This window comes from Eptesicus fuscus, chromosome 12 (assembly GCF_027574615.1).
Source record: "Eptesicus fuscus isolate TK198812 chromosome 12, DD_ASM_mEF_20220401, whole genome shotgun sequence".
Lineage (NCBI taxonomy): Eukaryota > Metazoa > Chordata > Mammalia > Chiroptera > Vespertilionidae > Eptesicus > Eptesicus fuscus.
The window spans coordinates 13,180,105-13,252,193 of record NC_072484.1 but is presented as its reverse complement, the minus strand read 5'-3'; the positions used below and the strand labels follow the sequence as shown (position 1 = coordinate 13,252,193).

Genomic DNA, 72,089 nt, shown 5'->3' with positions numbered 1-72,089 from the left:
CCATTGGGAAGTGACACACTCAAATATTGCATTACCATATTTTTTTAATTCAAGAAGGATAAAAGCATTGGCCATGAAGGTTGCCAAAAAATTATTTGAAAGGAATGTTATATATCTCCTCAAGTGCAAAGAATCCTATATAATAAAAGGCTAATATGCAAATCAACCAAATGGCAGAATGACCAGTTGCTATGACACGCACTGACCACCAGGGGGCAGACACTCAATGCAGGAGCTGCCCCCTAGTGGTCAGTGTGCTCCCACAGGGGGAGCACTGCTCAGCCAGAAGCTGGGCTCACAGCTGGCGAGCGCAGCAGCCTCTGTAGCAGAGCTAAGGACCCCTCAGGAATGTCCAACTGCCAGGGAGCAGGCCTAAGCCAGCAGTCAGACATCCCCCAAGGGGTCCCAGACTATGAGAGGGCACAGGCCAGGCTGAGGGACCCCCCCCCCCCCCCCAGTGCACAAATGTCGTGCACGGGGCCTCTAGTTGAAATAATAATAATACTCGGGCACATCATGTTCACACATGGCCCCTCTCTTGATTTACTTTATATTATTATTTCACATTGCTCCTCTGACTGTGTTCTGGTTCGCAAACTCGTATAGACACCCACCAGTGTGTGTTTCATATGCAGTGCGGGACATATATGCAGATCCCAGAAGGCTGTGCGTGGTGCTACCAGTGTTAACAGGCATGCTTGGGGAGTGGGAGTGCTTTCTTTGATTCTTATCGTCAAGGACTACTATTTTTCTTGTGCCATTGTCCAATTAATCTAGTTTTAAAGTGTATGAGTGTACAGAATTTTATGCCCACCTTTATCATGCCACTTTTCAAAGAATTGATTTTATCCAATCTTTTCGGTTGGTTGAAGCATCATCCAATACACCAAAAGGTGGCGGGTTTGATTGCTATAAGAGCACATAGCCAGGTTGCAGGTTCAATCCCCGGTCAGGGCACATATAATAGGCAACAGATCTATGTTTCTCTCTTTCTCTCTCTTTTTCTCCCTTCCTCTCTCTAAGATAATTTTTTTTAAAGAATCTCATTTTAGTAGAGATTTGGGCTGTTTCATTGATTTCCCATCTGACCTCTCTTATGTCCTTCCTTCTTATTGCTTTGGTTTTATTATATTATTATTTTCTCGTTTTTTCCTTATGTGTTTAGTTATGCTCATTGATCTTTGGTTTTCAATATGTCTTGCTTACTATTATATGTATTCAAAATTATGCAAAACTTTAAATGCTACTTTAGCTATGGGACACAAATGTTGATATTTGACACTTGCATTTTTAAATAGTTTGTAATTTTAAAATATCCTCTTAACCCCGGTGACTATATAGTACATTTTAAAATTAATCTTTCAATGGGTTGAGGAGTTGTTTAAAGCTTTCTTGTTGTTGTTACTAATTTGATTTTATTTCATTATGATCAGAGAGTACAACCTGTACATGTGGATTAACTGGTATTTATTGAAGTTTCCTTTGTTCTGTGAAAACTTAAAATGAATACTCTGTGGGTATATATTCAATATATAATATGTTTGGCTATTATATGTAAGTATATAATTGTTTTCTAGAAACCACATAAACAAAGTAAAAATACACAGGTGAAATTAATTTTAATTATATATTTTATTGAAACCAATACATCCAAAATAGCATAATTTCAACATATAAGCAATATAAAAGTAATAAAATATTTTGCATTCTTCTTCTGTATTAAGAACTAGAAATCTGGGGTGAACTTTACACTTAGAATGCATCTCAATATAAATGCTAAATTCACTTCAGATACAGTTGCTCTGTATTTAGATTTCATTTTGCAATTGAAAGAGCAAATTCACATACCCAAGTGGTTCCAAACGTACGTAAAAGTTTTCTAGTACCTGAATCAAGTACAGTAGACCCCCTGATGCGTGGTTTCCTTTCTGCCATTGCAGTTACAGACAGTCAATCACAGTCTCAAAATCTTAAATAACTATGAAGTACTTCAAAGGTTGCGGGTCCAAACAGAGATGTGCTGTGAGTATAAAACACACATTAGATTTTGATGATTTAATATGCAAAAACAAGTAAAAATCTCATTAATAATTTTATATTGATTGCATGTTTGGATATATTAGATTAAATAAAATATTTAAATTAATTTTGCCTACTTATTTTTTCAGATTAATTATATATTAGAGTTCACTCTGTACTTACCAAATATTATTTGTTAATAGTATTATTAACAAATATTATTTGTTCAATTAAAAGGGCATTTTAACAAGGGACCATGCTTCTGAGGCATGCCATTTGCAAAGGCTTCTTAGACAGCTACCATGATACTCAAGTCATTTCAAAGAAATTATACCCACTTGTTGACTTATTAACATGCAAAAAGCTACTGACCACATTCTGCATGCTAGGCACTGCTCCCAGCACTCACCAGTTCCCTGCTACAGTGAGGTTATGTTCTTGTGAGCAAAGACATATGGTAAGCAATAAAACTAAGAAATTAGTGAATTTCAGTGCATGCTCAAAGCCAATGGGTGCTATGGAAATAAAGAGAAAGGCAAGGAGTGTGGGATATGTGGGCAAATACCATTGTAAACTTGGTATTTTCATTAAGAAGGTAATATTGGTGCAACAACGTGGAGGAAGTGAGGGTATTAACCATACTAAGTGGACTGGAGGCTGGTGGGACTGGAGCAGATGAGCAGGGTGGGGAGGGAAATGATCTCAGTGGGGTAACGGGGCTGAGCATGTAGGAATTTTTACATTAATCTCAGTGAAATGGAATGTCATTGGTAGTGTGCAGGTGGGATGTGGCTTAAATCACTGTACAGTTTTTGAGGACGACCGCCTGCTTTGTTGAAAATAGGCTGTAGACAGGAAAGGGTAACAACAAGGGAACCAGTGAGGAGGCTCCTACAATAACGCAGGAGCAAGGTGCTGGCGGAGCACATTGGTAACAGTGGGGGTGGTAGGAAGTAGCCAGACTCTAGACGTACTTTTCAGGTTTCACTATCAGGATGTCTTGATGCATTGAATATGTGAGGTGTAAAAGAAAGGAAAGTCAAAAATGATGGCCAGCTTTTGACATAAGCACTTGGAGGTCTTGCCAGTGGAATTTATGCTCTTTCCCAGAGTCACAAGAAAAGCATTCCAGGGACCCAGGTATAGGAGGTTGTGGCACAGTAATATTTATTTGGGTGAAAACAGAAGGCTGCCCCCAGGTTCCCAATATCTCAACTCTGTCCCTCCTGCCATGGAAAAAGTTCAGCCTTTTTTTTTTATTAGGCCCAGAAATAGGGCCAGTGTTCAGACATTTTGTGCTATTGGTTCAGTCCATGTCTGTCCACAACTGGAGCAGTCTGTTCCCAGTTGTGCTCTGGCTGGGGTTGTGTTGCACAGCATGGAGCTGCTAAATACACGTGGCTGCTACAGAGAGGACATGTGAGCAAACGGGATGAGCATGTGTTACGGGGGGGGAGGGGCAGAGAGAGAGAGAGAGAGAGAGAGAGAGAAAGTTTCTTTGTTAGGCTGATTATATTTTATATTATTTTGGGCTTGGAACACACCAGGTGCTTCTTCAAACGAACCAATCAACGTCTCAAACTTTCGTGGGCTTGCACTGGGCCCACCCTCTAACCAATCCATTTTCCAGCTCTTTCTGGATTCTGTGTCCCTTATCCAGTCCAATCCTTTTCCCAGGCTAGAGAGACAGGCCTTTGTGGTTGCCAATTTAGTTCTCACTGCACATGTGCCCAGCAGAGGAATTTCTCCTGCTGCTTCTATTTCTCCCCTCGTAATGATCTTTCCTGCCTGCTTCGCTTGGGGGAAATTAGGTCTGGGGCAGAGGATGCTTTCGAAAGTGTATGAAGCTGTAACTTCCTAATGAAGCAAGACTATGCTCCCTAGTTGATTATGCTTAATAATATTTGATTCCCTTTGCTCTCTTCCTTTATTAATACTTAGCTACCTATGCTAACAGAGGTATGCAACTATCCAACACCCACTTTTTGTATTAGGCAGCATATGCAAGAAATATAGAAATCCAAAAGCTCTCTGAACTAAAGGAACCCTCAGCAACGTGGCAAGAAAGACACATGCATGTGAAAAATACACAGCACTCCGTAAGATAGTACCTGTGTGAAAGGAAAAAGAATGGTCATTCTAACTTGTCTGCCAGGTTTCAATTAGGTTATTTGGACATGTATACAAATTCATCAGACCCAAAGTATTAAAAAGGTATCCTATGGTCAAGAAATAGCATGTGCAAAGCCCAGTGTTGACAAAGAAGGTGGGTTATTTGGGGACTTGCAAGTAGAGTGGATGGTGGGTGGCCTGCCAGAAGAGGCCCAGCGTGAGAAGAGACAATCAGAGTAGGGGCCTGATCATGAGAATATGAGCCGAACCTGGGTCTTCTCTAGGTAGTGGTGAGAGATTAGAAGTTTCTGCAGGATACTACATGGTCAAGTGTGTGTTTTCAAAGGATAAGTCCTGTACTCTATGAAGCATTGATGGGGGAGAGGATAGATTTTAAATATATAGAGGAGTTAGAAAGCTGTTAAAATTGCCCATGGTTTTATTGAGGGTTTTAACTAGAAAGAATTGGAAGTTAAGGAAGGACTGATTGGAAATATTTTGGGGTTTAATTCATAGGAATCAGTGACCAATTGAAAGTTGGAGTTTCCAATGTGGAGGAAAGAGAATAAAGAATACTTCTCTGGTTTCTGATTTGGGGGCTGTTGGTGTGTTTTCATAAACTGAGATGGACAAAGCCGAAGGGACAGAAGGATTCAAGTATGCCGAGCTTGCTTAATTTGGATTCCCCAAACGCTGACTAAAAGGATTCATTTTTAGATAGCGTATTGGAAGGTGACCTTGTAAAAAATGTAGAGACGAAGGGAAGCAAGACAGAAAAGAAAAGGCACAAACGTTGACTTGCACAGGTTACTGCTATTGGGGGAGGGGTGTTGTCACAGCCGCTGGGCCCTCTGGAAGATGCAAAGGGTATACATCAGAATGTTCCACCTGGGGAGCTGGGTATTTATTCACAGATTCTCGGCGTGCCATTGATTCCTGATGTCCTCTGAAGGAAGCCCTCAAGGCAAAAAGGAAGGTGACCCAAGGAGGAAGTCTGGGTACATTGTGCGTGTGAATGAAAAGGCAAGTGCCCAGAGGATAGTTGGAGACACTGTCAGCTAAAAGGTGCCCCTTGAGGGAGATGTACATGTAAAAATGCCACTGTAGCCTCAGAGACTACAAATGGGAAATTCCAAGGAGAAGTCAGGCAGGAGACTGTGCTTTGGGGACTCCAACACAGTTGATTAATATTAGCATAAGCCTTTTCAAACTGGTTTATTTTCCAAATAGCTCTCTTTTGCAGTGAAGACACCTCCATTTGTAAGTTATTAATGTGAACCTCTCCCCAGCACCAACTATGTTGGTGAGTCTGGATTGAATTTGTGCACCAACTCTCCTCTCTTGATAAAATTTCACTCTATTGGAAGAGAACCCATGGAATTTTATTCCTAAGGGATATTCTTCTAAGTTTTTTGTTTCTTTTTTTATTTTTTCTTTCTTTTTTTTTTGTCTAAAGTTTTACATATGTCTTCTTCTTCCCAAAATGACCCCCCACACCCCAGCCATTCCCACCCCAGAAAACTTTTGTTTCTTAAAGGCAACTTTATTCTATTTAAGAAGTAGGTGTTCCATTGATTGAGTCCAGCTTTCTAAAGAATAAATAATAATCTCTATCATGAACCAGAGTTATGAGCATTCCTAAAATTAAGTTGGAATTTTGGCTTTAAAATAAAAGCTACAGACTTGATTATAGGAAAAATACACACACACACACACACACACACACACACACACAGAGAGAGAGAGAGAGAGAGAGAGAGAGAGAGAGAGAGAGAGAGAGAGAGAAATTTGGGGAAAGCCTTTGTCCTTCTCAGCAGGAACCAGCAGCACAGCAGGAGGCTTGGAAATGGAGTAACTAGTGGAGGTAAATATGTTTGTATAATTTCCTGTTGGCCTTCTCTGTACAACCTTATTTATGAGCTGCTGTCCTGGAGCAGGAGCTTTCAAAGTATTTAAGAATACATATTGAATTCCCAGTCTATATTCATAAAATTCCATATGTCTAAGAGCTATCTTCTAAAGACAATGAGTAGAGTCTTGGAACTATCTTCAAGTTCAAATTCGATCTCTGTCCAGTTAACAGTGGAACCTTAACTGGGCTGTTTGGCCTTCCAAGGTCTCAATTTACTCAGTGGCATTCAGAGCCACCTCACAATTTTTTCAGGATCAGATGTGATAGGGAAGTAAGAAACTGCCATGAATGCTGAATAACTCTTGACAGTATTAAAGATTTGGTCTAGAGTGACTTTCATTGTTATCCCAACCGTGGATAATTGTTAAGCTTCCTATGGCTCTCATTACAGTATGTAGGCGATGGCTTGACATACAGTATGTGAGACAGACATCCACTCTGGGGGTCCACAGCACATGATTCAAACACTAGAGCCCCCACTGGATTCTGTCTTTCAAGAAAAGCACTAGACTAGAGAGGCCTTGAACTCTAGACCCTATATGGATTATTCATTCCCCTTTTTGTAAAAACAAAACAAAACAAAACAAAAAACACGAATTTGACATGTCTGATTCCTACAGCTCAATGCTTCCATAACCTGCACTTAAAACTCTGGTCTTGACTAACTCATAGTCCCATTACTCTTGTTAATTAAGAAACTGAGGTGATAGAAGAAGCTTCATGAGCCATTATCTTCCTAATGAGTGCTAAGTGACCATCCTCAGGAGCATTCCAATTTTCTCAGCCTTTGAGCAGCTGACTCACAACTCTTATCTCCAACATTCTTCTTCAGGTTCTGCTGGAGGTAGGAGGAACAAGGAGGGTGGGAGGCTCTGAAGGGGTTAAAAGAACCTGGCACCCTATTGGGATGCCATATCCCAATCTCAACAGGATATTCTTTAAACTACAGTCAACTTCATTTTCAATTTAAGGTGAAATTCCAGACTGGTAATCAAAGAATAGGAATTCAACACTTCCATTCAATCCATGTCCCCAAGGGCCTGCAATGGCAAGCGCTGGAAGGAGGGAGCAAAGTTGAACAATGTAAAACAAAGCACATTTAAAAAATAAACATCACTTAGGATATGACTAACAGATGCACACTCCCTATATATGTCTTTACGTTTTTAATCATTCGGCCTTCGATTTCAAGATACATTTCCTCTGAACCATCCCCTACCTTAGCCCTGGAAAGCATATGCCATGTAGAATTATGGTGATGCTGGCAAGCACGATGAGTCAGGGACATATGGTGTCCCCCAGCTCTCTGTTTACTCTTGTACCTGGGCGGATTAGTCAGCCAGAGGCACAGAATCAGCCTGGATGCCATCTGGCCATTCCCTGGTCCAGGCTGAAGGTAACAAGTCAGCCCTACATACCTTGATAACTAGGTGAGGGCTTGGATCGTTCAAAGTGAGAACTTCATGCTGCAGCCCTGACAGAAGGCAAGGCTCCTGTTGTACTCACTGTCAGACTATCCTTCCTGTCTGAGCAAGAGGAAGCTGAAGTCTGGTGAAGGAAAACTGCCCTTGAGCTATTCGGAATCTGGTTTATTCAAGGCTTCCAAGATCTCTCATGGGCTCATCCCAACTCCAAGACACTAGGTGGATGCTACCACTCTTTCCCTTGCTGGTCTGCAGACCTCAGAAGTTAATCTAAGGGTTACAGATATTCTGCATTAAAAGCTGGAATTAAAAGCTTTGTCAGTGGAAAGATTCTAGACTTTGGCCCTGTGTCTGCCTGCTTTTACACTCTGATCTTGAGATCTTTCTAAACCTCCATAAGTCTCTTTCTTTGTCAATTCTCACAGAACTATTGCCTAGGATGAATTTATCTGAGATAATCTATGTAAAGCATCTGGATTCAGGAAGGGTGCAATAAAAGTTAGTGCCCTCCCCCCTTCCCTAGATTATCTGGTTTTATTTCCCTCTGCCAGAGATTTCTTGGTAAACTGAAAGCTAGTATGTAATTTGCCTATAATCCTTGTGGTGAAATAAAATTCTCATCAAAATAATGTTGATATCCCATTGGCAAGTCTGGGCTACAGAAATAATGATGGGGTGAAATAAAGTCGAAGCTACTAGTTGAAGGAAGAGGTTAACAAGTCAAAATGTGAAGAGAGGTAGACTGGTACTAAGGGGACCTGAACCCTCCCCCATGAAGAGTGAAATTGCACACCACTCTCTTGGGAGATGCTGAAATTTGTGGGCCTCCAAGATATGTGCCTTCAACAGAATCCTTCCCAATCTCCAGCATCCCAGGTTCACTTCTCTCTAATTCATCAGAATCGATTGTACTTCCCCACCCACCAGCCACAAAAGGAGGCCAATTTGGCAATGAATTTCATAACCAATTATTTATGGGTAACTTTTATCATCAATCTTGGGACAAAATATTAACTTACAAGTTATAAAGTTCCAAATTATGAAGGCGTCTCCACTGTATTTCTACTGGTCCAATGGGTTTTGTTACAGAATTTGTATTTGTTTCTGAGAAGAGCCATGTTGTCTTAAAAAACTGTGCTCTGCGCCCCAGGGTCCGGGAGAGGCCACGCGCCCCTGCGTCCGGGTGAGGCTGGGTCCCTGGTCCGGGTGAGGCCTCACCCCTGGGTCCGGGCGAGACCAAACCAGAGGGAGTCGGACCTGCATTACCACCATTTGTCCACCATCCAGAACTGAAATGTCAGTGCTGTCATATACACATAAGGAACTGGTGGACATTGAAATTGGGTCTCAAAAGAACTGTTGGTCCAGAAAGAAACTCACTACAGACTGATTCATTTGCCTGTCAGCATAACCATTATTGCTTGTCTCACATTCAGTAATTATAAGTATATTTCTAGTAACACATGATCTCACTCATCTAGGGGAAATGATGAACAACATAGACTGATGAACAAGAACAGACCCAGAAACAAGGAGGCATCGATCAGACTGTCGGGCCTCAGAGGGAGGGTAGGGGAGGGTGGGGGTAGCGGGGAGAGATCAACCAAAGGACTTGTGTGCATGCATACGAGCCTAACCAATGGTTAAGGACAACAGGGGGATGGGGGCATGTGTGGGGAAGGGTGTGGGATGGGAATGGGGGGATGAGGACAAATATGTGACACCTTAATCAATAAAGAAATTTAAAAAAAAAGAAAGAAAAATCTGGAACAAGAATGAACTAGGAGTTACTGAGGATAGAAAAAAATGAGTTACTATGCCAAATACTATGCTAAGATATTTAATTTTTATGGTTGAATTGCAATATATATTATATAATAAATAGCAGGTGGAACTATAGTCCAATAAAAACTATAGGAGAAAAGAAGCATTTAGAAGTGAGAGGTGTGAGGATTTCCCCTCTGACTTGAAGCCAGAGTGAGACTCCTAAAATGCAAATCAGCCCGGCCAGCTGATTGAGCAAATCAGCCCGGCCAGCTCAGTGGTTGAGCATCGACCTCTGAACCAGGAGTTCATGGTTGATTCAGGGGTGCGCAGGATGTTTCTATCTCTCTCTCCCTCTTTTTTGCTCTCTGAAATCAATAAAAATACATTTATAAATAAATAAATAAATAAATATAAATAAATAAATAAATAAATGTAAATTTTAAAAAAATGTGCTCTGCTTAGCACACTATCCTATTTGCAATGGAGGCACTGCTGGTTCATGCAAGCTCCTTCCCGGGTGCGATTTTCACCACCAAACTTCCCCAGACCTGACAGCATCTGACTAAACTAAGAGAAATCGATGAGGGCTGGAAGGGTGGACTTTGTTCACCCATGGTATTCCAATGAATATTTTCAAGCTTAAGGAACTGGCTGTCTAAAAATCAAATTCATTGATTTTTTCCAAAGGGCAAGCAGATGGCCCCATTAGAAAAGGTCTTCCCAATAGTTTTCCAACACTCACTCTTTAGTCTTCATATTGAATACCTGCTTTTCTGGAGGCTGAAAAGAAGAAGAAGAAAAAACCCTAAAGTTGGCTATTGTGGAATATGCACAGGCAGAGGGCATTTTTCTGTAGGGAAAGCTGTCCAGTTATAGAAAACCATCTCCCAAACCTCATGTCCTGAGGGCAGCCATCTCTGTGAGCTCTCGTGACTTCTGGTTCTGACTTCTGGTATGTGTTTCCACACTAACAACGGTTTGCTGTGACCAGGACACCTCTGTTTACACAAAATGAGAGTGGCCCCAGAGTCCAAATGACACAAGGCTGGAGGAGTGCCAAATTACATAAGCACAGCTTCTTATATGTGCAAAGTGGAAACCAGGGCCAGGTTGAAAAACAAACAAACAAAAAACAGGACTTCGGAGTCAAGAGGAGTGAGTTCTAGCCCTGGCTAGATAGCTTCCAAGATGAGTTGATTTCTTCTAAGATCACACCATTTAATCTTTCCCAGTCTCAGTTTCGGCATCCATAGAATGAAACAACAACGCTTGTGTTAGCAGTGGGCTCAGGGCTTGCTAAATGTGTTATTAGCAGGAATAGAGACAGTTGACTTGCTTTTATGGAGGAATAAAGAAAAGGAAGTTAGGGAAGTGCAGTCTGTGAGATTCAGCCACAATTCCTCCTGCTTCAGATCCCAGAAACCATGTCAGAGTGAGGGCAGAGATCCCACCTCTGGTTGCATTCTTGAGCATTGCCTACATCCCCAAAATGAGGAATTGAACTCTGACACACTGAGCTGTTCTGCAGGAGCTACCACTAATGGGGGAAATCCACATTTGAATTGTGTGCAAGGACTTTTGTCTTTACTAGTCCTCAGCACTCTTGAAGAGAATGGTGTTGGAAGTTGCTTTTCCAGAGTGAATCCTTTGCCTCCAGAACCATCCAGATTCTTCCTGGATTCTTCTTTAAATAGAGACAATCCAACATATATGCACAATTACTGTTCAGCATCTTCAAAGACATGTATTTGTGCTCAAAAGTCACCCTGAATCAGCATATTAAATTCTTTCAACTTTTCTGTATGTTTGAATTATTTCATAATAAATTATTGGAAGATTTTTTAATTGCCTTAGTCCAAAACCACATTCTTATACTGCAGTGAATTTAGAGTCTTCCTTTTAGGGGAGAGAAAAAAATGGCAGTTTTATCAAAATGCAAAACAAATTTTAAAAATGTCATCACAATCTTATTTATAATAGCACAACATTCCTCCAAAACAGTTTGCATTTTTTATGGCACATTACTCTTAGGGAAGGCTCTACAGCCATTAAAACATTAGGTAAAAAGGTGATACAGCAACTTCATGCCTATTATAATGCTAAGTAAAACAAGCAACAGAGAGGCAAAATTTTTAATACTTATTATAACTATGTTAAAAAGGAAAACAGAAAGACCAGAAGTAGAGGTACTTAAAAAGATGCTAATGACTTGATAATGTGGGTAGGATTATAGGAAAACTCATTCATTTATGCAAATGTTACCTTTGGTGTGGTTATATGACATTTTTTTAAAGAAAAAAATATTTTTTATTATTTTCACTTAGTGTAATTCTTTGATTTTGAAAAAAATAAATGGAGTGTTTTATACCCAGGGCCCTCTACTTGGCACTGCTGGCAAGAGTAACTTTGCTTTGAAAGAAGACCTCGTTGGGTTTCCAAATGCATTGTTCAACTGTGGATGCAGAAATGACTTGGGAAACAATAGTTGCCAAGTTAAGGAGTGCCTGCTGGGCAGCCCTCCTTAGGTCTGGTTCAAGTCCATTGTTACATCCACATGGCCAAGCTTTGAAGTTGGGTTCACAGAGCCCATTTTCTCGAGCGTGAAGTTTATTATGTTGGAGACCATAGACTTGGGAGTGGGGACAAGATGTTCCAAAATGACCCTAAAGATCAACATAATCCCCGAAGAAATGTGTCAGGAAGAGCTGGAGACCTCCAGGCAAAGGTTGAGTTGTTATCAACAGAGAAGGTGGGTATGGGCAGGGTATTTATTTCAGAAATTGATCCAGTAATCAGGTCAGCCTTTGGTGAACCAGCCCTTTGCTTCCACTTAAACTGCCTCTCACAAAAGAGCCATAATTGCCCTTTGTTCTAAGGCAGCAGGAGTCAGGGTCACATCTCAAAAGATCACATCTAAAGCTCCTGGTTTCCCAACCAGGACTGGGCAAGGCTGAGAGGTCAGAATCCAAGAGCAGCAGGGTGCTGTGCACTCTGTGAAGGTTGCAGACCTGGAATTCTGACCCTGCCCTGCTCCTGGGTTTCCATAGGCCTCAAAGTCCCAGGGATTCAGCTCTGGTGCCAGCCCTCCTCGGGAAGGGTCTCAGGTGCTCATTTTGTTTTGGAGAACATTACATTCTTTTTTTAGCTCAATGACTTAGCAACAATAATGCTTAAAGAACTTCCATGTATAAGGAGCTAAGGTGGTAAATATAAATAAAGATACCCTCAAGAGATCCACAAAGAATCCACATAGGCATAGCCCATGTTATCATTGTTGTTGTTGTTGCTGTTAAAATCAATGTTTGTTGAGCCTTACTCCTTGTCAAACACTATTCTATGGACTTTCCCTAAATTAACTGATTTAATCTTCATAACAGCACTATGACATGGGTCCTATTAGAATGTGCATTTTATAAAAAAGGAAACTGAGACACAGAGAAGCAAGCATAGTCAGTCTTGCTCCAGAGCCTGCAGTCCTAACCCCCACCCCCACCCCAAGGCTGTCTCTCATACAGTGACAGGTGTCATGAAGCATTAGCTTTGGACAGAAAGGCTAGGGAACTTTTTCAGGTGTTTTGGAAGTTTGCTGCTCCAATGTGGGCTTTTCAGCATTGCTTTTCAGTTTAAGGGTTCAGTGAATAAAAGTCCTCCTTTATTTATTTCAAAATCTCTGAGTAACATTAAATAAAAAGATTTCTTTTTCAATATAAAAGCAACATAAACCTGCACATTTTTTTCTTAATAAAAATAATAACATCTTTGTGTAACTCAAAGTCCCATAACCAGTGGTGTTTTGCATGCTTTTTCATTGCACTTCCCCCACATGCTTAACAATTTCAATAATATAACATATAACAATATGCCTCCCTTGTTTTCCTGTTGCTTAAATTTAAAGCAGATACAAAGTTGCTACATCATTTTTATATTTGTCACATGAATATATTCTGTGTGGTGGATATTCTGTAATCAACTTGACTATTACCCTATTTTTATACCATTCTTTAGGAATAACATTGTGATGGATATCTCTAGGTCTAAAGCATGTTTCATATATTACACTAGAGGCCTGGTGCACGAAATTCATGCACAGGTTGGGTCCCTAGGTCTGGCCGGTGATCAAGGCCAATCAGGTTCCCCACCTCCCTGCCTCCTCCTTCCCTCACAGTTTGTGTCCACCACCACGCACACCTGGTTCCCCATCCCAGCCTGGAGCCCGACTTGATCAGGCGATTGGGGCCTGCCAGCTGCGGGGAGGGGCCAACCACCACCGCTGCTGGCAAGCAGCAGGCCGATCGGGGCCTACTGGCCAGGGGAGAAAAAGGGGAGGGACCTGGGAGGTTGGCTGCTGGCCACCAGGAGGGAGCTGGCCCTCGGCCCCCCTGGGAAAGGTGCCACATCCGCCACCATCCACTCCTGGTTCCCCATTCCAGCCCAGGGGCCTGGCCCCAATCAGGTGATTGGGGCCTGCCCGCCGAGGGGGACAGACCAGGAGGTTGGCCAACAGGCCCCATTGGCAATCGAGGCTTGCGGGCTGGAGGCAGCTCCTGCATTGAGTGTCTGCCCCCTGGTGGTCAGTGCGCATCTTAGCGACTGGTCATTCTGGTCCTTCCATCATAACGGTCACTTAGACTTTTATATATCTTGTTTCCCAAGCCAGAATTCTCAGAGGTGGGATTTTACAGAATCAAGAAGTAGGAACATTTCTAAAAATGCTTGATACACACTGGGTATTATCTCCCAAAGTGTACTCTAAGGTAGAATGTTTTACTTGTCAGCAGTTGATCACTTGTCAAGCAGTATTTTAAGAAAGAATTAGGTATATGTGGCCAGGAATGTAAGCTGAGTCCAAGTTGAAGAATAGAAGATGTTAAGTAAAGCAGGAGGTTCATGGAACCCCTGGGAAATATGCTGAGGAAGGTGAGTGAAAGTACTTCCTTATACAGACGTTGAAGAACAAGAACTTGATTGTGGAGATAATGGGGCCCCTTTCTAAGGTGCCAAACAGAGCCTACAGGATCAGACTTGCATGTATGAAAGATGTCCATAGAGGGAAGCAGTTGGGAGGATGGGTGGTGATGAGAAGATAGTGGTCACAGGAGGCCAACAGAGGAGTGAGGAATGTGGGATTGTTAAAAGTTGAATGTAACTCATCAGGAGGTAGGAATATAGATGTCTTCCTAGTTTCCTGAATCGATGTCACTCAGCTTAGAAAGGACACACAAAAGAAAGAAAAGGCTTAAAGATGGGAATGGAAGGGGTGATTAATTTAGCTTGAACCTGAGGCACTGATAGAGTATCTATCCGGAGGACTATTGAAGAAGAATTATACATAAGGACCTGAGCTCCAGGGAGGGGCCTGGGGAAGGGACTGGGCTTGAATATCACCACTGTTCAAGGCTAAGCTGCAGCTCTGTGAGTGAGGTAACCCCCCAGGGAGAGGTGCTAAAGGGGGCAGAAGACACACAGACATTCAGGGACCTGATAGATGACAAGGATTCAGAAAAGGTGATGAGGATCTGAAAATGCAAGAGAACATGATATGGTGCAGCCAGGTCACAGAACAATTTATTTTAAATATATATTTATAAATATGTCTTGTGACCTTAGGAGAAATTTCAAAAAGAAAGGAGACGAGACGGAGGAAAGATTAACCACAAATGTTGCAGAGATCAGCCACCATTCCTGGGCAAACACTATTTGATGATGATTTCACAACTTCCTGATTCTGTTTTGTCATCTGTAAAATGGAAAATGCCATTTTGTAATTACAAAGTTCTTGTGAGGTATGGTTGAAAAAAATACGTGTCAAAAATGCCTGTAAACCAGCATTCCAAAAGTGTATTTTTGTGGACTATTCCTTGAGATGAGAGTTGTGAGATGGTAAGTTTTTGTAGTCTGATAGAACTAAGATCTACAATGTTAGAAAATATTAAGCAGGTTTCCTTGCTGCAACTCCTCTGAACCTTTAATGGACTCACATGCAGAGTGAGTTTCCAAGAGAGACATACAGTATTTTCCCAAATGTATTGGGCCATGGAACACTGTTCACAGAGTACCAGGAGGGATCTGTGCCTGCAAAACCCACCTTGGGAAACCCAGGCATTGGATACAGTGACACCCACCTTACCAAGCTGGGAGGGTTGGGTGTGGTGACATGTGCAAAGTTCCCAGCAGGACTGGTGATCAGTGATCATTAGCTCTTTTCCCACACCAGACAGTGAAAGCAGGGGTGTCATTCTGGAAAATCAGAGCTAAAGTGCATAAAGGAAATCTTAAGAAACACTCTAGGACCCTATGTTCTTTTCAGAAAAGCAACTGTGAATGGGGTCAAGTGCCCGGTCTACAACTTTCTAGCTGTGTGATCTGGCAGTAGTTTCTTGGCCTCTCTGAGAGATGATGCAAGAATGAAACCAGATAATCTAGTGTTTGCTTCTTACTGTATAATGAATTACCCTAAAACCGAGTGACTTAACACTCATTTATTATTTCACAGTTTCTGTTGGTAGAATACCGGGCATAACTTAGCTGGATTCTCAGCTTTGAGATCTCTTATAAGACTGCATTTGAGATGTTGGCCAGAACTGGGGATTCAACTGAAAGCCCCACGGGAAAAGAATCTATTTCCAAGCTCACATTCGTGGTTATTGGTGGGATTCAGTTACATGAGGACCTCAGTTCCTCTCTGGCTATTGGCCAGAGGTCACCACTCATTTCCTTACCATGTGGGTCTCTCCAACATGGTAGCATGTGCCATCAAAGCATTAAGAGGGAGAGACTGCTAGCAAGAATAAGTCCCAATCTTTTGTAACTTAATCATGAAAGAGCCATACCCTCATCACACCCCTACTCTATTTGTCAGAAGCACATTACTCAAGGGAAGAAGATTACACAAAGCCAGGAGGTAGAGCTACTGGTGTTATCTTAAAGACTGCATGCCACATAAAGAGAAACATTTTTATATTTTAAGTTCCTATATAATGGTTGGTTATTATTAAAAAATGCCTGATAAAATTGATTGGTCAATATTATCAGCTATCACCTTAAAGAATCAAAGCATTTAGAAAGCATGGCAATGGGGGAAGAAAAACAAAACAAAACACAGAATACAAGATTCACCATTGGTCAACTATAGAACGAAGCACTTTGAAATGATCTTAAACCATAAACCACCCAAAAAGCCACTGCTTCATAGTTTTTACTCTCATTGAGCGTAAAAACTCAATGGATTTATATCATTACCTATCTCTTTTTGAAAGGCAAAGATAATAATAAATCATTGTTTTAAGTATTTTACACATAGTAACTCATTTAATCTCAGGATAACCCTGTAAATAGGTTCTGTTATCCTCATTTACAAATGAGGAAACAGAGGTACAAAAAGGTCACAGGATGGGGCCAGTGGTCAAGTAGCTCATGAGTGGAAAATTGGGGATCCCAACCCACTTTATGACCTCACAGTCTCTATAGTTTATGAACTTGTAGGAGCAGGGGTACATTGTCTCTGCTCACTCAATGTGAATTAATTACAGAGAAACTATCCTCCAGGTAAACACTAGAGATGTGAAGTAGGGGAAGAATGGGAGGTGGGACAACAACAGACAGACTCACCCCCACGTGGCTTTGCCTTAATCCTTGCATCCATTCAGTATATCTATGATGTCAGCGGGCCAAGGTTAGCTGGGGTCCTGCTGAAAATTATGAAAAGTATGGACTTAGTTACCCCTTAGTGAGCTCAGATTAATTTATTAGCCTTTCTGAATCCCAAGGTTAAAAAAATAAATAAATAAAAGAACAGATACTGAAAACTCTCTGAGAGCCTTTCCTGTGGCCAAGAATCCAGAAATAAACAGGCCTGGGTAATCTTCAGAGGCTGGATTAGTAAGAAACCTTGCCCCAATCTGTAGAGATCACAATAGACCTTTTTACAAATTGAGGATTTATGTAAGTGTAGCACAAAGCTTGTAGCACAAACCTGACAACATCTGTGCATGTTTCTGAGCTTGGGCAAGCCAGAGCACCACCACAGAGCTTTGGGGAACAAAATGAGGTCAAATATACTATCAAGGGTTATCTGGTAAACCCTGGTTGGTGTCCTCTTGCCTTCTTTATCCTTGCAGATAGAGGCAGGTTACTTTCCAGGAAAAAAAAAAAGAAAAGAAAAAAAAAAAAAACTTCAGCTTTCTCACAAATGGATTCTGGTGGTCACCAGGTCAACCCATGAACTTACTAAAGATGTCACAGCACCAGAAGCTGAGTTTAGGAAGAGACAGAATTGAGCATATCATGTGAATGAGGAAACAGCTTAGAAGAGTGGGTATGAATGCAAGTCCTCCCATCCCCCATTACCCACCTCCTAAGAATGAAAAGCCAGGTAGAGGGAATACCAGTACTTCTGTCATTGTTCTCCTTAACTTTGGAGTCTGTTAATTAACCACTGAGCCAAATTAGTTCAGCCAGGAACAAAGGCCAGTGGGGGCAGGAAGGAAAGAACAAAGCACTTCTAAAGGACTTGAAGTCCTTCTCCAGGCCTGATGCTTGGAGAGCTACCCAGAGAGATGCCTGCCACCTGCAGAACTGGAATCTAGCTCCCACAAAGAACCTGCTATCCAATGCTTTCCAAACTCTGCCCAGAATGAGTTCCTCACACCATCCTTTGCAAAGATTAATACAACAGCCACACACACTCTCGCTACCACATTCTGTCTACTCATCTGTCACCACCATTTGACACTTTTAGACATGGTCTCCTCAATGATTCCAAACACTGCTCTAGCTTCTGAGAGTAATTCCAATCACATCCAGAAGTTTCTTGGGATCATTAGTCCTGCATCTGGAATCAAGGAACACAACCTAACAGACAAAGTCTTTCTTCTCTCCCAAATGAGATCCCCAGCTCTGAAAGGACTGCCTTAATTTTACATCAGTGTTTTATCTCTGGTATTGATATCTCCATGGACAAAATACAAATTTTAAGAAGTTTCACGACCTGAGAAGCTCTCTTTTTCTAATCCTGGGAGTCTGGGATTAACTCCAGATTTCCCATTTTCTACCTCTGTGATCCTAGACTGGCTGCTGAATCTCTCAGAGCTTCAGTATTATTTGTTATAAAGGCAGGGTCATCACACAAATTTGGCTGGTTTGCTTTGAGCACTGATTCATATAATGTATATGGCATGCCTTGTTCTCGACCCTTCATTTTCAAAGCATTTCTGTGAGGATTCTCAAAGGTGCTCTTGTCTTTTGTCCAGGCAAACAGGTAAGGATTTTTCACTTTTTCCCCAGCATATCCAGGTGACAACACTTTAGTTCACCCAGGATTCTTGGGGTAAATGCAAACATGGTCCAGCCCTATGGGGTCTAAGCTACTTGCCAGAGTAGAGCCTGAGAACTTGACTGGCTCAGTGTCAGCCATCCTGTCCAATCCTGGATTGGCTGTTAGTAGGCATTTGTAGTAAAGCCTTGGTATGCTGGGTGTCTGCATTCCCCCATCCATACCTCATATTGGTTCTTATCTCTGAACTGGACTCCTGACCTTCAGTCACCACCCTGCTCCTTGTAGTTTTTGTTTGTTGTTAGTTTTTATGCAAGCTTGGTTAATAATGTTCCAGGTGTACAACATTATAATAGGATATCTCTATACTTTTTGTGTACCCACCACCAAAAGTCTAGTTTCCTTTTGTTCCCATATATTTGTGAATTACGTAATGGAGGTCAAATATGTGCTCCTTTTTGTCTTACTGGTGCATGCTCATCTTTTATTTCCAACCTCTGCAGCTCTGTTGGAAATTTCTTATTTACATCTCAGAGAATTCAGAGCCTTAGACCAAGGGAGGGTCTTAGAATACAGATATAATGTCTAACTTCTTAGTACAAGAATTTCCTCTAAAGCCAGCCAGCCAGCACGCCTATTCAGCTCCCATTATATCCCAGGTACTGCAGTAAGACAAGAAATCAAAAATTAATAAAACTTTAAGAAACTTATCTTCTGGTGAAGGATACAAGCACATAAGTATATATTTACCTGTTACAAAGTGATTGTTCATCTTAGAGGCTATTCATCCAGGCTGTGTGCCAACATCTCCATGACAGGGCCTTCTTTGTGATATGGCTTAGTCCATCACCAGGTGTTTCTAATTGCTAAAATGTTCTTTCTAATTGGAACCCCTTTCTCCTCCCTTCTACCTTCACCTATTGGATTTAGAGTTTAAACCCATGTCAATCTGAGATCAGACTCCATTCTTACCAATGATGTGACTTTGAGCAAATCTTTCAACCTCTCTGAGACTCAGTTTACTCAGCTGTAAAGTGAGAATAATATTATATGGATGTGTTATATTATGTGAGATAACAGTTTTGCCCTAAACAGATAAGGAAACTGAGGCTAAGAATGCTTAAACAATGTGCTCAAGGTCAATCAGTCAGAAAAGGCATGTAAACATAGGCTATTTGGCTGTTGCTCAACATCAGTCATGACTGAAGATTCTGTTTACCCATCTGTTGACATCCACCATGTCAGCTTCTCCAGGGAAGATCCTTCCTTTAGGCTCTAGACTTAAATATTACTGCGCACAGGGCTTCTCCATGTGATGGACCACAGCTACCACAAGATGAATGTGAACACATTTTCTTTTCCTACAAATTTGTTCCATCCAATCTTCTCCTGTCTCACATAAGTCAAATGCCTGGAAGTCATGCGCACCTCCAGCTCTCACTTCACCTCTGACAGCCAGCTAAGCCTCTGGTGCTGCCTCTTGAATGCTGCCCACTCTGCCCTCTACTCTTTACCCCCTTGCATGGCTTTGGTTGCTGCAGGCTTCATTTCTTGCCTGGATTTCAGCAAGTCTCCTAACTATTCTCCCTGCCTGCAGTCAGACCTCCTGCAATTTATTGTCCTGTCTGGTGCCCAAGAGCTTTTTTAAAAAATTTGTACTATTTGCTTAAGACTCTTCCCTGGCTAATCATTGTCTCAGAGATAGCATCCACCTTCCTTAACATACAACCCAGCCCATTTATCTTCTGTCCCTGCTGCCTCTCAAGGCTACTCCACCATTCCCTGCTTCATCCTCTGCTCCAGACTATTTAGATCACTTGAGTTATGAGGATAATTAGAAAAACAGTTAAGCCTATTGGTTTTTCACTAGGAGCTACACAATTGTCCTGTCATCCATACATGTATGTGGGGTATACAAATTACTGCCTCACAAGTGAAGAGAATGGGGTTCAAAGAAGTTAAGTCACTTGCCCAGAAATTTCAAAATCAGGTCTATCTAGCTCCATAACCCATGCTCTTCACCACTGTGCTCTAGAACCTGGCTGACTGTTCAGTGTGGACCACCTCTATGCCCTGCCCCCACCCTACTCCAGGTCGGCTGATTTCTTCAGGTCTTAGTTCAAGGGTCAGCCCTCTGGAAAACTATGGTTGACCTTTTGCCCCCAGGTTGACTCAGATGGATCATTAACCTTTCATTTATCATACTTCTTTCAATTGAAGATTTCATCATCTCAAAGATGCATCCTTGGCTTACTATCTCTATACAGGAAAACAAAAATTCCACCATGATAAATGTACACATCCTCAGTCATATCTCACACAGCACATAAACACACATGCACACACAAGCACATAAGATAGCTCCTATGCAAACAGCTAAAGTTAGTCCCTACTAGACTGCCTCTATTGGTCCAATTTCCAATTCTACAATGCTAAGCTTCTTAAGGGATTATCTCATTTTGATGCCCCCAATGCCTGATACATGGTAGAAAGTCAATAATTAAAACTTCAGTGGAAAAATAATAAATAGCAAAAAAAAAAGAAAAAAAGAAAGAAAGCAGCTAGCATTTTTTAAGCACATACAAAACTCCAGGCATTGAACTAAACATTTAACATGGATTATCTTATTTTAATTGCTCATGAAAAAACTATGAGATAGGCCCTAGCTGGTTTGGCTCAGTGGTTAGAGTGTCGGCCTTTGGACTCAAGGGTCCCAGGTTCGATTCCGGTCAAGGGCATGTACCTTGGTTGCGGGCACATACCCAGTGGGGAGTGTGCAGGAGGCAGCTGATCAATGTTTCTCTGTCATCGATGTTTCTAACTCTCTATCCCTCTCCCTTCCTCTCTGTAAAAAAAAATCAATAAAATGTATTTTTAAAAATAAATAAAAGGCTAAATAAATTTTAAAAAAATAAAAATCTATGAGATAGGGTTTTTTCTTACCTATATTTTGTGAGAATGGAAACAAAAAAAAATCAGAGAGGTTAAGTAAGTCACTTAAGGTTCCACAAATAGAGTGATAAAGGATTGAAATTTAAAAACAGTTTGGCTGATGTCCAAGTGTGAGTTTTAAACCTAGGCTGCCTTTCCAAAGAACAGACTCTTCATTGCTCCTCAGAAGTGATGTCCAGCCCCTCAGTGTCCTCACACCTTCCTGTCCCCACCCATATAAGCCAAACCTAATAAGATTATTCTCATCCTTCTTTCTTTTTGTCAGTGTCTTTCTCCAAAAAAAAAAAAAAAAAAAAAAAAAAAAAAAAAAAAAAAAATTGCACAAAAACTTAATTTTAATTCAAAATAGCTTGTCCAGAATGGAAAATAGTAGAATTAGTACCTCTTTTGACCTGGATGCCACCTTGTCAACCTATTTTAACAGCCAAGGCACAATGTCGATATTAGGTGAGCACACAGTCTACCTTGACTCCAAGTCTTTCTCATTAAAACTACGCCAGGCAGCATTGGTCTTATATTTCTTGTACTTCTTTTAGTTAAAGACTCTATCATTTGTAAGATGTCTCTTTGACTTAATATCTTCTTTGCAGGAAAACAAATTAAAAATTAACCATGGAAAATATACACAGCTTCAATCTGTACTTCATGCCATATATAAAAATAAATTAAAAATGGACTTTAAACCTAAATGTGAAATTAAACATAGCAGAAAATCTTTGTGACCTTGGATTAGACAAATACCTCTTAAATATGATACCAAAAATACAACACATGAAGAAAAGTTGATACATGGAACTTTACCAAAATGAAAATCTATTCTTAAAAAGTCACTGTTAACAAATGAGAAGACAAGCCAAACCAACTGGGGACAATATTTACAAAATACATATCAGATAAGGAACTTACCCAGAATACATAGAAAACTTTCTAATTCAATAAAGGAAAAAAAATCCAACAAAAATATTGAACAGACACTTTACCACAGAATATATATGGACAAATAATCCTATAAAATGATGACCATATTAAGATTTCTTTTAAGAAAATGCTGGCAATATCAAGATACAGAACTCTCATACATTGCTACGGGAGTGAAAATGGCCATGGCAACTTTGGAAAACAGTTGGTCAGTCCCCTAAAATCTTAAACATACACTTGCCAGGGATGCACAGCCTGAATCTAATCATGAGGAAACAGGAAAAAGAAAAATACGGAACTGTATCATTCAAAACTGTCCTACCATAAGTACAAAGAAAGGTTATATAAATGTTCCAGGTTAAAGGAGATCATAGAGACTGAAAACATATGCTTAGGGGGGGAAATGCTAAATGTATATTATTGACTCAATAATATAATCTGAATACTGATGGTGGATTAGATAAAATATTGTCAATGTTAAATTTACTGAGGTTGATCATTGTACTATGGTTATGTAAAAATATCTTTACTCCTAGAAAATATACACTGAAATATTTAAGAATAAATAGAAAAAATTTAGGAGTAAAGAGCCAGGATGTGTGCAACTTTCTCTCAGTTTAAGAAAAAAATATTATTTCTTGAAATTATTATCTGTATTATTTTGTTATTATTGAACTTATTATTATTGTCAAAATTCTTTCCAAATAAAACCTTTTAAAAATATATCCTTTAAGCATGCCATTTTACACATACATTTAACACTAGGAGCATTGCTTAATTACAGAATGTGGGTGGGGGAAGAATGGAAAATGTGGTTTTCCAAGCCCAGTGAAAATCCTCTCTAGGCCTATAAGTGGGATCCTTATAAAAGCATCAGTTCTAAATATCACCTTACAGTTGTTTCTCCCAGGCTTTTTATTGGGACAAACATCATGTACACTTCCTCCTTCAGACAATGTCTTCTCTGGTGTGGTAAGGGCCCCTGCAGACACCTGCCTGCCAATCATTTCCATCACAACCTCCATTTTCCCCAAGATCCTTCAAAGAAGGACTGAATATTTACCAAAGTTATCTCAACATTTTCCCTTTTCCACTGTTTGATGTCACCAGGATCTTCTTGGATAGAGTCAGTGATCCTGTTGATCAAGACCTAGGCCAGTGATGGGCAACCTTTTGAGCTTGGTGTGTCAAACTTCGCCAAAAAACTGAGCATAACTCGGGTAGTGTGTCACTTTGAGGAGAAAACTAACTCCAAGACTCTAGTCACAAATGTTTCATCCTCAGCAAATGTTTCATCCTCAGGAGCAGCAAATGTTTCATCCTCGGCATGCGGCCACGTGTCATCAGAAATGGCTACGCGTGTCAGTGCTGACACGCGTGTCATAGGTTCGCCATCACTGATAGGCAGTCCCAAGATTTTATTCTTCTCTTTCATGGTCATTTTACTGCTCAGTACTACTTAGGGTGGGAGTATGTGCATAGATTATAAGGAAGAAGAAGAATTAATTCTGGTGTCTTGTTTTCATCACAGATTAATCATCCTGATAGATGTGCTATTAATACAGGAATAGAAATACATTGGCTCAGACAAAGTTTGGAGAAAGGGATAAAATTCCTGCAGCAATTACCAGATCTTAGAGAATTAACACATGAAAAGCTTAATTATCACACTCACAAAGATCAATATGGATTGCTTGGTGCTCCTCCAAGTGATGACTCGGAGATCCAGGCCCCTTCACTTTAGTGCCATTATCATCTTCAATGTGTATTCTGCACTGTTGCCACTGCATGGGGGAAAAAGAGTGGGTAGCACACGGAGCATTGTGTGTAGGTCTAGAAGTGGCTTACATCATTTTAGTCCACATCATACAGCCGACAATAAATCATAGACAGCAACACTCCTCCACTGGGAGGTGGGCCTCCATTCCCTCCTCTCGAATCTACATGGGACTTTATAGCTATCTCCACCTGCAGACTAGAGTGGAAGTGCCAGTGCATGGCTTCTAAGACTACGCTGTAAAAGACAGTATGGATCACTCTCTCTGAGTCTCTGAATGCTCATCTTTGGACTATAGCCACAATACTGTGGTAAAGCCTAGGCCACATGGAGAGGCCACATGTATATCTTCCAGCTGACAGCCCCAAATAGGTCCCCAGCCAAGAGCCAGGATCAACTGTAAGCGAATAACTCTTCAGCTTTCTACAGAAGGCTCTAGACATGATGGAGAAGAAATGAGCTATCCTGCCCGGCCGGCACAGCTCAGTGGCTGAGCATCAACCTATGAACTAGGAAGTCACGGTTTGATTCCCAGTCAGGGCACATGCCACATGCCTGGGTTGCAGGCTCGATCCCCAATGTGGGGCATGTGGGAGGCAGCTGATTAATGATTCTCTCTCATCATTGATATTTCTATCTCTCTCTCCCTCTCCCTTCCTCTCTGAAATCAATAAAAATATATTTTTAAAAAAAAAAGAAATGAGCTATCCTGCTGTATCCAGTGAAATTCCTGACTTGCAAAAAATGATAAGAAATAATAAATTATTATTATTGTTTTAAGCCACTAAGTTTGGATAACTTGTAACACAGTAATAATAGATAACTAATACAATGAGCACCTTGCTAGTCTCTGCACAATTCTCCAGCCTCTCTACATGGAGTTACATACAGGCAGTCCTCGGGTTACGTCGGACTTGACTTACATCGTTTCATGGTTACGTCGCCATCTCCCATCTACAGTATTTATAAAAAAAAAAAAAAAAGTTCCATCATTTCGATGTATGTACATATGTGCTTTATGTTTTTTTATTATTTATTTACCACAAGTAAAGGTCAGGAATTGTTATCTTTCTTTCAAATTTTTTTTTACTATCTCACTTCATTACTGCTGTGTATGTGCTCCATGTGAGTGGCGTAGGTGCTTATGTAGGTGGGTTCCGATCTACAGCGAAAATCACGTTATGTCCTGCCATAGGAATGGATCTCCGATGTAACCCGAGGACCTACTGTATTAGGATTCTCAGACTACGAGCTGGGAGAAAAACCACCACAACCACTGTCACCACCGCCATCTTCACTGGTCATTGTTGGTCTCAGTAAGAAATGCAGATGCCACACTGAAAAGGGAAAGTTGTGAGAGTTTTGTAAAGGTGGTTATGGCAGGGTTACGGGAATTTATTAGTAACATACTCTGGGAATGGCAACATTGAAGGGTGGGGGGACATTAGCTTCCTAGTGCTGAAGGGGCAAGGTAAGGACTGGCTATGGGAATCTAACTATGCAGGAGGGATCAGCTGAAAGAGATAGTGACATTCCGAATGCAACCACAGCAAAGAGAGGCCCAGCAAAGAGAGCTAGGGGGATAAATGCCCACACTGTCTCTCCTCTCACTCTCTGGTCTCTCAATAATATATTTCCTATTGGTCGAAAAGAACAGGAACCAAAAGGCAAAGGAGCCTGGCTGACACAGTCACGGGGTCAGCCTCCCAAGGGAAAGAGCAGGATGAGAAAGGTAGAGAGTAGATTTGGAGAAGAAATGTGAATATTCTGCACATTCACCATCATCACCATCATTACCACCATCACCATCATCATCTTCATCACCAACTTTATATACCTCAAATGTGCATACAAAGTAATTCCTCATGCTTTCGCTTGTATCATCCTCAGAAGGTAACTCTTTCATCTATTGATGGACTTGGTACATAACTGGTGCTTAGTTCAATCCCACAAATATAGTAGAATTTCTATGCTATTCAAGGGTCTGGGATAGAAATATTGGTACAGAGAATAAAATTCCAAGTATATCACAAAAATGCAAAGTTTTAGAAAGGCTTGATCAGAAAGGACTCATGGAGGTAGTGGTGCCCAAGTTCGCCTTTGGGTGATGAATAGATCTCACAACAGGTGTACCTGAAAGGGAGAGAGAGCTTCCATATCCTGGAAACCACATGAAGGAAAAGTTTAAAGGTGAGGGAAATAGAGACCATGTCATGGAAACAGGAAATGTTTCCATTTTGCTGCAGCATAGAACTTAAAAAAAAAAGACATAAGCTCTGCAGGTGAAAAAGAAGAGTGCTCATATATATTGTTATGTTTTGAAAGCTGAGATATATTTGTACTCAGCACTGATGGTTTTTGAGCAGAGGAAGAAAATATTCTAACTGGGTAGGATAAATGGACTGCTCACATACATGAAGTGGAAAGATTATTTATGGGGACACTGAGCTGGTTTTAGTAATGAGAATCCTGCTAAAGGGATGGGAGCAGAAACAGAAGAAAAGGTGTTGCAACAGACTGACAGTATGAGAACCAAGAGAGTAAAAATGACCTTTCTTTTATTTATTTTTATTTTATTTATTTTATTGTTTAAGGTATTACAAATAGTAGTACATGTGTTTCCTTCCCCCTGCCCTTGATTTCCCCGCCTCCGCTCCCCCGGCACTTGCCCTCACCTCCTCCCCACAGTGTCTTGCGTCCATTGGTTATGCTTATATGCATGCATAAAGTCCTTTGGTTGATCTCTTACCCTCTCCCCAACCCTCCCCTGCCTTCCCGCTGTAGTTTGACAGTCTGTTCGATGCTTCTTTGCCTCTGTATCTATTTTTGTTCAACAGTTTATAATGTTCTTTATATTCCACAAATGAGTGAGATCATGTGTAATTTATCTTTCACTGACTGGCTTATTTCACTTATTTGTACATCTACACAATGGAATACTACGCTGCTGTAAAAAAAAGAAGGAATTCTTACCATTTGCGACAGCATGGATAGAACTGGAGAACATTGTGCTAAGTGAAATAAGCCAGAAAATGACCTTTCCTTTAGCCAGTCACTGCTGGGCATAGTGATGCCATTTGTTCAACATCACAAGTATTTACTGAGTGACTGACTACTCTGTGCCAGGCACTGCTCTTGACGTTGTGGACACAGCAGAGGGCAAGACAGATAAAGCAGTCTAACTCCCCACCCGATTCAGTAATAGAAGTTAATGCCATTGACATGAGCAGGAAGTTCAGGACTAAGAGATGGCATACAGCTTCTCTGCCTGGAATAGTCTTCCTCTAAGCTCCTTTGCCTACAAAACTCCTACTCATCCTTCACAACCACCTCTAACTCACCAACAAGTTAGACACGTTTGTCCCTCATTCTTTAATTGTGCTTTGCACATTCCTCTGGCACCTCCCTTCTGAGACAACTAGAATTTTAAGGGTTTAGGACAAGCTTTTATAATTAAAATAGATTGTTAAAGTCTCTTGCAAGTTTTGTTAAAACTGTTAGGTCAAACCATTAGCAAAACTGCAGTAGTAGATCATAATCTTTAAAATGGCAGAAATTTATTATGATTGAAACCCATTATTTTTCCTAAAAATTGGAAGCAAGATGGACTCTGTTCACCACCTGCCTCCTCATCGTAACTCCCATGGAATCATGGGGTGGTGGTGTGGTGCAGCAAAAAGGTCCTGCATGCTGTCCCTAGGCTTTCAGGGCCATACTTGTGCTTCATTCCTCACTGACTGGACTAAAGAACAGCTGGGTCCAGTGCACCTGGGCAGTCAGTACAGCCTTTTAGGTCAATGTGACCTAAGCTGGAAAGGAGGCCGTTCCACTTAAATCACAAGGTCTCTGACAAGGATATCAACTCTGCAGAGCCTTGGCTTTCTGACCTATTAAGAAGGAAGAGGATTTCTGTGAAGATTAAATGGTGCAAAATTAGAAAACTCCTGCCCCTCCCTCCTCACTACCCTGTTCCTGGCAAGTATTCAATAAAGCATTTGTGTGTTGTTGTTGTTGTTTTTTATCAAATAATATTCACAAGTTAGGGCTCCCATTGTACTTGTGTGCACAATTCTTTATCCTGTGGCTGGCTTTCCCCAGAGACATCTCTGGTGGTATTTCTTGAAGACCGTCTATGAGGGAGACCCAAGACTGAGAACCCCAGGAAGTCCTCAGGACAACTTTAATAGGCTCCTGCATCCTTTCTTCAGCTCCATGCTTGCCCCTATAGTCTGTCCTTCCCACAGAAGCATCTGGGTTCACAGTTAACATTATTCCCAGCTGAACACCTGTCACTAACCCCCCACGGTGCCTATCCTAATCCTTCACCCTGACATCACATCCCTGCTGGCAGCTCTGGTTCCCTCTCTCTGAGATATTTCCTCAAGCTTGACACTCAGTTTGCGGGGTATTTAAAAGAAGGGTCTGCCAGGTAAGCTACAGCAAGCCATGCAGACTATCCACGCTCGGCTCCCTCTTCTATAAAATGAGAATGAGGATTCCTCAGAGGTTTTTGCAAAGTTTAAATTTTTAAAAAATATGTAAAGAATTCAGTATAATGCCTGGAACATAGTATGTGTTCAATAAATGTCAACTACTATGACTGTTGTGGTGATACAGAATTGCTTGGGATTTCAACATTGGTGGTGCCACTTCAAGCACCTAGATCATGGAGAGTGCCATCTATCTCTCATACCCAGATAAGTCTTACTCTTTAAAAGTCAAAGGCAGTCTTTCTAGAGCCTCTGGGTTGAGCTAAATGCCTCCATTTGATTTTCTCAGGCATCCATTCATCTCTCTACTCAAGCACATTTCTTATTATAATTAAAACTATGGGTTTATATATTTCTACCTTCCCTCCAGTCTATAAACTTTAGAAGGTGAGGAAATGTGATATCTCCATCTTTGCATCTCCATCACCCAACAAATTGGCTTGTTTTGAGGAACATGAATAGACAGACAGAGAGGCAAACAGATAGCTAGCTAGATAGATAATAAAATTGAGAAATCTATTGAAATTTCTAATCTATTTTCTGTCTATGCCCACCCTATGCCTTGTTAATAATATAAAAATTGCATTCCAAAAAAAATCATACTATAGCCTAAGTCACAATATTTTAATTAAGAAAAATTAAGTTAAAATATATAATGAAATTGGCATACGTATTACATATGCCATGTAGATTTTATAACAACAGTAGTTAATTTTTATTGAACACATACTGTATGCCAAACAAGTTGCTAAGGGCACCATCTTTTTAACTAAGTTGATCATCACAACAACCTTGCAGGGGAGATGTTAACATCCTGATTCTATACTTTAAAGGTTTAAGGAAATGCTCAAGGGTAACACAGCCTGGTACAGAACTTGGAATTTGTCTTTTTTTCCCCTTTCCTGTATGTTATGGGTTGAATTGTGTCCCCCTTGAAACAGATATATTGAAGTCCTAAGCACTAGTACCTCAGAATGTGACCTTATTTGGAAACAATCTTTACAAAGATAATCAAGTAAAAATGAAATCATTAAGGAAGGCTCTGAACTAGTATGATTGGTGTCCTTAGGGAATGGAGAAATTTGGACAGAGAGACAGACATGCACAGAGGGAACATAATGTAAAGGGATAGAGACACAAGGAGATAACCGCATGAAGACTGGAGTGATGCATTTATAAGCCAAAGTCTGCCAGCAAACTACCAGAAGCTTGGAGAGAGGCATGGAAAAGAGTCTCTCTCACAGCCTTCCGAGGAACCAACCATACCATTATCTTGATTTAAACTTCTAGCCTCCAGAACTGTGAGATGATAAATTGATGCTATTTTAAGCCATTCAGTTTGCAGTACTTTGTCACAGCAGCTCTAGAAAAATAGTACATTCTGCTTTCAAAGATGTTGTTCTTAACCACTGAGGAGCTGAAATCACTTTATGTGGGCTTGTCTGTCTCTCCATTGAGTAGGAACTCTTCAGGGGACAATATAATTCTTAAACTTGCACCCCCCAATTCACAGAACAGTTGCTGACATAGCTCAAGTGTCCAAATATGTTTAATAAATGAAAATCTATTGTAATAATAACATTTTTCTTTCAATTTTAATGTTTTGAAGATATAAAAAAGTATGTTTATAAATTATCTTTCAGAGCATATTTGAAAAGGACAAGGCAGCTTACATGAAATGTGTTGGAGAAGTAGGGAGTAGAAGACTTGAACTGGGTGATTATATGTAATAGCCACACATCTTCCCAGCATGCACCCACCCAGTCCTTCCTGTGGGCCCACCACCCACTCCAAGTTGCTAATGCCAGTGAGGGACATCATCTAGAAAGTTCCAGTTCATTCAAACCAAAAGCGTGTCCCAGTCAGTGATATTTTTAAAACAAAAATTGCAAGTACACAATCAGACAAGTACACTTACTGAAAAAAAAATGGCAGAGTGTTTGAAAGTGGCACCTCCTAGCAAACCTGCTGACACATGCTCAGGCATGCAAGCATCTCTGCACCTATGACTGAGAGGATCATGTTTGGGTGTAGGACTGGGTGGAGGGAAGAAGATCATAAATGATTAATTTACTCAACAACCCTTACTGAACACTTTCAGTTCTCAACACTGTGCTAAGTACTGAGAGCCATGAGGTAAGTGACTCAACCTTAAAAGTCTATATTCTCATGAAGAGAGGGAAAAAAAACTGTGGGTGAAAGTAACAAGTTAATTGTTATGGGTTCTAATGGCTCAGCACAGTGCTCAGCTTACCCAGACAGGGTGGGCATTTGAGTTGGGGTTATCTCCATTTTAAAATGCACAAGAGAGGTTGAATGCTGGTTGAAGGCCACACACCTTAAAGACCTAGTTGGCTCAGAGTCATCTTTCCACTATGTACAAAGTAGAGGTCACGCGAGGCAAACTATCAATGGAGTCCCTATCCATGAGTGCCAGTGAGCTGGGTCTTGCAACATTGAGGGATGAACTGGAGAAGTTCAGAAATTGGGTGAAAGATGTTGTCAGTGAGGAGGTTAGTGTGGAATTTGTGTGGTGAGAAATAAGACTGAAATAGTAGTTTGAGATCAGATAGAGGATGGTGAAAAAATAAGTTGAGAATATCATCTTGCAAGAAACAGAAACTCTCTGATGGCCTTGGAGGGGGGAGCACCAAAGCAGAGTGGTTCAGGGACACTTTCCAGATGCCAGTCCACAGAGTGAAAGATGCTGGGAAACTCAGCAAGAAGGGAAGAGAGAAGGGCCTGAACATGAGTGTTGGAGGTGAGGATGGAAAAGAAGATCAATGTGAGAGATTATATATTATGAAAGAAGAGCTGACAGTAAATATGGTACCTTGGGAAATATGGGAGGGGGCAGTGAGGGAAGGAATTCATTTTGTAGAAACATTGGATATGAGGAAATAATAGAACTTCCAGGTAGAGATGTCTGGCAATCAGCCAAAGAGATGAGACAAAAATGCTCAGGAAGGAGGCAAGGATAGATGTTGAGTGAAGAGTACTCCACACAAAAGTGAGGGCTATATTTAAAGTAGATGAAGCCTCTCAGATGGAATAGTTAACAGAAAGAACAGAGAGCTGATGCTGATCCCTGGACCCACAAAGCAGCTTCCATGGAGGGCTAGAAGGAGGATGCACAATTAAGAACATGATTGCAGCCTCAGAAGAAAATCAGTAGCTGCATCATCATAGGTCTTTCAAGTAGGCGCGGCTGATGAATGATGTCTCTCACTGCCATGGTCACAGAGAGGTGGCCATTGGGTTTGTGATTCAGAGTTCAACCTTTATAAGTGCTCTGTTAGCAAACAAAGCATCAGAGAGTTGGGAAGAACCCAATTAGAAAGGCAGTTTCAGCATCACCTACAGAGGACTTCTTCAACTAGGTCAGCAGTCACCACTAGATGGGAAATTAAGGAGGGGTCTAGAAGAAGAGCATGTGGCAGGAATACAGCCCTCCAGAATCCCATTTATCTCAATACTGTGACCACCAATATTTTCACTTTGTATTTTGGAAATTTTCAAACACATTAAAGAGAATAGTAAATCATATCAGTTAGCTCCCACAATTACCAACCCATTGCCAATCCAGATTCATCTTTTAGTCTACCCACTGTGTCCCTCAGCTAGTTTATTTGAAAGTTAATTCTAGATATTAAATCATCCTTCTTTAAAAACACAGTCTTTTAAAAGTATAGCCACATGCCCTTGATGCATCTAAAAAGTTAACAGTAATTCCTGAGTACCCCATAAGTATTTAAATTTCCCTAATTATTTCATGCTACTGGGGGAGAGTGCTTTAATTAAAATCAAGATCCATGCAAAGTCCACACATGGCATTAGACTAACATATATTTTCCATCTTTTTTATTCTATAAATTATCCCTCCTTTTATTCTTGAGGATTATTTGTTGAAAAGCAGGTAATATGTCCTGTTTCCAACCATCTGGATTTCACTGACACTGCTGATATAGTGCCATTTAACAGGTTCTTTCATCACTTGTATTTCCTATCAGCTAGGAGTTAGATCCATGATGAGGTTCATGTTTGATTTTTGTCAAAAATGCATGTTTCCTGCTGCATCACATCAGAAGAGGCAAATGTCTGTGACTTCTCTTTCTGTGAAGTTCAGATTGATGTGTGTGGCCATCTAGTCCATTTGCCTATTGTGAATTTCTACTACCTTTCATTATGTTGGCAGGAAAATACAACTTCTCACTTTCTTACAGAAAATCTAATCTAGTTTGATTAGAAGAATATTCAAGACTCTATAGATATGTAGGACAACACATATAAAACATCAGCTGTTCTTAAATTTAAAAATCATGTGTTCATATCCATGACAAACTATAGTTGATTTATCTAAAATGAAAGCCATGTTCAGAATGTGGTCTGTCACTGACATTGAAATAAGTATTATTTCAATGGCCAGTGTTGCTCAGTTGATTAAGTGTAATCCCATGCACCAAAAGGTTGTCAGCTAGATTCCTGGTCAGGGCACATGCCCAGGTTGTGGGCTTTATCCCCAATAGAGGGTATACAAGAGGCAGCCGATCAATGTTTCTCTTTCATTGATGTCTGTCTCTCTCTTTCTCCCTCTCCTTCCTCTCTCTCAGAAATCAATAAAAACATATTCTTAAAATAAAACATGTACGAAATGCCTAATGAAAAGTACATGATAATTGATCGGAAAGCAACTTGTGCAAACTGACCCCTCTGTGAGCATTGATACAGACTTCTAAAAACCAACTACTGACAGTAACACAGGTGGTGCTAGAAGCTGATTTTTCTTGTCAGAAATAAAAAACCTATACTGGCAGAGAAAATGGAAAAGTAGTGATAAATATGATATTACGAAAGAAGAATTAACAGGATTTGGTAAATAATTAAAGAAAGGGAGAGTTGAGATATTGTTAGTAGCTTGACCAACCAACTCTCAAGTAATATAAGAATGTGAATTGGAAAATTTCACAAGAACATGAAAAATGCCCTGCTGGTTTAGGCCAATGGACCTCTCAGCTGGTGTTACTCTAACTTTGCAAATAATCGGTGTGCTCAGCTAACCCCAGAAATGTCCTAAGTCATCAGAATCCACTCTTTTATCTTTATATATTTTTTTAAAAAACTGCTAATAAATAACAGGAGTCCCACTGTTAAGGGATAGTCTAAAAATCTGAGCCATGTGCCAAGTAGCACATTAAGGAAATAAAATATTAACCTATTTATCTGAAAAATACCCAAATGCTTCATTTCCTGTGTAATGAATTGGTTAAGTAAATACACTGGGGAGCTGCCAACACCCCTGCACATATAAAGAATTCTATAGAATAAGTTAAATTGTGAGCTCTCCTGTATAGTCAATGTTATTAATGATCCTGTGCATGGCAGAGCCTGGGGGATGGAAGCTTGAAGACTGACAAAAGAGGCATGAGCTACCTGGGAGCCCAGACCTGAGCCCTGAAGATGAGGAAGAAAACAAGAGGAAAAGAGGTGGGAAAAGCTAGGAATAAATATCTAAGAAAAACTATTCTATCCTGGAACTGGCCCCCAAAATGCTTATTAGAAGCAGTGCATTAGAATAAAGGATGGCGATCTCAGTGGGTTAGGATTTCAGTGGCGAATCTTCCAGCCAGTCACTAAACCTATTTATCAGCAGACAGTCTCAGACCAGAAAAGCCTATTTACCAACCCATTCCTATCTATATTGGTGCAGGGCAAGGTCTCCTCACTCCCAGGTACTTCCCTGAAAAGAGACTCAACTACAGATGCTGCCCACATGGCACAGAGAATCAGGTGTCAATCAGGATGACTGGGTGGGACTGTTGGTGCCTGGAAAGAGCCTTCTCCAGACAACCAGACCCTCTCAGTGCCTGCTGCTGAGGGGCCAAGGGTTCTTTGCGAGGGGTCCTGGTGGTCTGGTGTGGAAGGAATCGATATTTCCTATGAACAGAGAATGCTTTACAGGTGATGAGAAGGAATTAGTCATCTCTTCTCTACTTAAGAAAAAATTGGAGGAGGTCTCTGAGCCCAGAGTTACCGGGCAAAAGATCCTGGTTCTTGTAAGAAAGCAGGTTCTGTATGTCAGAAGGAGGCCTTGGCAGTGCAGGAGACAGGAAGGAAGAAAAACTGGTGAGAGCAGTGGGCTAGCAGGTTGGGTTCCCAGCACCTTCCCCTGGCGGTACTTGAGCCTCACTTGAGACAAATTCTTGAGATAATCATAAAAAACCATAGCAACCTTGTTGATGTTGGGATTTGCACTGAGATTCCAAATCTAGAGGTAGGGCAGGTGAAACAGGTTTGGATTTCTTTCACAGAGCAAGAAAAGAATGTGAGGGCTTTTTAGTGAATTTGAAGAGCTGACTACTGACCACTTATTGGCTTTGCTCACACCCTATTCCACCCCAGGTTTCTATAATGAGAAATGAGTCCAAAACATATCACCAACACTGGCATCATTCATTTCCAGGAAACTTTGAGAAGCAGTTTTTTTTTAAATAGTCTTTGAAATGGTTTCGTTTGAGAGAGAGAGAGAGAGAGAGAGAGAGAGGCACTAAGGCCAAAAGAGACAAGTTGGCATGCCCATGCCTTTCACCAACATCACAGGACAGCAAAGGATTAAATGCAACCCTCAAGTCAATTGTGTACCTGTGTGTCAGAGCAGGAAAGAATCAGATGCAGTTGAGAGCATGTGACATGCGATCTCGGAGGCATGAGGTCTCCAGAATTGTGATTAGAATGCTAAAATAAGGGGTAGGGCTAAGTGGTTCTCCTACATTGCTCCTCAAACATGGACTGATGATGGGCAGAACCAGCGAGCACATGGAGATGCGTAGAGGATAACTTTCTCAGCTGGAAATGGGAATGTGTGTGCATGTGGATTCCAGGAAGGGGACCACAGGAAGGTGAAGATGAGGCAACAAAGAGGAAAAGCCAGCTCGGGAAAGCACCAATGGACTGGTCACTGCCTTGGGCAGCAAGGGCTCCAGCCCAATAGGAACGCCTGAAGATCGGAGCAGAATTCCCATCAGAAGTGTCCCTAGAGGGGCAACACATACCCCTGCCCACAGGGATTGGGAACTGCCATGAGCAGTAACTTTGCCAGACTCTGGCCAGCACTCCCAGGGCGCTCACTCCCACAGACAGAAGTCAGCATTGTATCAATCCCAGGTGCACCACAGCCCTCAGGGATGGCTCTTCACAGTCACAGCAGGCATCAGAGATGATGTGAGGCTGGGAGACAGGGCCCAAGAGGAGCCCAAAACACTCCCAAACACTGGAGGCCCCAAAGTTATTATTTCATTGTTTTTATTTCTTTCCATTATTCTGGAAGACACTCTGATATGCCAAGTCTGCCTTGTATATTTCTCTTCCCATCCCACCCTCTCCATGCTCTTTCTGCTGCTGGTGGTGCAGCCAAGAGAAGAAAAAGCCTGCGGGCTGCCTGTCCAGTGTGTGAGCCTCAGCCACCTCCCAACTGTCTCCAAGGATGCCCCTCCTCTCTCCTCTGACCCTGAGGTTAGGGCGCCAAAAAGTCTGTCTTTTTTGACACAGGGAACAATGTGGACTCAGTATTTTCAGGATCACGATTATTGAAGGTATGGCTCACACTGATGAATTTTCAGTTCATTTTCTCTAATTCTGAGGAATAAGGTCCTCAAATTTCCCCTTCTCTTAGATATACTTGGAGGCAAGGAGTTTGAGCTCTCTTGCTCTCCCTTAGCAGAGCTAGAGTGGAGTCTTCCCAACCACTGCACAGGGAAGGGAAGTGGGCTCTTTCCTAAGAGGACAGAGACCATGGGCTCCGGAATCAGAGCAGGTTGGCCCTGCCCTTTCTGCTTGCATGACCTTAGGAACATGATTCAACCACATTGGGTTCAGTTTCTGTGCACGTAAGGCATGTTATCCGGCCCGTGATGCTGGGATCACGAAAAATGCGCAGTCATTCGTCCTTCAAAATGTGACCATCTCCAGTTTTCCCCTCATCATTCACTCTTGACTAAGTTCCACAATATGGCTGACCATGAATTTTTATGACTGCTAGGAGCATTTTCAGAGCACTTTATGTTTAAACCAATTAACTGCCATGATATTTTGAATTTAATTAAAAAAGGTCTGCTGCTTGCGTCTACAGATACTTATGGCATACAAATGGTTAATGCTATTTTTTAAATTGTCTTTGGTCCTTTCTTTGGAATATGTATAAAACACACCTCTTTGTACAAATTCCTTTCTTTTACATCATGAATGTAATCTGGAGCAGTCAGATCACAATTCAGAGAATTTAGGATGCCCTCACCTTTATACTCCTTGGCCAACATTAGAGTCAGGATTACCCTAGGAATATGTACCAACCTTCACTTGTTCTTGCTTCCAAGAGCAGCGACAGAATAAGTTGCTATTTTGTTTTGTTTTGTTTCTCATACATAAGGCCTCGCAGGCCCTGAAACCTGGGCTGCTGGCATTTTAATTAATGTTAATGCCTGGGCTTCCCCCTCCTTCTCCCCCACTGATCTTTAGTAAGGAAAATAAACTAGCAAACCAGGGAAAGGCTACGTATGAGTGCTTGGGCCTCCTGCAAAAGCTAACCCTCAGGATGGTTAACCAGACCTGTCGCAAGCCCACCACCTCCAGCCAATTTGGAAATTTTCAGTTTAAATAGAAATCATTTGTGGGTGGGGTTGTAATATTTCTCTTTTTGATAAATCAAATACTCTGGGGCCTCTCAATCGGCTTAGAGTCTCCATTTTCTCATTACCGGGATCATTTTTATTCTGAGATCAGTATTACCAGCATGTGTTAAACTAACACTTCACAACAACAGAAAAGATACATGGCAAATGCCTTCAAATTCCCAGAATCTGGCCTTGAAATCAACCTGGTATTTAAATCAACATGGATATCCTTCTGTTGGGTCAAAATATAGTCAGTTTCCCCAGAGATATTGTGTTTCTTTTTTCCTTTCTAGTAAATTTCTATCCAACACTCTCCCGCCCCCAACCTGCATGGCTTAAGCATTTTATCCAGTTTAAGCGATGGGGATTTAAATTGCTATTTTAGTGGAAGAGGCTTGATTAAAACCTGTGTCCTCATCAAATTATTGGACAGTGGTTCTTGGGCTCTGTTTACATTAGTGTCAACCTTAATTTAAATTCTGCATAACTATATTTGCTTCGCTAAATGCATGCACCAGGAACACACCACAAATTACTTTGCTTTATGAGCAGTCTCTTTGTCTATCGCAAAGTGTTTTGAAATTAGCACCATAAGTAACTAGCTGTAAGTGTCACTCGATCTCCTTAATGCCTCATTAATCAAACCTTGTGGCAGCTGGTGTGATGACCAAGCCAGTCTCACATAAGATCAGTATCACTTGTTCCTTGCTTCTGACCGCAGTCCTTCAAACTCGATTCATTATTTGTATTTGTGCATTTGCCCTTTGCCGTGGCACTCTTTCCTTGTAGGCCTCCCTACACGTGCAGCTGTATACTGCATACCACTCGCATGTTCATTCTTTGCAAAAATTGGCAATAAAAAAAAAAAACATATCTCTCATGGGGAAATCCATAATCTCAAAAGGAAGAAAGTCATTTTTCTGAGTTACCCACAATAACTCAACGTGGTTTTCAGATCACACTTAAAATGTCATGCTGGAAAATTTTTCCTGGACAAGTTTTTCTTTATGTCGAGAGTTAGAGAGAGAAAAAGCACATTTACCCAGGCAGACTCCAATTTCCTCATCTTGACCTCAGTTTTCACAAAGCTGGAATACATTTAGTCTAAGCACCTAGTCAGGAATTAAAAGGGTGTTTGTCCTTTATTATGTAAATAAGAATACATCTGCACTAAATACAAAGTTTTAAAATATGTGCTTGCAAAGAAAATGCAGAACTTGTACTTGATCGTTTGATTACATTCCTTATAGAAAGAGATTATCATCTATCCATACAAGTTGATACAAAATCATAGCAAAAATTGTATTTTATAGGATCCTTTTTTTTTTCATGGTGCCATCAAACACTTGCAAATGTCTAAACAGAACTCTTCCCTCATATTCCATTCCCTCTCCCTGCATCACACACACACACACACACACACACACACACACAGTTTTGACTAAATTTCATATAGCCCTTAACATTACCTAGCAGCTCTACTGGTCTATGGCCACAGGGACATTTTGCATGATGTCTTGAGCCCAGCATGGGACACGTCGCGTGTTTCTCTTCAGAGAAAGCCCTGTTCCCTCCATAAGAGCGGCACATGGCCATTCCTGAGCGCAGAGCGCTGAGCCTCGGAGCCAGACCGGCAGGTGCTGTCATCTCCAGGGCAGCAGCACAAGAGGGCGGCTCTTCTCAGAGCAGAGTCCTCCTGGGAGGCCTTCGGCTTCCTGGTCTTTCCTTCTGACCACCCAGCAGGAAATATATACGGGGTGTTTTTGTGTTGTTTTTTTTTTCTAGGAGTTTTGTCAATGTGAAAACAAAACAAACAAACAAATAAACCCACAGCATTGGAACCTCGTATTTCCAGGTGGGCTTCCGGCCTGTGAATGTTTAATGCAATCATAGTACTAAACCATTCATTTTCTTTGGTATGAAACTTTTTGCCTTTTCAACTTATAAAACTATTCAGGCTAAATAGACCTATTACAACAGAATTAAGCATTTGTAGCCTGGCTCCCAAAACCAACATGATGGCAAAACCCACTGAATTGGAACACCCTACAGTGAGGATCTGTATTAGATTTTTACTTTAAAATCAACTTACTGAAAATGGTACTTGGTGCTTATTTTTGTGTTATTATTACGTCTATTTTCTCTAATGGCATTTACAATAGGCTCTGACTTTAAAAGAGCAAATATGAAAGATCACCTTGATTATACTTTAGGTGACATTTACTCTGATTAGAGGTGCAAATTATGGCAATGACAAAAGTATATTTTATGTCCTATCTCCAGTTCATCTTCTTTTTACTCAATCCAGCAACCTCTACTTATTAGGATTCTGAACAAAATGAGTGTGGAACAGAGAATTCCTAAACGGTTTTTAAAAATGACAAATCTCCACTGAAAAGTTTTTAAACTGCCAATTCAAAACATTTCCCTCTTTTCCGCTTCCAGAAAAGCCTGATTATTTAAATCGAACATTCTGCCTCGACCCCCTCCACACTTTTCTACATTACACACACACCTCCTTCCCTGCCATTTGCCAAAAGGCAACATTTTGGCTTGGAGAACAGTACAAATCACTGGACCCTTACATTTAAATGCTCCACGGAGATGTGTCTGATCACAGTCAGAAAAAAAAAAAAAATCAGAAATGAGACACAGGCAATGTTATAGCCTTTGCTTCCCCCTGCCCTCCTCCATTCTCTCCCTCACCATCACCTTGTAAAATAAAAGGGAGCGGAGGCTAACCTGTTACAGTAAAGACACCCCGAGATTTAGGGGGATCAGTGCAGCCTTACTTAGCTGCAGCGCTGCAGCTGTGCTCTTATCTGGCCAAAGGAGACAGGAGACAACAAAAGACACCAAAGAAGGGAGAGTGGATGCCTGGGAAAACCACTGCCCCGGCATTGTGGTGCCCTTCTGTTGAGCAAATAGTTCAAACTGTTCATTCCCATCTTCTATTCTTTCCCTGGTACATTGTTTGTGCCCTTGCATTTCATTCTGCAAGGAAGGTTGCTCTCTGGGCCTATAAGCAAACAGTCCAGAAAAGAGCTAGCCAGCCTCTTCCCTTCCCCGGAGAACTAGCATTTTTATTTCGGCTCCAAGCTGTCAAAGACCTGGAGAGTTGATGTCAGTGTCCTGAATTAATTGCTTTAAGCTGGAGCAAGCTCCACAGGCTACCAAATGTCCAGAAGATGTTTATTAATAACACTTCCTCCAGGATTCTGGCTTCAATCTGTCCCTTGGTGGTGGCCTTTATCCGGCTGCCACCCTCTCACCCTTGGCCTCTTGGTATTTGGGGGTGGGGGGTGGGGGGTGGTGGCGGGGGGAGGGGGGAGTTGCCCAGCTCGCTTCTTTCAGTCATTGTCACAAAATTTAGAATTGCCTTGGTGTAAAAATTTTCACCTATGTAATGAGACCCATATGATGAACATCTTTGTTCGGGCCCAGGAGGGTAGCAGAGTTATAGAAAACGCAAGTGTGACCCTTGAAATGAGCTGAGGTACAGAAAGCAGCCAGGACATTGCTCTGTGAAAGCTCATTTAGCCAATGCAATTAGCAAAGGGAGCAGAAGAAATCACCTGCCTCTAGTCCCTTCCCCACCTTCTCCCCCCAAAAGAAAATGCAGTGAGGCTGAGAACATGATGCAATTTGAAGTGATCCTGGTACAAAAAAAAAAAAAAAAAAAAAAAAAAAGTGCCTATTTAAAATGAAATAATAAACCAATTTATATACCGATATAAGACCAGGATCGTGAGTGCCATTGTGTAATTTTCCACTTGACTTTTCATTATCTACCTGAACAAAATCAATCTATATGTATGGGATCAACATACAATTCCGGAGATAAAAGCTGGAAATAAATGTGCTTTGCATATCCCGGAGATAAAAGACACAGTCCTTCGGACTGCCTTTTCTTCTCCAGCAGATGCGTTTATAAAATAAATTGTGTGTCAAGGAAAGAAAAAATTGAGAGAGGGAGGGAGACATAGTGGTGTATCTTGAGTGTTGACTGCTTTGCTGGAAATATTGATCCCACAAATGAGCAGTGGTTAATAAGTACCCTCAGATGATATCGGGTCTTTTGCCCTAGTTTACCCAGAGTGCAGTCTGGGTCAATGTTCCTCTCAACCAAACCTCCTCACCTACAAAAAAAAAAAAAAGAAAAGAAAAAAGAAAAACAACTTCCCCTATTAACATGGATTTAAGGCTGAGCACTTCCAGGGCCTTCGAAGCTGCTCCACAGAGACAAAGCACACTGAAAATCACATTATGTTAGTGCCACCCCCACCCCGACAGCAGCAAATGGCCAGCGTGTGAAGGACACTCAGTCTTCAAAAGGGAAGGAGAGGTGGGCCGCGTGCCTTGAGGTTGACATTTTTACTATAAACGAGTTTCATCCTTTATATGCCCTTCTCACCCCAATAATTAGAAATAGTATTAGGAACAGTTCAACTCTCTCTACACGAGCCATGCTCCAGTCTGGTGGCCCCCTGCCTTTTGGAATGTGGCACTGTCTGTACTGCATGTGTGAGCCCTGGGGGCAGATGGCAGAGGCAGTGACCAGAGTGCCCTGGGCTGTTCACCTGCCTGTCAGGTTCAGGGCTCCCAGGGAAAGTGCCCACTCTGTTGGCCTGGGGGCCTCATGGGGCCTCTTAACACTCTGGCCACCGCTCTCCGTTCTGTGAGTCACCGTCTCATTTTCCATGCTTTATGGGCCACCAAAGAAAGGCCCACAGGGGATGGGTACTAGACTGCCTTTCCCCCCAAACAATCACTGAATCTGTGAGCTTTTTCTGGTCCTTGAAAAGTAATGATGTCTCAGGCCAGTCACTCAATGATTTATAAAAATTGTTCACTAACCATTATTTATTCATAGCAAGTTTTAGTAACTCCAGAGAAAGTTAAATGTCTTCTTGGGCAACTTGACTGTCACAAGTTCAATTTGTCCAACAGGACAAATCAGCACTGGTATTGTAATATCTTTGTGTTGATAAATCCTAATGGTAGTCGGTCTGGAAGGTTGGTACAAATCTGTAAATCTTTATTTTCATGTGCCCTTTTCCCTTATCCCAAGAGCTCTGTATCCATCTGGACCATCACCTATTAACAGTCTGTTTCGTGTCATATTCCTCATGGGAAATTTTGAGGAAAGCATCCTGGAACCATCTGAAAGCAGGGTATGGCCTTTAGGGGACACTGGTGATGGTCAAAGTTCTGCATGGGGAGAAACTCGCTTATGCACTTTCGGTCATGTGAGGCTCAGGAAAACAAATGTCCTCCCTCCATCTCATCTTTTTGTCCCAGTAGCTGCGAATAAGCAAATCTAGAGAACCATACTACTGTGGTCAAGGAAGGTAAGACAGGGATTAGAATCACGTTTGAAAAGTGAACTACATCCTGATGGAACGTTTTGAAAAGTCCCTATATTTTCATTACAAAATTGATGCCTTCTACGCCAGGAGTACTGAGCCTCCCTGAACTGAAGGTATATTGTATCCGTGGTTTAATTTCGCCATTATCCAAACACTTACTCGGAGCACTAGAGAACCAGTATGAAAACTCAGGAAATTTACCCGCCATCCAGATAGTCCTTTAGGAGTGTTGTGCCCCAAGCTCCGTGAGGAAGGAGAATGCACCAAAAGAGGGTGTTTCTACTTCCACAGACACATTTGCTTGTGCCCCGCAAATGTCATTGCCGAGTAACATCAACACCATCTTCTCAGTCAGGGACAAAGCTCCATTGACAAGCAGAATTCTGACTCAGAGTCGGACTGCAATCCATGTTTATAAAATAAATATTTATTAAACAGAAGAAACTGAACATTTTTAAAGGTATTCTTAGGAATAATGTCAGGGGAAGAAAATGGACAGCCAGAAGTCCAGTAAATATATTCAGATAAATAGAATAAAACAGGAAGTTATCATTAATGTTTGCTAGCTTTGACATTTTAAAAAAACATCTATCGGCAGTTAAAATCTTTAAAGGAGGAGACGAGGAGTGTAAACAAACTCAGGAATGAGGGTGCAAATATGCACCTATTGGTCCTGTTGGCTGGGCTAAGACGAGACTCTCAGGCCGTTGGCATACTGCAGTTGTTGAGCATCTACTAGAACCTGGGAAACTGGAATTGTATCTGAATCGTGCAAGCAGACCTGGTCATACTTACCTCCCTAGGTATCATAAGCTAACTCATTTCCCCCTCAATAATTGCCTCACTCTTGCCTTCTAGTGTGTGCTCAGAATCTTTAAAAATAACCAGTTACAGCCCTAGCCGGTTTGGCTCAGTGGATAGAGTATCCAACTGTGGACTGAAGGATCCCAGCTTCAGTTCCTGCCCAGGGCACATGCCTGGGTTGTGGGCTCGATCCCCAGTAGGAGGTATGCAGGAAGCAGCCGATCAATGATTCTCTCTCATCATTAATATTTCTCTCTCTCCTCTCCCTCTCCCTTCCTCTCTGAAATCAATAAAAATATATTTTAAAAAAATAACCAATTACAGAGCACTCTTGATCTCCACCAATATAAGAGACTCATCCCCCCCCCCCAAAAAAAAAAAAAAACCAGCATGTTCCTTCATACCAGGCTTAATGAAGAAATAAGGAACCCATTTCATAGATGAATAACTAATATGTCATCCATGCCCTCTGTGGTAGCTGTATTAAGTTTGCTCTTTCTAAAGGCCAAATAGGAATGTTTTCCAAAGTTGGGTTTTTGGTGTTTTTGTTGTTTGTTTGTTGGAGGGCTGGTAGGTAGGAAGGAAACCTGGATAACACAGAGCTGTAAATCAGAATCTCCTGCACACTCCTCTGGAACCAGCCACTTGAGCTCGGTAAGATAAAATTCCTCCTCTTGGGTCTCTGACTTGTCAACACAGAAATCCACTCAGAAGAGGGTGAGATATAGAAATAGGGTCAGGAGAGGGATTTGCTGTGCCCTAAACATGCCACACACTTTCCACAGGATTTAAAATCTCCTTCAAGTGGTCCTAGCTCAAGAGAGTTGTTTAAGATGAAAAGAAACATAATTTTAACTCATTGATGATGACAATCTGAAAGGTGAATGAAATTTTCATTTTGAATGCATTCTGTCACTGTGGAAAAAATTATAAACTATAGGATGCTAGAGAGAGTATAGACATGCTATGAAAGACAAATAATTTCTTCTTTGTCTTACAGTTGTTTAAACGTTTTTTAGTGTGGAGAACTAAATGAAAAATCTCTAAAACTAAATTAACATTTGACCTATAAAGTGTTGCTTTTGTCACAGGAATCACACATGAAGGTGCATCACCACTCATTCAATATATGTCCTAATTTTTCTTGATTTGAAAATGTTTTCAAATATATTTATTAAGCATGCCCTTTATTGTTCAGCAATAAAAACTATGTTATCCTTGCCATATTACTATATGCAAAGACCACATAATATTAGGAGGAAAACAGGCTTCTTTTTTAAATATAAAAACAGTTGTTCTATTACACAACTTGGGTAGTAATGGTTTTATGACAATCTTCTTTAAAATAGCATTTAATGCACCTGCACAGATGGCATGTCAGGCATTCTGCGCATGACTCTAGGCTGCAACAGCAGCAGTTGTATGGAGTCAAATATGTTGCTATGATGTAGGAGTCATTAGAATCAAGTTAGGTGAACTTGATTCAAATGTACTTTAAATTCTTTTCCAGAAATTCTACAAGATAGAGATGTGAATTCACAGAGGAGAAAGTTCTCAGTGAAACCAGGAAGTCTTTATTGAGGGTGTCATTTTAAAAGGAACTATCAAAATGACAATTTCTTGTCACAAACATCACTGAAAAGTTCAAAAGAAGTGTCTGCAGCCCAGCACAGGGGAAGTGTTTTACTTCCCAGTTCACTCACACTTTTAAAATGGTTAAAATTGTCTGCAAGACTCTCTGGGATAAATCAGGAAAAGCATCTTTGTACTCTGAACTGTGAGTTTATGAAACCAAAAAACATTGTCAGAAGCCCATTTTTTCTCTCCTTTTGGTTTCCTCTAGAAGCTAGGGAAAGAGTGAAAGAACAGTAGGAAATAATACACTGGCAGTGTTTTTATTTTGAGAAAAAGATAAGCACTCATTTTCAAGTAATTTGAAGAACGAGAATTCTGGTACTGAAGTATTTCAATGCCGGGTTTTCCTTGAAACTCAAGACTAATTCAAATAGCAAATACTGAGGTGCAAATTCTTTAGAGTGTAAGTTTCTCTTCTTTTTTCTATTGAGTAAGAAAGTAATTAAATTAAGAAAAGCACGAGAGAGAGAGAGAGAGAGAGAGAGAGAGAGAGAGAGAGAGAGAGAGAGAAGCACATTATTAGATGTTTTGCTTGACATTGCACAAAGTAATTTCACTTTAATAAAAGGATACCAGCTTTCAAAAATTTAAATGTTCCTGTCCTAGCTAAAAAGTCATGTCATGTCCAAAAAACAGGCCTGGGTTGATGTGAGATTTTTTTTTACCGATTTTAGGTCAGGTAAGAGAACTTGGTGGAAATACACGTCATGGCTTGGGGTGGAATTAAATATGCCTGATTCCGGTGTCCATTTTGAGCTCATTTGTGTTTACATCTTTCCCCAGCTTTTGCTGGAGGTCTGCACGGAGTACAGATGGTTACATTCTCATACTGGGCACCCAAAGGTGGTCACATGCTCTACATCAATGGCAATTAGTTCCCTTTTTAAAATGGAAAATGTCATTAAGTTCTTGAATAATTCAAGAGTACAGGTCACAATACAGTGTCCCTTTTGGGGGTCTTTATGGTGCAAATGGAAAAACAAGGCGATCCTATCAGTAGGAGTAGATCTAAGGTTTACAATGTAGCTCTATTTAGTGTGACAGGAAAATTAAATTACTCCAGGCACTCATTCATTGTCACCCGTTAACAGGCTTGGGAAAATTGTGGATCCCTGGGGGCAAATCACTGACAATTTGCGAGGCAAATAATAATATTTCATTTTAACTGGTGGCTGTTTCCTCAGCTTAGTTTGGAAATTAACAAATATAAACACGTCCCCTGCAACTCTCCTTGGAAAGAGGGTCCCGAATCTCCAAAACGCAACCACCGCTTATAAGCACGTTATAAACTCTGATGAGCATGGATCTTATCCAGGGGTTTCTGTGAAGGAAGAATAGGTTTCCAATGAAAATCCGCTTCCGCTACTCCCCACCCCATTTTGGTCCAGGCTGGCTGGGCTGGAGTCATTATTGCGTGTCTGAAACTGGGGCTTCCCCAAAAAGTACCACTGAGGAGGAGGCTAGGACGGAAGATGCGGCGACGCGGGGGCCCCAATTGTCTTCCCTCCCCAGGGGAGCAAGAGCCGGTTTGCCTTCGGTGATCCCGGGCCCGACACCCGGCTCCTGGGCTGGGGTGGGGTAGATGGGTGCTGGAACCGGAGGGAGAGCGGGCTGAGGGGCTAAATGGAAATCCTCACAAGTCACCGAAGGAGATGAAAGTTGTTCCAAGGCCACGCCAGCACAGCCGAGCCCCCGCAGGAGTCCCCGGCGTCCCCCACCGTCCTGGTGAAGGCGGGTGGGCGTGGCTGCTCGGGTCCCGCTCCCACCCTTGACCGCAGACCCGGTCACCGCAGAGCGCGGGTCCACCTGCTTTTCCAGACGCCGCCGCCGCCGCCGTGCGGACCATCGCCGACCCAGGCACCTGCAAGAAGAAACCGGGACGCGCCGGGGTGCTCCAGGCAGGAGGGAGGCAGGGCGGGGGCGGGAGAGGGGTGAAGGGCGGCGGGGAATCAAGTTTGCAGGGCCCAGGTGACTGGGGGTGGGATTGGCCCGTCCACTGGGTCGGTTCCCTGGGCTTTAGAACTTGGAAAAGGTAAGAGGATCGCTGGCCTGCCTATTGCTTTTTTATAATTATCTCTCTTTTTTCCCTAACGTATATATCTGGCACTTCCCGTTTTCGGTCTCCTCCAACAGGTCTCCGGAAAATGCTGTTAGCGGAGCGAGCATCGAGGGGAGCGAGGCAAAGCGCCCCCACCCCACGGGCACCGACGTGAAGGCCCCCATGGGCACCCTTTCAGGTTTTCGCGCATCTCCCACATCGGGGAGGCCGCAGGACGCGCGAAGAAGGCTCCCAGGCTCGGCCGCTGCTCCGCGGATCCAGGGCCCAGCTGCCGGCTGCGCGGCCCCGGGTAGTGGCCGAGGAGGCCGGGGCCGCATCACCGCCGCCCGCCCGCCCTTCCGCCCATCCATCTGCAGAGCGTGGCTTGGGCCGGGCTTGGCAGAGCGTCCTCGCCACTCGCAGCCAGCGGCCTGGGGCTCACTCCCCAGTGAGGAAAGCGGGTGCCCTTCGGTTTAGTAACCAGGCTCCACTTTAGTAACACTAAAGGGAGACATTTAACTTTAGGAAAAAAAAAAGTTATTTTCCAATGCGACTGATGCCTCGGACGAATGACTGATGCTTGAGCCTCAAGACATTTGTAGTGGAATTAACGCACAAATTTCATACCTAGGGGTCGGGGAACAGCGAGGAGCAATTGAGAGGTTTTTCATTTTCTAAACGCTTCAATTTCAGCAAACACTTGGGGGCTCCAGGCCGCAGTAATTCCAAAGACAATTTTCCCTGGTTTTAATTTGATTTGCATTTTTTCCCCAACTTTGATAATATTCAATTTCATGGCTGAATACACATGTAAACACTGTTAGGTCGTGTTTTTCGCCCCTTGCACCAAATAGCATGCCGCTTGTGCCGGAGTGCCCTGGGAGGTTACACCCCGCGTCCCACTAATGTCTGCAGGTTTCTCCTGAATTATTTTTCAGAATTTAGCGTGGCTTTGACTGGGCTCGGGAGGTGGTGAACTATTACAAAATATCTAAAGAGCCCAGGTGTGGGGAGACCCGCACAAACACTGCGCAGAGAGGAGGTAAAGAAAACCAATTCCTATTCTATGCAGAATCTATTCTATTTCACCCAGAAACATATATATATATATTTAAATATTTTCAACAATCCCAAAACGATCAATATATTCGCTTCCCCCAGAAATGTTTTTCAGGTAAATTTCATAGCTAGAAAGGCAAACACTGAGAAATACAGAGAAATAGTCTTTGTAAGGAGAGGTTTAATTAGCGCCAGTGAGCTATTTGATCAAATACAAGATTTAGAGACAAATATGAGGTGAGATTGGGTAATTAGCGTTAGTCACATCAAAGCCGATATGCAAAAACGCAGTCAGTAACAACCAAGCCAGGATTCTGTGACCCGCAAGTGAGCAGCTACCCCAAGGCTGTAACTTGCCTGGACGGCCATTTGTCATTCTTTCCATTTCTCAGGACACACCACAGGGGCTACACACAGCGCAAAGACATGTGTGAGCCTCATCGAATGTGCAGGTAGATGGCACATAATAAATCTATCGGAACTCCCAGTGCATGTTCTATCTCACAAAATTGTCCTAGAAACGGCAAGGAGCAAAGAAACGACATACTTTATTGATTTGTCCAGGGCTACCTCATATAATAAATTAGCAATCTAATTTCAGGGACTCTCCTTTTAAAAAAATATATTTGCTTATGTTTCTTACTGTGGAACACGATACTGTGGAAGATATTTCTATTTTAAACCTTAAAAAAACCGTGTTTTGTATTTTAGGATTTTTTTTCCCCAATTGGATAGCTCATGAACAAGATAGAGGTTTTTAAAAAAGAAAAGATATTAGAGTTTTGGCATCTTGGAAAGAACAGATCCAGAAATTAGATTTGTGGGACGTTTAAAAGGCTTTTTGCTTGAGGCTGACAAATGTAAGAAAAAAGTGATCTAACTTCAAAAATATTTTTTTATCATGTGAAGGGCATTTAAACAAACAAGAAAAAAATTCCATTTGAAATCGTACCAACTTTAAAAAAAGAAGTCCTTAATTTTTTAAAACACACTCCTTGCAGGCTGATAGTGTCAAATGTCTTCAGAAAAACTGTTCTTTATCATGTATCAAATCATTTTTAAAGAATTATGGAATTTGAAAGAATCATTGATTAGGATTTATACTAATCTTTTATATTGTAGTGATGGCTGGCAATTATGTCTATTTATTTTGCACAAATACATGACACAGTGTGCACGTTCCACAGGATCCCTTCAGAGCAAACCTATTCCTAGAGGTGCAGCTAGATGAAGGCGCCCAGTTTAAAGAATGGTCAATTCAGAGAACTGCAAATTGTGTACAAGAGGAAACATCTTTTCCCTTTTTTTCTATTCAGAATTGAGGAGTAAAATGGGGGTCTTGTTAAAAACCTTAAAAGTTTGATCATCAGCGTAAGCTTACCAATTTAATTTCCGTTACCCCCAAAGAGAGCCGTATCCAGGACCAGAGTGCAGAAGCAGCGCTCCTGCGTTGCAGTTGACAAATTTGCCCCCTTCCCATATTTGCCCCCTTCCCCTATTTCGTTCAGCTGGGTCAGAGCTGCCAAGGACTTGTCACAGACCAACCAGGAATGGTGACCTCTGTGAGGGAAGAGAGGCCAGGGAGGAATGACACAGAGAAGTCTTTGGCATGTATTTTAGCCAGGTGGGAACTTTTGGAGGTGACAGGGTAAGGAGCCAAAGGGTCAACACTTTCTCAGAAATGTTCCCTACAGATTCAGAAAACTGGGAGGCTATGTTCTTTGGGAGAGATCCCCCAAAAGCCTGGGGATGGGGAGGTCAGCTTAGGGTGTTATAAAGAAACACAATCTGGTTGTTTCTTAGTCTGAAGAAGGGAAGGAGTGTTTGAGAGAGAGAGAGAGAGAGAGAGAGAGAGAGAGAGAGAGAGAGAGAGAGAGAGAGAGAGATTTCACTGAATGCAAGGAAGAAATCCGGCAGTTACTTTTAGTTGTTTACTGAGCAAGGGTGAAATCTAAACAGCTCTTTCCACAATCAATGAAAAGATCGCCTGGGGTTCCCCAGTTGAGCTCCCTAAATGAGTCTGGCATTCTGATAACTGCAGGTTAGCACCTGAGATCAACTCCTTCCCACTGCTCAATGCTGGCAAGAGATAGGGAGGCATCTTGTTCCTGAGCTCTGGGAAGGGAGAGGCGAGAGGGGGATTTAATTGTCTGCCTGGGTGAATCGAAATGTCCTTTTAAAGCAAAGAAATCAAGAGAGATTGGCCTTTAATTGGCAAACTCTGCTGGTGGGAGGGGAATGGTAATTAAAATGGAGAGCAGACAAAATATAGATCGGATACCTGCCCGCCCCCCCTCACTTACCCCCATAAATAGCCCTAAAATTGCATTCTCCCCTTCTCTTGCAATATTTAGGAGGTTCAGAGCCTGATCTGAGTTTGGGTAACTGTCCTCAGTGTATTCTCCCCACCTTAGTCTAATGCCTCAATTATCCAGTTTGAAATGGGGAGTTTGATTTAGAACCCCATTCATTTTCAAGAGTTGGTCATCTCCATATCTTAGACATCATTGTGTGTGGAGCTGGCCTTAGAATCCAGTTGTCCGAGCCTACCCTGAAATCCCCAAATGGAACATGCTAAGTCTGAAGAAAATCCCACATCACTAAAAACAGGCAGTCCGGGGAATTTACATTAAAAATGTTGGGGGGTGGGGGGGGGAAGGAGCCCTCCATGTCCAACCTGAGACCCTGTTGTCAGGACGGCCAGTGCTAATCAGCCCCAAGTCCCCAGGGCCTGGTGCAATCAGGTGTCAGCCATCTTTGGCTTGGACACCCATGTGCTCCTGTGCACTCAACTAGATGGTGCTATTCTCCCAGACTGCAGGCCTACTGAGTGCTGGGGCACGTCCTCCCTCTGTCATACAACTAGGCAGTCAGTCTAGCCAGCCTCCTATTCATGGGCAAACCTCTGAGGCAGGTGTTTATACAGATCTGCATTTATATAATGTGGGAGGGAGGCATGCTGTGGGGTCTGGGGTCTTGCTGTTCTTGCAGCTGGGGTAGGGGCAAGGAAGCACTGAAGCCCAGCTGTGGGTGGTGTGTGCATTCCAGCTGTGCTGTCACCTGTGCTGTCAGGCCACCAGGTGCGGGTCAGGGGGAGGTCAGAGGCAAGAGTCTCAGGACATTCCTAGGCCTGCTTCAGAATCCCCAGTAAGGAATAAGGCTGACAGGCTGCCTCTCAAGAGATAATTTGGCTATCGGTATTGTTTTAAGCCCATAGGTCAGGCCATTGTTTCTGCCCCTGACTTTTTTCTCTTCTCTGGCATTTTCTCTTGCTAATCACAATACAAGAGCTGTCTCCTCCTTCTAGCACTCACCAGCTGGCCCTGGAAGTTTCAATGGGGAAAAGTGGCTGGCTCAGGCCTGACTGAACCTCTGGCCAGCTTTGAGGGACCAAGGTCACATGGGAATTCTAACTGTGTTGATGCAAAAGAGAAAATAAAAACTCAGCCTGATCCCAGTGGTAACCCACCTTATTGCCTTCTAATTTAGTGGGTGGGATTTCCCCCATCCTTTGAGGGCGAGTACCCAAGCCTCGCTCTTCTTGAGATCTTCCTGTTTCTATCCAGCTTTCCCCTAACATTTCGGGCTTCACTCTCTACCAAAAGCAGCTCACTTTGAAACATGGGTTTCTGGTGAAGACATGCTTCCTACAGAATATGAATCAGAGAGATCTGTGTTCAAGGTAATACGAAGTCAAAAGAAATTGAAAGAACATAGAGCTGAAAGACTTGAGTTCAATGCTGAGCTCTGACATTGAAACAGGTCCCCTAATTTCTCTCTGTCCCAGGCCCATCACCCATCAATTCTGACATCTACCTGTGGGGCATGGGGAAGCTTAAATGAGGTCATGTTCCTGAGACAACCTGCCTGGTGCACAGGTTACCCCACTCTATGGTGGTTGGATTGAATATAGTTGTGATGAAGGAAAAGGGAGAATTCAAGTTAAGAAACACTAAAATGGTACAATAAAGGGCAAAGTTTTGCCAAGAAATAGACTCACTTATCTGGGTAGAGGGTGAATTTTCTCAACCAGCACGTCATTGAAGTTAGAACTTCTGTGTGTGAACAACCCAGGTTAATGGAGTTCAGAGTTGCAGACTAATTTGAAACTATATAGTGGAATTGGTGTCTTTTATTTTAAATCTCTTAAATTGGGTTTTTGAACATATAGCAAGCAGGAAGCTTGAGTATAGGGCTACATATTTTATACCAGAGTGTGCACATGTTGATCTCCTGATTTCTTTTCTCAAGATGCCTCACCCTCCATACAGAGATCCCTATGACCCAAGTCCTGCCCTGGCTAACACTTTACCCTGTTCCTTCACAAAAAATAAAAAAATGTCATATGATCATTATCTTTCCTTCCTGGCTCTCCAGCCATCCACGTCAGGCCTTGGCTCCTCACAAACCCTCTCCTCCGAACACTTCCCAAGATCACATTTTGTAGTTTAAAGCAGTGAGCTTTTAACATTTATGTCTTCAAGTTAGGAAACACGCTTTTCTTGATGTGAACAAAAACTTTCCAACACAACTCATTATTCAACCAGGTCTGCTTTGTGAAAGAAGAAATAATTAATTAAGATCATATTTTAAGGAAACAGCAAGTCAAAATTGACATGCATCTTATCCTATTTTAATTTGCTGGGGTTATTACCAACCCTGATCTGAAACCTCCCTGCTTATTCTTAAAACCTGTTTTATTCTTTTCAGATAATTGAAACAAAGGAAAAGCTGATTTGCCTATGAAAAAACTCTAGTCCTCAATCACTTTATCAAATAGAAGTGAAACTGCTTAAGCAGTAGAACTAAAACACAGCAAACAATTCTCATTGCAAAATTGCAATGTGCATAATGCCAGTATGTTTTCCTCACATGTATATGGTTGTTCCCTTTCAGTTAATTTGATGTTTTTAAGTTTAAAAAAAAAAATATATGATATTGCTGGCATGGTGCCCTCCAGTCAGCTTCAGGAGAGAGCACACCTTAGACACTTGCCGTAATGAGAAAGTGAGAACTCTAATTCAGCATGAATGAATGAATGCAACTTAATTTGGGTTGCTTCTTTCAGCATTCCCAGCTATAAGTTGTGTTATCTAGGAGAGAGAGAGAGAGAGAGAGAAGAGAGAGAGAGAGAGAGAGAGAGAGAGAACAGAGAGGTGTAAAGGAAAAGGTAGTGTAAAGGAAAAGTCAATGCCTTTTCATGGGAACCTGGCAGGGAGGGGGAGCGAGTGTGACAGTGACAACTGACCAGTCCATATCTTGTTGGCAGTGAGCTTGGAGCTCTCTGACAAACAGCCACTAATGTAAAATAATAATAATAATAATAATAATAATAAGCACACTGCAGTGAAGATGTGCGTGTGAAACACCCCTGTCCTCTCTACCTGTGCATGAAAGGGGCTGTGGTGGCAGCTGCTGCTGCAGGGGATAAGCCCCGAGGATTCAGGGGGAGGGGAGAATAGAAATCACCTCCAGTCTGGCAATAGGGACCAGGGTGGAATGACAGCTTGTAAAATAAGCCTCCATCAGTCTCCCAGGAGACAGCCAGCTTCAACTTGGGTGTTCCGGGCTTGTTAGCCTCCATCATAATTGGTCTCTCCTCCCATCCCACGTTGTTGGTTTTCTGTGTGTGGCTTTCGGTGTGAGCGTGTTAGGTCATCAGCAAATACAATGGCAGGAGGGGGCGGGGGTGGGGTACACACATGATTGTTTTAAAGAAGAAAGGAGAAAAGGGATAAGAGAGTGGGCAGGAAGGCTGTGAACAGAATGGGGAAGATGCCCCAGGATTTAGGCTTCCGTGGCAACCCCTGAAGCGCTCAGAGGTAGGGCACTCCCTGGGAGCTTTGTCAAAGGGAGAAGGAGCTGGGACCCTGCAGAGCCTCACTGAGGACCTGCAACTATTCCATGGAATTATCGACTCCATGCGATTTTTGTTTGCGCATCTCTGGAGGTGCCTGTAACTTCCTCTCCATATCCGGTGCATCTCAATCAAAAAGAAATTTTCCAAAAAAAAAAAAAAAAAATCCCACTCACTCTGACATGCCCGAGAAAGGATGTGAGTGTGACGCCAAAGGCCTAAAGAGCTGCCCAGGCACCAGGGCCGGCCAAGCACACAGGCAAGTTCCAGGCGGCCTCTCTCCATTCATTTTTAAAACCCGTTCCCCCACTGCCTCACAATCTTCTGATCCATCTCCAATATCTTCTTGTCTCCTCTTCTCAGAGAAAAGCCAGTCCCTGGGGGTAGAGGCTATAAGAAACTGTGATCTGAAGTCTGTTGTAAAACTGGGACCAGACATGCCTTTGCAGCAAGGAGAGCTGTAGATCCTGCACATTGTTTGGGCTCACAATGGGGCATATAAGGTTCTGAGACCCTCAGATATTTATTTGCTGGAAAAAGAACACTTGATGGGAAAGAAGAAGCAGAACTGTAATCACATGGAGCTGCAAGCTTTTGGGAAGTTTTTTTCTTTATGTTTTTGTTTTGTGTGTGTGTGTGTGTGTGTGTGGTTTTTCTTTTAATTTCACTCCACAAATCCTTGGCTGCTCTGGGTTGCCATGGTGCTAGTGTCTTCAGCTTCCCTGACCCAGCAAAGACATTTCAAAATATTGTTCTGCTACAGCAGGGGACAGCAGGTTGGGACTGGTGGCTCTCAAGTGGGTGTTATGGGGAGGGGGAGGGGGGCTCTTCTGTGTGGCAGGACTCGGTGCCTACAAGTCTATGGGCAATAGCCGGCACGGACTATTCTGCAATGCCAGGTCCAAGGATGGGTGAGGACTCAGCGAAGCTTCCCTTTCCTACATCCCCTCCTGCTGCTTTCCCGGCCAGTCCTAACCTACACATTCCAGAAGATGTTATCTAGGCGGCACTCTCCCAAACAAAACCAGTTACCTCAGGTGTCTTCAGGTACCTTCTGGAGCAAACAGCCCTACCCCTGCCCTATTAAACCTCATCTCTCTCTTCCCTTCTCCCCACCCCCACATTAAAAGGCCCCCAAAACACTGAGGACCGGTTTCTCTTTTTAAAGCCGGGAAAAGGCAGTAGGCGGGTGACAAAGAGGAAGCGTTGAAATTGGCCCTTTGGAAGATGACATCTTTTCAGCGAGGGGCTTTCTTTCAAAACTCGCCCCGAACGAAGGGTCGCGGCTACTTCCCACCTGGCCCTCAAAGGCCCGCACATTTCATTGGGCCACGGTTAGGCTGGGGAGGTGACCTGGCGCCATCAAAGGACCCGGGAAGGCCACGGGGTACACGCGGCTAATGACAAGTAATTGACGAATTCGAGGCCGCGCATTACCAGCGCAACGGGGAGGCATTAATTATTTAAAAACCATTAGCCTGGCCCTGTGTCCTGCAGACTTTCCCTGTTGTTCAGCGCAGATAACCAGCCACGCGAGCCAGGCCGGATTCGGAGGGCAGCAGGCGAGCAACTCACTGGACAAAGGGAAGAGGAGGGGGGCGCCCAAGGTTGCCACACAAGACAGGGCCCGCGTTACTGACGCTGTCAATGACCGGGATCGATTTCTGCCCATTTGTGGTCCCGATATGGGGACTGTGGCACAATGGGGGTGGCGGGCAATGTCTGTGGGCCGGGTGCCTAGCGCGTCTCACTGGCGAGGTATCCCGAGTACCCGAGCCGGCCTGGGCCTCTTACAAGGCCGGACACATTGCTTTTAAAAATAAACCCCCCGAGAGGGTACCTGGTGAGACCCCAGAGGAAGGTCACCTTTTTCTGTTCCCTGGAAACGGAGGGTCCTGAGGTTTCAACTGGCAGTATTGGAACGAACTCCTAGTTTCCTGAGCCCGCGCCTTGCTATAAAGATGCGTTCAGTTCTGTTTGATCCTTAAAACTCGCGTCCCTAGGCACCGCAGCGCGCCCCTGCCAAGCCAGGTGCGGGGACAGTGGGGTGGTAAAAGGCCCCGCCGGGAGTTCCTGCCTTTTCCTCCGGGACCGGACTCCTAACACCCGAGGTTCCCAGGCGCACGCCGCGCGCGCCTGTGCGTAAAGGCCACCAGCGGCTTCTGATCGCCGCCGGAACAAAAAGTTCTCCGGCTGCGGGCACAGGCGCCGCCCCTCCCCTTCTTCCGCTGGGTTCTGACCCCAGCCACAGCCTAGGCCCCAGGGCTTCTGGGGAAACGCCCGCGCTGGACTCGAACTCTCGCGCGCTGGGGGAGAGTGTCGCTCCTCTCCAGCCTCTGTCTCTACTCTCCAGCCTCTGTCTCCGCAGCCACCCCACTCCCAGGACGCCCTTTTCCTCTGACCCCCACCCTCACTCTGAGGCCAAGGTGCTACCCCACCCTCACCTTCCCACTGTCCTTGGGAAACAGACCCGAGGGGCGGCGGGGACGGGCCGTGGCTTCCCAGAGCATGGGGCCACACCAAGCTGAGCTCAGAGCCCAGATGTAGTCCGAGTTTGTAACTCTTCCACTCCTCATCCTCCCGCACCGTGCATTCTTAGAAAACCCCCGAAAAAACAACCCCCCCGCAAAAGGCCACCTTACAAACTCCTGGGTCTACGGATTTAGCTTCTCACTACCTCCCCCTTCAATCCTCACCCGCCTTCCCTGGGATCGGAGGTCTCGGAAGGGATAAGTACTAACCGGGGGAGGGGAGGCACGCCGCTGGGAGTGGGGTGGGGGTCGGACGCGCGGAGGACCCCGGGGCGCGGCCCCCGACTGGGCGCGCTGCCTACCTGCGGAGCTCGGGCTGCGGGCGGCGGAGCGTCCGGCGCGCGGAGGGTAGCGGCCGACTGCTCCCAGCCCAGGCATCCCCGCATTTATTTGAGCTCAAACCCAGCGACTGTTGACTTTAGCACACAAAGCAAAGATTTCACTGCCCGCTAGTTTAAAAATGAATATTTTACCAAGATATCGATCAGCGTTATAAAATTCAGTTAAGTACAATGGGATCCTGGAGAAAAAAAAAAGAATAATAAAGGCGGGGGGAGGCAATATAATATCTGTGCAAATTTGCTGAAGTCTGACGTGGCATGGAAAGTTTACCCTCCTGGAATTCGGATCTAGAATGTTTTTTTCGGTTGTTTACTGACTTTGTTTATTCACAGATCACGGTTGCTTAAATCGGCGCGTTCGGTGCGGTGGGGGGGGGGAGGGGAGGGGAGGAAGGAAAAAAGAGCGGGGGGGGAGGAAAAAAGAATCGCTGCACCCTGCAATATTTAGAGTTGGGGGAAGGCAGGCGGAGGGCGAGCTGTGAGCTAGCAAGCTGGGAACCTGGACTGGGGGAAGGAGGCGGTGGCCGGAGGGTGGGGTGTGAAAGGAACGAGAAGCGCTGAAACCTCCGAAAGCGCCCACTCCCGACGCCCTTTTTATGCATTCGGACAGAACTCTATCTCCTCAGCCGGGATCAGTGCGGGGGGGGGGGGGGGTGCGCTCTAAGTAGTTTAAAACGACCCTCGCACAATGGGCGTGCGATACGAAACATAGCAGGTTAGGGCAGCGCTTTCAGCCTCCATTGTCCCCCACTCGGCCTCCCGCTCGGCCTCTCCGCTCCTTCGCCACAGGAGCCTTTTATGTGATAATGAAACACATTTCAGGCCGGGCTCACGACGTGTGTGTCCTGGCCAGGGGGAGAGACAGCCCTGATAACTGGATTCTGCCTCCGGATACCACTGCTACCCCGCCCCAATTTCTCTTCCCTGTGCTCCTCCGGACAATGAGGCACGTTAAAAACAAGGATTTAGAGGCGGGGAGAGGGTGGAGGGGGCGAGGGCAAACTCCCTCAGCGCGTGGGAAGGCCAGGGTTGGAGGTGACAGAGACCTCTCAAGGTGGCGGAGGGTGCAAGGAGAGGCAGTCTCCAAGGTTGGGACGAAGCTGGGACACTCCAGGTTTGGATGGTCAGGAAGCCCTACGATTAGTCCGGGGAAATAGGATCCTGGGCTTCAGAAACCCGAAGAAAAAGTCCTGGTCTTGGAAACCTGCGTTTCTTACCCACAGCTGGCTAAGCTGTGCTCCAGCGGGCCCCAAGTCTGAGGGGCCCTCAAAGACTCTGGCTCCTGACCTCCCCGCCCAGCTGGCAGGCCAGTAGATGCCCTGGGCAAAGCCAAGTCGGGGAGGGCGGCTGTGGGGGGGGGGGGGTGCCTTTGTGCTTCACCTCCAGGGTACCCACTGTGATTGGCCATTGACTTAGGGTGTCTGTGGGGAGAGATAGCAGGATGGTAAGAATTTAGTCTGGGTATTTCTTTACAAGTTTGGATTTTCCTTTTAGGCTCACAAAATAAAAACCCTCATCCCCTGCGCCGGGCAATCTGAGCTTGCCAAATCCCGCTAACTGTGCGCTGTGCTAGGGTGTTGGGAGGAAGACCCTGCAGACTCGGATCTTGCCACTGGCCAATGGCACTTGGCAAGCCTGGCAAGACACCCCTTATCTCCGGAGGCCTCACTCTAAATACACCTTATTTTATTTTTTTAAAGACCCTCACCCTGGTTATGTTTTTATTGATTTTAGAGAGAGAGGAGGAGGAGAGAAACATCAATGTGGAAGAGAAACATCCATCAGTTGCTTCCTATTCACACCCTGACTGGTGACTGACCCCACAACCTAGATATGTGCCCTGACTGGAAATGGAACCGGCAACCTTTTTGATGTACTGGATGCTCCAACCAACTGAGCCACCCAGCCAGGGCCAAATATAAAAGGAGGCTTGGGACATCACACTGAGCATTCCCTTTATAACCAATTCCAAGAGAAAGGCATCTGTTTCCCCAGACCCCTCACTAGTCCCGGGCATCAGCTAGGTCTACCAATGTTGTGCAGAACACCTAAGTGAAGGAGGGAGGCTGGGACGGTGGTGGAGTGTAGACAGAGCTCCGATCCCACAGGAAGGTAACGGATGCCACAGTGATCAGCAAAAAGCAGATGCAGCAATGAAAAGGGCAACTAAATGCACCAGGAATCTGCAAATTCAACCTGGGCTCACTTACCTACAGGGTCTAGGGAGCTAATATAGGAAATACAGCAAAACATGGGAAATCCAGGCTTCTTCCCAGAGAAGCCTGCACTACAGCCCAAGAGATGTCAGCAACATTGAACCTTCACATGGCTCAGGTGGAAAACCAAGATATGTGGATTGCTCCGGGCTTGAAAGATAAGCCTGCATCAAACCCCTGGAATGATCGACCTGGGATCTGTGTTTCACTGTGTGTAAAGATAAACTGAAAACTCCCAAAGTAACCATAAACAATATTGTGTTCTATTTAATGGTGTGCTTGTTTAAGTGCTTAGGGGAAATGCACTAATGTCTGAAATTTACTTTGAAATGCCCTTAGAATATAAGCCAAATTGACCAATGGCATCTACATAGGTGGACAGATATGCAATATAACAAGAACAGTGAAATAATTGTAAAATCTGGGCAATGGGTACATGTGTACTTTCTGTAAAATCCATTCAAATTCAGTATGTCTGAAAATTGTAATAAAATGTTGGTAAAGCAACAACCCCTCCTCCAATAAAATACAATCTGCCATCAGCCAGGATCTCCCTCCCTCCACTTTTACGTAATTTCCAGACCTGGTTATTTTTTGAGTCAGGCAAAGAAAAAAAGAATCTTGATGATTCAAGGAATAAAACCGGCAATAACACTTTAATATAGATTTGGGGAACTCTGATCCTTGCAGCCAGAACACATATTTATACGCCATAAATAAAGCACTCAGAAAGCATAAATTAATCAGACCCGAGACCTGGATTTCACTGTTTCAAGAACAGGAATGCATTTTTCTCCCTTGGTCATTAACAACAGACCCTTACATCATTTTTTATCTCTTTTTAAACAATAGCACAACTCTCTGGTTCTTTGTTAAAACTACATTGTTTTACACTGAGTCACAAAAGTTTGTTGGATTTTTTTGTTTTGTTTTTTTTATGGGTTTGTTTGTTTGTTTTTTAAATAAAGTAAGACTTCCCTGCAACAGCAGCAATGGAGGAGAGTGAGAACAAAAATCAGAATTCTAGGGTGCTTCAAGAAGCAGGCATCTACACAGTAGTGGAAACCGGGGGCTTTTTTTCGTTTTGTCTTTTTTGACTTTATCTTTTTGTCCCCTTTCCCTCCTTATATAGAATGAATGATACATATCAGTGTGGCCCATCTGGGAGGAAAGAGCTGCAGAGGGTGAGGGGAGACTGCTGTCCCTGGGGGTGGGAGTGTCTTGGATGTCTTCTCCCTTGGGTCTCTCCAACACCCCTACCTCAAAGTCTCCCCCCACGCCCCCCACTTCCTCTCTCTTGTCTGGGCTAGCCAGGCCGCAGCCCGCTTAAGAGGAGTTCATAATGGGCCGGGAGTACACCCCCTGGTAGTAGGAGGTGTCCGCGGCCAGGGGCGAGGCTTCCAGGCCCGCTTTGTTCGTGATTGGGCCCATGGCCAGGCTTCCCGGCATGGGGGACCCATAGCCCGGGTAGTGCATCACCTGTTCATAGGCCTTGAGGTCCATTTTGTGGGGCTGGTGGTGGTGGTGGCTGTGGTGGTGCTGCTGCTCAGAGGACATGAGGTTGTTGATGGAGAAGGGGTGGTTGAAGGCGTAGTGGTGCTCGGGCTTCAGGTGGGCCTCGGGCGGCAGGCCCGGGTGGTGGGGAGGGCCCAGCAGGTGCGCCGCGGCCTGCTGCTGCTGCTGCCCAGGCGAAGGCTCCTGCTCCGGGGGGCTCAGCGCCGCGGCCGGCGTCCCCTTCAGCTCTGCCAGGCCCCCTCGCTTGTGCTCCTGGCACGGAGAGGAGCTCGAGTGGGGTGAGTCGGTGCCCGCCGGAGTCTCGGAGGCCGGCCCGGAGGCCTCCCCGAGCTGCCCCTGCGAGGCGGGCGCCCCAGCGGCCACCTTCTTTGCCCCGCCCGCGGCGCCCCCGGCCTCCTTCAGGGCCAGCTGCTTCTCGCACTTGAAGCGCTTCTGGCGGCGCAGGTAGCAGCCGTTCTCGAACATGTTGCCCGAGTCGGGGTGCAGGGTCCAGAAGGAGCCCTTGCCGGGCTTGTCGGGCGAGCGGGGCACCTTGAGGAAGCAGTCGTTGAAGGAGAGCGAGTGGCGGATGGAGTTCTGCCAGCGCTGCTGGTTCTGCCGGTAGAAGGGGAAGAGGTCCATGATCCACTGGTAGATCTCGCTCAGCGTCAGCATCTTGTTGGGGCTCTGCTGGATGGCCATGGTGATGAGGGAGATGTACGAGTAGGGCGGCTTGGCGTGCGTGTAGCTGCGCCGGTACGTCTTGGGGTCGCGCGCGCGGCTCAGGCCCGCCTGCCCGTACATGGGGCTCATGGAGTTCATGTTGGCGTAGGGGGCCAGGCCGCCCATGGCGCCCGCCGCCTGCCCCCCGAGCGGGCTCAGGCTGGGGCTCAGGTGCGACCCCATGCCCGCCACGCCGGCCGCCCCGGCCGAGCCGCCCATGCCGGCCATGGCGCCCGCCCCGGGGGACATGCCGGCCAGGGACGGGCTCATGCCGGCTCCCACGTACGACGACATGTTCATCGAGCCGGCGCTCATGTTGCCGGAGCCGCTGCCCATGGCGGCCGCCGACATGCTCATGTAGGTGTTCATGCCGTTCATCCCCAGGCCGGCGTTCATGTTGCTCACCGAGGAGTAGCCCTGCGGACAGAAGCCGGGGCGGAGGCACACGCGTTAGCACCGGGGCCGGAGCGCGCCCTGCGCCCTGACCTCCCAGCTACCAGGTCAGCTCTGACCCTCTGGGGAGTCCATCCCCCGTACCCCCCTCTTCTCCCCCTCCAGCACCCCGCGCCCGGATCCCGCAGAGAGTGCCCTGATCGCCTTTGAAGAGGTGGCCAGAGGGGTTGCTGCTCTGCGAGTGTGCCTAGCTCCTAGCCCTTCTCCCCCCGGGCTCGGGTTCTAAAACAAGGGTCCCCTGGAGCACCCCAAGCCAGGCACCTCAAAATCTCTGCCCTGCCCAGAGTCTCCACAACTCTGGCCAGCAGAGTGAGTCGCCGCCAAGGCCATAGCGAGCCACCTGTGGGACCCCGCGCAGGGCGACACGGGCGGCCTCGGGAGAGGAGGGTCCCAAGTTCCTCTCCGATCAGTTTTCCTCTCGGAAGCCCATTCTGGGCCCCAGGGGAACCGCCACGCGGGGCCCGAGCGGAGTGGGGGGCCAGCCGGCGGCATTGAATGAAAGGACAGGGAGGGGACGGCACCCCGAACGAGGGCGGCTGGGGTGTGCAGCCACCAACTTTCTCTTTGTCCTCCAGTCTTGAACTCTTCGCCTCCACCTCGGGCCCCCAACTCGCGCCCACCTTCTCCCCTCCGGCTCCCCACCCCCTCGCCGCCGAACTCGCCCCCCTCCCCAGCCGCGCGCTGCCAAACATAACTCTGTTAGGATAGTGCGTGGCTCGGCCACGAAGAGGATTTGGAGGCGCCGCAAGTCAATATTTGATCACAAAGTTAATATTATCTCAAGGCTAACAGTGTGTCGTATAAAAAAGAGACCCATTTGAGTGGAAGGAGGGTGGGAAAGGTGGCTGCCCAGAGCGGCTGCGGGTGGGGGGCGGATGCAGGCGCGGACAGCGGGTCCCGGGGCCGGGGGAAGAAAGAGCGGACGCCGCCACCCCACGTCCCCCCGGAAAAGGCGAGTGCCTACCTCCGGCTCGGCATAGTAGCTGCTCCAGTCGGACGGCTCGTGCCCTTCCATCTTCACTGCTCCCAGCATACTGGAAGCCGAGTGCATGGCAGTTTAAAATTTAACAGCCACAACAAACGACCAGCAATCACCCCCCACCCCCACCCTCTTAAAAAAAAAAAAAAGAAGTCAGCTAAGGCACTGTCCCCTCCCTCCCTCTCTTTCGCTCCCTCTCTCTGGGCTGCACTCCCTCTCTCTCTCCCGGGGCTGGCCGGAGGCGGTAGTTGGACGTGGGCGGGAGGGGGGAGATGAGGCGCCTGAGGAGGGGGCTGAGGATCGGAGGGGGGCCTGACCGGAGCCCGGGTGCCCGCCGAGCCCGCCGCCCGTCGCCCGCCGCCTTCGCGCTCGCCGGCTGCCCGGTGGAGCCCGAGGCTGGCAGTGCGGAGCTGCGGGCAGGCGGCGGGAAGCGCGCGGCGCGGGGGCGGGTGGGGGTGGAGGAGGAGGAGGAGGAGGAGGAGGAGGAGGAGGAGGTGTGGACCGCGGAGCCGACAAGTGCCGCAGTGACGTGGGCGGCTGGTGATATAGCGCGGCGCGCTGGCGCGGGCCTCCAATCCCCAGACCCCGGGCAGCCCATTTGAATAATCAGCTCACACCTAGGTGAGAGGGAGCCGCGGCCAGCGCCCCGCACCTGCCCCTCGGCGGCCACGGCCCGCCGCGCCCGACTGCCACTGCGGGGGCCCGGACCGGCGATCCAGGCGAGTGGGCGCCAGGGCTCCCCCGGACGGCCCCCTTCCTTCCGCGTTCACCCCGAGCGACCGTGGGAGAGCTCTTGGGGGAAGCCATCCCCGGAGAGGCCCAGGGCTCTGACCCCCTCCCCGTCCCATAGCGCCTGGCGCCCAAGGCTCCGGTCGGAGGGCGCGTTCGGCCTCGGCGCCCGGTTTTTCTCTGCAGAGCCTTATAAAAGCCGCATTTATTTATCCCGGTTTCTTCGCTCTCCGTGTTCATTCCCTGTCAAAACAACAAGACGGCGACAGAGCCAATTTGCAAAGCGCTGTCGTATTTAGAAGAACTGTGTACACACCTTTAGCTCGCCCGCCGCTGCTCCTGGGAGGCCCCTCCCTGTTACAGTTAAGACTCCGAGTGGCCCGGAAGGCGCGGGGCGCGCCGGGCCGGCCGCCTTGGCTTTCTGCCTCCTCGGAGCCCGGCCTCCGGCGGCCGACAGGGGGGTGGCCGGCGGGAGGAACGCTGTCCCGGCGCAGCGCGCACGCGGCCCCGCCAGCTGCAGCCGACGGTTGGGAGGCTGTAATTTGTCTCTGACATTCAGGACGCCCTGTTTCAAGGTTACTTTTCAGTCACAACGGAGGTGACCACAGAATTTCGTAACTAAAACAAACAGGGCAGGAGGTGGGGTGGGAGTGAAGCGGGAGGAGAGGAAGGAATACAAGAATCGATACCAGGCAGCGCGTGGAATCCCTTCAGGAGGGTCTCTGTCCTCCCTGCTTTCCCGAGGGGTCTGTCTTGTAAGAATTGGAAACCCCAGCAACCATATACTCCCTTTTAATGTTCGCTCCAGCTTCTGGGTTCAAATGATCACCTGCCCTGGACCAGCCCCTGGACCCCAGTGAGCCCAGATTACAGGTGTTCGGATGTGTGCGCCCATTCTTGGTTCTAAACACCCATCTTGGGCCTGTGGATCCCAGCCCTGAGACCTCCACCTCCAAGACAGAGGAAAATCTAGAAATTATGGGCACCTGGCTCACTTCTCCAAAGCTGTGGGTAACGGTGGCAGAAGACAAGTGAGGTGGCAGGCAGGGGTGTGAACACAGGGAAGGGAAGGACCCTGAGGGTCAGACTAGAAGGCAAGTGGGTGCAGGGCTTCCAGCCCTCCCTGTACCCCAGGTCTCTAGGCCGGCCCAGCATCGCTTTGAACCGAAGATGGAGCCCGTGGCAGCCTCCTTGGAGCTGAAACGCCAGGATGGGTTGACTAATTGATACTGAGGGCGTTAATGAGCACACCGAGCGAGTTCCAAGGCAGGACCCCCCAAAGCCAAAGTCTGTGTCTCCCTGAAGCCATGCGCAGCGCTGAGGGCTCCCAGCACGGGCAGTGTCCCCTGGGAGTATATGCACAGGTAGTGTAGGTGTGCAAAGGGGAGGCACAGGGACCAGGGCACCAGCATCTAACACGCAGTTCCGAGGACTTGGGAAAGAAGGGGAGCCACTGGCGCAGCTGCCTGTGTTTTAAAACTTTACGCGCAGGCCTAAGGCAGAAAGGTGCGCGCGCGCACACACCACCTTAAGTCCCCTTCCTCCTTCCTACTGGTGCTTCTCACATTCAGTAGAAAGAAAAAAAAAAAGACGCCAAATAGACAAACCCCACGAAACAACGACACACAGACAACTTTCTAGTGTGTATGAAATTGAAAACTAAAAAAGATTACTCTGGTGCGCACATGTATATGAGAGTCCACTCCTTTCCTCTTTTGGCTCCTGGTCTAAATCTAGTTCTAGAAATTATTCCTAGAGTAAAAGGGGCGACCGGGGCGGGGAGAGGAGGTCCACGGGAGGGAAGGAAGCGACCTTTTTAAAAGAGCGAACCTTACAAGTTCCCCCATCCTCCGTTGCGGGCCTGGGTGGGCACCGGGGAGCGCTCCGCACCAACGTCCGCAGTGACAGCGCGCCCCCTGTCGGCCGCACGGCCCTGGAGACCGACCAGAGCACCTCATTTACCCGCGCGCTGCTCACCCCCAAACCCGGGCTCCAGCCTCTCCCAATCTCCCGGAACACGCCTCCAGTGGGTTGGCATTTCTTCGGAGTCCCCCGAGTTCTGCGCAAACTGAAACCGGCCTCCTCCCGCCTCCGAAGGCTCCTAGTCCCGTTGGGTCGAGACACTGCCTTGAGCAGGGACCCTCTCCGCGCTGGGCCTCAGGGGTGGGGTGGGGTGGGGTGGGTGTAGGGAGAGGCGAACTGCTCGGAACCCAGAACCGGTGACTCTGCAGGAATCGCGGACTTGCACCCAGCTTAGGGTTCCTTTCCTTCCCCAGCGCTCAGGTCTTGGGAGGCGCCACCTCCCTACACACGCCGGGTCCTTCCCGGCAGCTTCTGTTGGTTTGTGAGGGTTTATTCAGAGCGTCTGGCACGGCGGCCTGGGCTGGAATGCTGTAAATTGCTCCAGGAGCTTCTCTCCAGGAAAACCTTCGCGGGTAACTGGGGCCGAAAACAGATATTTCCCCTGGTCCCCTTCAGTTTAAACCCACCTAGTAGGACTGAGACCCACAAAGCTTTCGTTGGCCCGTGTTACCCTTCTTTTCCTTTCGTTCGGTGCTGCCTGCCTAGGTTCCGAATAAAGCTGCCTTTAACCGATGACTATGCTTGGGATTAACACGCTGTATTCTGGACGCTGTACCAGCGGGTTTGACTTGGGCGCAAATCTGGGTCTCCTCTTGTCTTCCTGAGAAGAGGACGCTAAGGTCCTGCATCCCCTAGCTCCTTCCTCTCAGAGCCCTCTGTCATAGGAAACTAGTCCGGGGAAGGGAACATCAATAAACAGAACTTCCCTAAGTGATAACCAGTCAAATATCAGATGTGCGAAAAGCTGCATTCCATTGATCAATACTTCAACCCCTGAAGCCTTTCAGAGAATTCATACCCGGGGCAGGCCTGGCTTTAGGGCATGATCAGGCAGGTCTGCAGGTGAGGTTAACACAGAGGAGACAGAAAGGTGACTTGGCAAAGTCTTGTGAAAATACACATTTCACTTTCAAATAAGCTTTTCTCTGGGCAAAAATCAGAAGTGGCCCACACCTCCATCCCAGGTCTGAGGCGCGCGCGCGCGCACACACACACACACACACACACACACACACACACACAGAGAGAGAGAGAGAGAGAGAGAGAGAGAGAGAGAGAGAGATCTGTCAAAGGTTATAATCAACCGTTCACGTTCTGTGGATGGGTTGTTATTTCTGAAATTCTGTTTAAAAAAATCAGACAATTAAAAGTAGTCTACTTGAGCACACCCTCAGATACTCTTTTTCTGGCTTTCATAGTTCTTGGCTGGCCAAACACTAGTTTATGAAGAGGACAACTGAAAAGGTGAGCTAAGAGCTGCCTGTCAGAGGGGGTTTATGGAAAGACTGCAGGAAAGATGCAGCAGGTCTCAGTCTTCTGCAAAAACACAGGAAAGTGCTGATAAAAGTGGGGGGGGGGGAAACAAGTTTTTTTAAAAAATATGTTTTTATTCATTTTAGACAGAGGAAGGGAGAGGGATGCCCCCTACTTCCAGGGATGGGGTTCCGAAACCCAGGCATGTGCCCTGACAGGGAATGGAGCCTGGACCTCTTGGTGCCTGGAACAAAGCTCAACCAACTGAGTCACACGGGCCAGGACCAACATTGTAAGTTTAGTGCACAATGCACCTGCATACATTCTAGCTCTTCTGGGCAAGATTCACAGGGAAAGATGGGAAATTAGTAATAATAAAATTTGATAAACAATACAAATGTAAAATCAATACAATGCTAATTGCCCTAATTGTTTTTGGGTGGTAGAATTACATCTTCAATCTACTTTTTTTTTCGTGCAGTATAGTGGTAATGTATAGTGATATATAATAAACTAACAAATTTTATTATTATATGTTTATTTTTATGGTGAAATGTGTAATTAGAATATTAGACCTGATGACATGGAAACTTTAGCAAAAATAACTTGTACAGATTTCTCTTCAGTTCTTACACTTGAAAGAAGATCAGTGAAGCCATCATTCAACAGACCAAGAGTTTGACTTCCGAAAAACAAATCAGTATTTTTTCCTTACTTATGTCAGAAAGTGAACTCTACTCTTTCTTTTTTAAAAAAAATATATTTTTTATTGATTTCAGAGAGGAAGAGATAGAGCGATAGAAACATCAATGATGAGAGAGAATCATTGATCGGCTGCCTCCTGCAGGCCCCCCACCAGGGATCGAGCCACAACCCAGTCATGTGCCCTTGACCGGAATCGAACCCAGGACCCTTCAGTCCACAGGCTGACACTCCATCCACTAAGCCAAACTGGCTAAGGCAACTCTACTCTTTCTTGAGTTGAGGGAGGAAAAAGGTGATACATTCACGCCAACAACAGATGGTGATTTCTTTAACATGGTACAGGAAAGAAGGGAGACTGTCCTCAAGATACTGTGAGGAGGAATTTGGCACGTGGATCATTCTCTGTGGATGTAGAATTGGATAGCTGTTTGGAAGGGTGGGTGCAGTTATGGATTGTCCACCTTTTGTGGGTTTTCTCTTGGTTGGGTTGACTCCACTTCATCTGTGTGGGCCTGTGGGGAGGCTGGTGCTGTGCCCACTCGGGTCCAGGGTTTGACAAATATTTCTGTTATATACTTGACATCCTGTCCACCATTCTTGAGTTTTTAAGCATATTTCTGGTATGTGGGACTATTATAACAGGTAATTAAAATAATTGGAAGAGATAAAAATAAAGAAACAGCAACTTTTAGTAGCAATAATAGCACTCAATGTGAATGAGCATAAATGGCCCTTTGAGGGATGCCTAAATTAGATGCATCTGCATTTGTGGCCCTGTGAGCTATTTCATACATTTGGATGTTATTCTTGGAGGAAGTCTCAGTTATTCCTGCTGAAAAGGCAAGCACTGAACTTCATTAACAGGAGCCCATGGTGAGTCAGTCACAGACCTGGAGAATCAGGCTCCCAGCATTGCTTCTTAGGAAGCCTTTACCTTACTCAGGGAGAGAATTCAGATGTGGTTTCATTAGACACTGATTACTTACTTGGATAAACACACTTTTAATAAGTATGAAAGGTTGAAGCATCTGACAGATGTGGGGATCAGAAAGAGTTTAGCCAGGCATGGATTTTGAGTCTTATGCATATGAAGCTGTTGTTTGCTTCTTGTTTCCATCTCAAAGTGATGAGGCTGGGGGCTCTGTGTAAACATAAAAGAATAATGTATAACTTGCTCTAACATTACGCAGTGATAATGAAAACAAGTTTATATATTTCTGGTCCACTCAGCCACTGTTTTAATGAGTACTTACTATATTCCAGATAGTGGAAATACAAGGTAGGCAAAGCCATGAGCTTAGAGAGATTGTTTCCATCTTCTACTTCCTCCCTTCTTTCTGTCACAGGTTCCAGCAGAACTTGTTTTTCCCTATATTTTCATGTCTCTTTTCAGCCACGATCCAGGAATTTCCAAGTGTCAAAATCCCATTGCAAAGGGAATCTGCATTTCACCCTTCAGAAGTAGTCTATCTGCTGGCAGGGATGCATTAAACCTTTTGCACTCGGATGTCGAGTGTGACTGGACACGGTTAGCATTAGAATAAAGGAATCGAGAAAAAAGCAAGCGAGTGCAAAGGGTTGAAACCCAAGAAGTGTTCTGCCTGTGTTGACTCAGAATTGATAGGAAAACCAAGGACTCAGTACTTTGAAGCAGTCAGCATGACATCAGCAGAATATGTCTGGCCGGAGTGTAGTCAGTCACACAGGAGCACTAGGTACGCCAATCCTGTCCCACTACCATTTGTAACCTTGCTAGAGTATCAGTTTTCCACCAAAGGGGTGCTAGGGGTTCTAGCTTTCAAAAGAAGGAGGGAATAGCATGGAAGTGCTCCTGCTGGTGGTGGGTGTTGGCTTGAGAACCCTGTCCTGCCTGTGTGAGAACTCCGGGCTTGGCACACAGGGAGTGCTCAAGTGTTTCTAATGTCCGTGTCTGTATTCACTCTTAGTCAATTTTACTTCCAAAAGTAATTTCAAAGGAAGGATCCTGGAGTTTCTGGGAAAATCCCAGAGCTTTATTTTACAGGGAGAGGTAGCATCCTACAGCAACAGTGACTCACTGGGACTGAGGTAATTAATCAGGCCTGGGACCACCCCTCAAATCTGTGTGTGCATAGGAACTCCCTGGGGATCTTGTTAAAATGCAGATTCAGATTCAGCAGATCTGGGGAGGTGGTCAGGAGTTTGCATTCTAACAAGCTTCCTAATCACTGCTGCTGCCTAAGGTTTTCGACCACAGGTGGAATAGCCCAGCCCTTAAGGTACTGTTTCACTCATCTTGTCTGGAGCTGGATGTTGAGATGTGATTTGATAAAATGATCAGTGCTAAATTCGTCATCTGCTGACAGTTCTCCCCTCCCATTCCCATCAGCCACACTAACTCTCCCCACTGCCAGGATGCTAGGATTCACCTTCCCAGCCCACAGGACTCCGAACCCATCTCTGCCAGAAGCCCAAGTAGTGGGTTAAACTCACTCCAAGCAAAGTTCTCCCCCACCCCCGCCACAAATTGTTAGCTCTCCCAACACCCACTACACCTCTTTTCCTGGGCTGCGCTTTTCCTAAACAGGGACCTCCCTGGTTGACTGGGGAGGAGAGGAGACCTACAGCAACTATTAGTTTGCAAGATGGAAGCTGTCATTTTCCAAGCATGGAAGACGGTCTAAGCAAAGTTTCAGCAATCACACTGTGCCATCTAAGGTCCACCGAGCCCCCTTACCTTTTCTCCTTAAGGAAGAGGCCTCAGGGAACCCAGTTTATCCTGCCTTTCTGTGAACCTCTGACGCTGGGCTCACTCTGAAAAAGAAAAGAGACAGGACTGACTGGTCCTAAACATTTCCAACCTCTTGACCCTAATATGCATTTTAAGAAGCAAAATAGAAAGATCAAAAAGAAGAGAAAGTGACAAGGAGATGCCTGTTTATTGAGTTTTGAGTGGGGGTTGTATGTCCTCCTCCCTGGGCCTCTTGTGATAGCCACTGGGAATGGTAACCCCCCTCTCCCTGAATTTGACCTGATGCCGAAGTGGCACTCCCTGCCAACACATAAGAAAAATAACATGACCCAGCTCATGAAAACTGAACCCACAGACAATACCCAAGTTACCCCATCCCCACCCCCATTAAGAAACACACTGTTTCTCTTGCTTTGTCACCCAAATATTTTCCAACATACATAACAGGAAACATTTAAGAATTAAAATTTGTGTCTCAAAGGTGAGAAGAATTTAAAAACTTAGGTTGTTTTCTTAAGGGTTATCCTATTTGCAATATGCGCTAGTAATTAGTGCTAAGACCATCTTACCCTTGTTGTAAGGCATGCCTTCTGAAAAGGGCTCCTTTCTACCAGGTAAGAACTGCTAAAAGGTTGGGAACATACTTTTTTTTCCTGTGGGCAAATTCTTATTTCTACCATATTTATATAAGCACATGAAGAATTAATGTAAACACAATGAGAATTTTGGCCCAAGTACTTAATCTATGTTTGATGTTAAAGCAATGTGGATTGGGGATAAGAAAGCTGATGAAGAGATTGTATTAAGCTGCTTAATAGGTCTATACCTTTCAAAATCCCGATTTTAGCTTTTCCCTTTAAGAACAAAACTTCGTAAATTCATTCCTCTAAGTCTTCAGAATAAAGTGCTAAGTAGATGCTAATGAAGAGGAACATCTGGTCCTGGTGGGAGTTCTGTGTCTCAGACCTGAGATCTACTTCCCAATCCTTAGAGTTACATAGAAAGTGGAAAGAGAAATCCTATCTCTACTTCCCTGTTTCTTTCATTCTTTTCTCCTTTTTAACATGTTGCATTTAGAAATACAGAACATTTTCTTTATGTTCACTCCTGGAGTTCCCTGCCCCCCAAATGACTTGGATCTTGGGAAATAAAGAGAAGTTGTGGAAGGAGCTAAAAGCAGCCTCAGACTTGATGCTTCAAACCAGTCTTTCCCATCTGGGAGCTTGTTCTCTTTGTTGCCACAGAATGGGGCCTTCTTCAGGTCACTCAGCCCTTCAAGTCCAGCCCAAGTTCTCTGACCCAAATCTTGACCTGTTTCTGCCTTATGTTCTCTTCCTTCCCAACAGACATTCCTTCAGTGAGATGGAGAAGACATCAGAAGATGGGAAAAGAACATGCTCACAGGAAGTTTTCAGCTATTGGTATGGTGTGTGTGTGTGTGTGTGTGTGTGTGTGTGTGTGTGTGTAGTTTATTCATTTAAAACTTTTAAAAATATATTTTTATTTATTTCGGAGAGGAAGAGGGAGGGAGAGAGATAGATACATCAATGATGAGAGAGAATCATTGATCTGCTGCCTCCTGCAGTGCCCCACACTGGGGATTGAGCCCACAACCTGACCGGGAATAGAACCCTGACCTCCTGGTTCATAGGTTGACCATCAATTACTGAGCCACTGTGGTCGGGCTGTGTATGTGTAGTTTATCAACAATATGCCCAAGGTCATGAAGAGTATCCTACCTAATAAAATAGTAATATGCAAATTGACCGCACCTTTGCTAT

General features: G+C 44.6%; 1 protein-coding gene across 1 annotated transcript; it reads right to left on the bottom strand.

The window, feature by feature from the left end:
* Positions 1–60,484: 60,484 nt before the first annotated feature.
* On the bottom strand, positions 60,485–62,879 carry FOXA2 (forkhead box A2). The gene is made up of 2 exons (XM_008141137.3): positions 62,793–62,879; positions 60,485–61,792 (listed from the first exon to the last, which is right to left on the bottom strand). The coding sequence occupies exons 1-2, from the start codon at positions 62,877–62,879 to the stop codon at positions 60,485–60,487; spliced, it is 1,395 nt and encodes a 464-aa protein (XP_008139359.2).
* Between the last annotated feature and the right edge of the window lie 9,210 nt (positions 62,880–72,089).

Coding starts and splice junctions, on each gene's coding strand:
- FOXA2 (XM_008141137.3), bottom strand. CDS start 62,879: ATGCACTCGGCTTCCAGTATGCTGGGAGCAGTGAAGATGGAAGGGCAC. Junction 61,793..62,792: donor GCTACTATGCCGAGCCGGAG/GTAGGCACTCGC, acceptor TTCTGTCCGCAG/GGCTACTCCTCGGTGAGCAA.